The sequence below is a fragment of the Delphinapterus leucas genome, chromosome 3 (genome assembly GCF_059928025.1).
Source record: "Delphinapterus leucas isolate spDelLeu-1000000601 "Yukka" chromosome 3, BTC_Dleu_Yukka2, whole genome shotgun sequence".
NCBI classification, from domain to species: domain Eukaryota; kingdom Metazoa; phylum Chordata; class Mammalia; order Artiodactyla; family Monodontidae; genus Delphinapterus; species Delphinapterus leucas.
In genome coordinates, this window is record NC_143131.1 from 94,100,746 (window position 1) to 94,172,834 (window position 72,089).

At 40.9% G+C, this 72,089-nt stretch overlaps 1 protein-coding gene and 1 long non-coding RNA gene across 2 annotated transcripts; both read left to right on the forward strand.

Moving 5' to 3' along the window:
- Positions 1–9,736: 9,736 nt before the first annotated feature.
- Positions 9,737–51,657, forward strand: NREP (neuronal regeneration related protein). The gene is made up of 4 exons (XM_089909177.1): positions 9,737–10,293; positions 11,597–11,665; positions 32,685–32,762; positions 37,051–51,657. The coding sequence occupies exons 2-4, from the start codon at positions 11,663–11,665 to the stop codon at positions 37,174–37,176; spliced, it is 207 nt and encodes a 68-aa protein (XP_089765303.1). The 5' UTR covers positions 9,737–10,293; positions 11,597–11,662; the 3' UTR covers positions 37,177–51,657.
- A 1,488-nt stretch (positions 51,658–53,145) lies between these two features.
- Positions 53,146–65,564, forward strand: LOC111183605 (uncharacterized). Its single transcript, XR_016392733.1, has 3 exons — positions 53,146–53,936; positions 58,305–58,388; positions 62,958–65,564. It is a non-coding gene; the product is annotated as an uncharacterized LOC111183605 (long non-coding RNA).
- Positions 65,565–72,089: the final 6,525 nt, after the last annotated feature.

The window sequence follows — 72,089 nt, forward strand, 5'->3', positions numbered from 1 at the left end:
ATAAATATTTGTTGAATTGAATGAATGGTGCCATGAGGAGTAACTGGGGCCATCAGGAAAACTTCACACAGAGGGTAATGCTGAACTTGAGGCTTGAAGGACCATATTTGAGATATGGGATTAATACCCAAACTGCAGACTGTTTAGAAGGATTTAAGGAAGGTTTCCACCATATGTGAATGAGTATGTGGAAGTGTGACGATTTGCATAAACAGAGAACAGAAGATGGCCCCATACTTCCAAGGGAGATGATAACTTCAGTTTTGGATAAGGTGAGTTTATGATGCCTGTGAGTCATTCAGGTAGGGATGTGTCGTGGACACGTAGACAAAGGGAAAAAGGTCTGTCTTGGAGACAGAGATTTCCACTACTTTTTTACCTTGTAAAGCCACTTAGGAGAGTTGCCAGTGAACTACTCTTAAGCATAGATCCTTCAGGGACTGCTTTAATAATTTTTTTTTTTAATTTGCAGCACATTTTGTGAAAATTACTGAAAATGTGCTGAAGCCAGGCTTTGAAACATAAAGCTAGACTTTAAAAGCTTAAATTTTGTTTATCTCATTAATTTATCTCATAAAATCTTCCTTCATATATGTCCCCAAAATACACCTTTGTCTAATCTCAGTTTAGCCTAACTCAAGTTGAAGCATTGACTGCATGGATTCCATTTAGATATCACCAATTTAGGCTTTGTTCATGTGTGTCCTTAAATCCCTGGGATGGGGGAGAAGTTAAAGTAAATTGCAACTTATGAAAAAGAACTCAGGACATTTTAAACTGCAAAACTATAAAAAATAAATTTGTTGACAGAAGGAACAAAGAAGGTTCTGAACTTAGCAACCAATGAAAAATTACCATTCGTATGATTTACGACAGAAATTTTCTCCTCTTGTCCAGCTCTTCCGGGGAAAAAGCTCTCACCAACCCCTCTCCTGGGCCTTCAGCCCTTCTCCCACCAGAACCGGAAGGACACCCAACTCCCTGGAGGAGAAATCAATGGGCTGCTAATTTGAACTTGAGATTGTGAGGAGGAAGCAACAGAACTCCAGGGAGGATGAAAAGAGGAGTGGGAGAGGCAAAGGGCTAAGAATGCCTAGTAGACAATGGAAGGGAGGGAGACTCAAGGAGAGAAGCTTTCAGATGTCCATCCGGGTGGACTCAGTGTGTAGGAGGCGACTGAAGATGCGTAATGGAGAACCACCTTGCAGCACCCTCTGCACTTGTGATCTTGATTGTCTAAACCTAAGAATTTTCTCTCTACTAAGGAGCAGTGTTTAACCTTTTCAGGGCATAGTTAAGGGATTACAGCTGGATGCTTTAAGGCTCTGATCTTTTGGTGCAAAATGAGGCAAATCCATGCAAATGAAGACCTGGCAGTTTTTCTTGGACTCTTCTGATTTCAGCTTCTTAATGTGCACATTCTCAGCATTCTCAGGAAAGTCTCATGGGACTTTCCAATCACAGAGTCAAATTCTCACTGTTTTATTATGATGCCTTTGAGAATCAACAAAAATAAAACTTTACCCTCTCTTAAAAAATGCTTAGGATACATTTTTCAACTCTAGAAAGATGTTTAATTTAGGGCCAACGCCAAAAGCACGCAACTCCAAAACTAAGATGAACCTGAGGTTATGAAATCTTTGCCCTTTTAAAAGGAACCGTAAGGATAGATATGTAGATGAATATATATGTGTGGTGCGCGGGGCGGGGAAGAGAACCTTAGTTTTTCAGTTCTGTTTTCTGACAATACGTCATTACCAGTATTTGGTGGAATAACTGGCACATGGTGTCGTTCAAAACCATTTGTGAAATAAGTTAATCTCTTCAAAGAATCTCAAGTTTACAAACTGTTCCGCCTGCAGAACCATCTCTTTTCTGTAAATTGCCAGAATTTATGGGGTAGAAGACGGAAGATGAGTCGGTGAAAAGGTCAAAGAAGCCAGAGAGTAAAGGCTAAGAAATTAAGGGGAGTCAAGGAGTGAAGGACTAACCAGTGTCCATTGGATCTGGGAATTTCTAGGCCTTAGGGCACAGCAGCGTGGGTACAACAGCATGATGATTAAGAGACAGGATTCTGGAGTCAGACTTCCTGAGTTCAAGTCTCAGCTCCACTCTTTACGCTGTATGAAGTAATTGAGTGGCTTTCTCTTCACCTCAGTTTTCCATCTGTGAAATGAGGATACAGTTGTAACAGAACTGATACAAGGACTCTATAAGCTAACTTTCAGCCCAGGAGGAATTCTTGTTTCTTTTCTTTCTTTTAAATAAATTTATTTATTTTATTTATTTAATAAATAAAATTTATTTATTAATTTTGGTTGGGTTGGGTCTCTGTTGCTGCACGCGGGCTTTCTCTAGTTGTGGCAAGTGGGGGGCTACTCTTCATTGTAGTGCACGGGCTTCTCATTGGGGTGGCTTCTCTTGTTGCGGAGCATGGGCTCTAGGCGCACGGGCTTCAGTAGTTGTGGCACATGGGCTCAGTAGTTGTGGGCTGTAGAGTGCAGTCTCAGTAGTTGTGGCGCACGGGCTTAGTTGCTCTGCAGCATGTGGGATCTTCCCGGACCAGGGATTGAACTCGTGTCCCCTGCATTGGCAGGCGGATTCTTTTTTTTTTTTTTTTTTTTTTTTTTTTTTGCAGTACACGGGCTTCTCACAGTAGTGGCCTCTCTGGTTGCAGAGCACAGGCTCCGGACGCGCAGGCTCAGCAGCCATGGCTCACGGGCCTAGCCGCTCCGCGGCATGTGGGGCCTTCCCGGACCGGGGCACGAACCCGTGTCCCCTGCATTGGCAGGCGGACTCTCAACCACTGCGCCACCAGGGAAGCCCGGCAGGCGGATTTTTAACCACTGCGCCACCAGGGAAGTCCCAGAATGCTTGTTTCAAATGCTATTTTCTGAGGAATTGAGGGCTTTTGGTGAAAATTAATGCAGTCTAGTCATGGTTTAGATAGTCCAATCAGTGTTACTAGCTAGAGTTGTGATCCTAAGTGACTTCTTTTAATTTTTTTGCCTTTTTCCTCATTTGTTAAATAAAATAATAAAATCTGTTTCTTGAAGCTTATGAGATATATACTGAAAGATTTTTACAAGATAAAAAGAAAGTACAACAAAAATATGTGAAAGTATTATTATTTTTAAATTCAAACACTTTCATCATTCTTTGCATGTGTATTCCCATGAATTCCAGGGAACTACAACATCTGATGTTTGAAGTTTCTGGCAAGGGTTTACCTTCTTGAGTATCTCCACAAGGAGAGGAAGTAAATCACTTCAATTTTTTAAAAGGAGAACTTCATACTAAAGGCAAAAAGCCTTCTGGCTTCCAATCAGCTGTTTCTCTCTTTGGTCAGCCTCCTCCTTCCATCTCCATTCTCGACTAAGTGGTCAGATGAGAAGGGTGATGAGGTGAGGAAAGTGCCTAACGAGGGTTCCCCAAACTATAACCCTGGGTATCTCAGGTATCTATCTATTAAATCCTGAAGTCTGAGGATGACAAATCCCACTGTAAGGGGACAGAACTTATCTCAGCTGTCAAGGTGCTTGAGTTAATTTCAAAAATAGATTTAGTATGTATAAAATTTTGTTTTAACCATGGCACAGTATCAAGGGATGTTTAAATCTGGAGACTTTTTTTGTTACTCCATGTCCTCAATAAGGTGAGCACTACCTTCATATAATAGAATGGTGTACGTTCTGTCAGCTTCTTAGAGCATGTTTCTGCATTTTCCCAGTGTTATGGAGAATATTCATTGATTACTTTAATCAGTTTTTAAAAATTCACAATTTCCCCTTCTTCTTTGTTAAGACCAATTAGGTAACACACACACACACACACACATACATGGGCACACACACAATGGGATTTTTAAATTCCTTATACTTGTTTTGGAACAGCATTTACCACTCGTATTATTTTTAAAGTTTTGCATCACCATTCAGATAAGTTTTAAGGTAAGCAGAAGGCTAATTTTAAAATATGTTTCATATGGGTCTGTTTTGCATAGTAGGATCATCTGAATAAATCTTCCTTTGAGACATTCCTTCCATTTATCTCTTTGTTTCTACAACAGCCAGCTTGTTCTTCACCTACAGGAGGGCTAACTTGACTTTTCCAGGGACTTTCAATTATTTCTAGATGTTGGGCAAAATACAAGACTGAGATCACCATGATTTTCAAAAGTTCCTCATCTCTTACATTTGTCCTTTATCTTTCAAATGCTATGTTCATCATTATGTTTGATAGAGTGACGTAAGTTGGAAGTTATCCTATATTCACTTTTATGTTCAGATTTCACAGTTTGCTAAATATAAACCTATTTTTCCTCCTTTCATTGCCAATGTCCCCAACATCAATGGCTCAGTTCTTGATGTTTTGTGTTACTTCCTGAGACTTACTGAATTCTCAGATATGAAGACACTTTTCTGAACATATTCTCAGTGTGGGTTTCTCAGTGGTGGAGTAGAGAATCCTCATCTGTGCTGCCTTCAGCAGCTGTGTAAATACAGCTGGAAACTTGCAAGTGGACAGCGTTGATTGTAAATTGGTTTCCTTATGTGTTTTGGAATGCTGTTCTGAGAACCATGAACCCTGAATTTCAGATGAGTTTCCATCGCTACAACTTTCATATACATATTTAATATTACTTTCTGGGTTTGGACAAAGCCTTGCCCTTAGTGGACATGTTAGTTCTTTAGGCTTAGGCTCCTTCTTGGACTTTTTATTTTACAATATCCTAAAACTCATGACAAACAGAAACATTACAGATCCTTTAGTCTTCTGGATGTTTGGGGTAAGGCAGGTGTATTAGCCTACTGGGGTTCCCATAACAAAATACCACAGACTGGGTGGCTTAAACAACAGAAATTTATTTTCTCACAAATCTGGAGATTGGGGTGTCAGCAGAGTTGGTTTCTTTCAAGCTTATCTCCTTGGCTGGTAGATATCCATCTTCTCCCATCATCTTCACAGGGTCTTTCCTTTGTGTGTGCCTGTGTCTTAATCTCCTTCTTATAAGGACACCAGTCACATTGGATTAGGGCCTACCCTCATGAGTCATCTTCCCTTAATCATCACTTTAAAGACCCTATCTCCAAATATAGTCACATTCTGAAATACTGGGGGTCAGGACTTGAATATATGAATTTTGGAGGGGACACAATTCAGCCTATCATAGGAAGGAAGCAGGAGGAAAAGGGAGGTAGTGATAAGAAAATTACTCAAAGCTTGCTGTTGGAGTATTGAGTGTATGAGTTCTACACTCAACAGGTACAGAACTGAACTTATCATCACCTCCTTCTCCTCCCAAATCCAGTCTTCTTGTGTTTTCTGTTTCAGGAGGGACCATCGTCATCTAAGCAGTCACAGAGCCAGAAACCTGGAATCCTCTTGGGCTCTCTTCTCCAGCTAATCCCTATTACTCTATTAAACCCCTAATGAGTCCTGCAATTCTACCTTGGAACGTATCTTCACTCCTTCCCTCATCTCCTTTCCCATGGTCTCTACCTTAATTTGGGCTACTTATAATTACTCACCTGGATTACTGTAATAATCCCCTAATTCATCTTATTTCCTCAATTCTGCCCTTTCTCCCTACTAAAATTCATCCTCCAAACTACTCTAAGAGTAGTCTTTCTAGGAAAAAAAAATCTGGTCATGTCACTTTCAGATTGAATTTCTTTAATGGTTCCACATTGCTTTAAGCATAGAATTCAAATTTCTTAGCTCTAACATGCAATATAATTCTTTCCCTTCAGTCTGATGGTCACATGCTTATTTCTGGGTGAGCATTATTAGGCCCAGGCAATCCAATATGCTGATTGGCTAAAATAATTAGGATCTACTCCTTAGGGTCATCTTCCCTGGAATCATGGGCTGGATGGGGGAAAGATGGGGCCCAGGACAAAATCAGGGTTTCACTAAGAATGTGGAGGAGGAAAGAGACAGTGGGTGTCAGGCAGGTAACCAGTAATGTCTTCAGTCTGTTCCTTCACGGAATTCGCAGCCTAGTGGTGAAGACAGAAAAATAAAGGCAAAGTTACAGTGCAGTGTGATAAGGACAATTGTAGAGTTTTGCGCAGGGTGCACAGTAAGCATGAAGGCTCCTTTGTAAATTAGACCAGGGCTTCAAAGAAAGTTTCCTAAAGGAGGTGATACACAACCCAATTTGTGAAAAATGAGCAAGAGTTAACACATTGAAGAAGAGGAAAGAGGCATTGTGGCAGCAGGAACAGCAAGTGAAAAGGCCCAAGAGTCATGCAAGAGTCACTGGGGAGCCACACATCATTTGGGTTGACCAGAGAGGAACTATATATGTCATATAAGTTTTATTCTATAAAGTTTCCGATAATACTTCTGTTGTATTCTATAAAGCTACTGTGTATGTACTGCTAACTAAAGGCCAAACACGGTATGCAATTCCACTTAATACAGCACTCTGGGGTTAGAATGTAAACCCCAACCGAAAGATGAAGAAACTCAGACTAAAAGGCTAAAGAACTTATACAGGGTCATATAGACCTGGCTCTAACCACTTTTATACACAACTTTTCAACCTCATGAAACTTGTTACCTCAAGCAATGACATAGGCTGAAAACAAATAGAATTGTAGGAATATACATTTGGATATATTTGAGAACCAGATATCTAAGAGAGATTGAAGGAAAACCCTGTTTCTAAAGTACAACTTCTCTTTTTGACCAAGTCCTCTGATGGACTATTCTTTGGCATACATGTCAGGGATAGAACACAACGGTCAGTTTCTGACGCAGGGTTCTTCTGTCACCTGGCTGTCACCAGTCAGCGATCACATTTCTTAGCTCATGATCTGCCCCCGTCTCTGCTGGAATGTCTCTTTCCCCCTTCTTCAATTTGCTGCCTTTTGTTCATTCTTCACAGATTCAGTTTAAGCATCACTTCCTTTAGGAAACTTTCTCTGAACCCCTGGTCTGGTTAAGAAAGGAGGCTTTGTGTTCACAGTGTACCCTGTGTAGAACTCTACAACTGTCCTTATCACAATGCACTGTAACTTTGGCTTTGGTTGTTTCCCTACCCCCTCACTGCAGTCTGTAAAGTCTAAGATAAGGACATTGCGTTCTTCTTTTTCCTCTTTCCTAAGAAAACCTCAGTTTTGTTCAGGTCTCTGTCTCTCCTGCATGTGGTCCACATAGCTCAAGAAAGGCTACCTCTTTCCTCTCACGAATGGATCTGGTTGTTTAAGCCAGTGATTCTCAACCAGAGGTAAGTTTTCCCCTCCAAGGAACATTTGACAATGTGTGGACACATATTTGGTTGGCACAGCCAAGCCTTGCTACAGGCATCCACTTGGTAGAGGCCAGAGATGCTGCTAAACATCCTACAATGAACTGGGCGGCCCCCTATCCCCTCCCCACTGGGCCCCTTGTCCCCATCAAAGAGTCATCTGGCCCCAAACAACAAAATACTACTGAGGTTGAGGCACTCTGGTTTAAGTCAGTGTTTGTGTGACTTTGTTTCCTGATCGTTAATGGTCTAGGGATGAATATGAACCATACGGATACAAGGGACTGATATACCATGAATGGGAAAAAGATGGGATGATAAAGCTGGAAAGCTGGATTGTGGTTACATTGTGGCGAATTTTAAGTGGAAGACTAAGTATGGTCTTTGTACTGTAATGGAGCAGGGAGTAAGTACCATGATTGAAAAGTATTTCAGGAGAGTAGGTCTACCATGTCACCCGCAGGATAGATGGGAGTGGGACGGAGCATGACAGCCAGGAGCCCCTGAGACAGCTATTGTTACATTTCCTGAGTGAGGTGACATGGTGGGTGGTCCTATTTAGGTCCCTAGTGGTTAGTGTAGTCTCCTACACCCAGAGGGACTCAAGAATGTTTCTTGAATAGTTGGTTTGCAACTGTTTTCTGGAACACAATAAATAGATTATGATTCTGACCCAGTGTTCTTATTACTTAAAAAATCTGTGTCACCTAGATGTCTGTGATTACACGTGGAGAAAAAATAACGTTTAATAAATTCCAAATTTCCCTGTGTTTTGAAAGGACATCATCTTAGGTAAATTTTGCATAAACACTAAAGGCAGCTTGTGTGTATGTGTGTGTGTGTGTGTGTGTGTGTGTGTATGTGTGTAGAAATGTTTTCTTGTAGAAGTACCTTTTGAACATACTTTCCTGGGATAGATTTTTGGTACATGTAGCCGTGCCCTGTTGGGTTTCGAGTCTGACTCTGAGGTGAATGCCCAAGATCTCAATGTTGGGGTACCCTTTACCAGCTTCCTGGGGCTGCAGACCTGCAGAGGCAGCCCCCAGGCTTCTGCCCTATCCCACTGCCCCGTTTACTCGGCAGACCTGCCTTCCATCACTTTCCTGGCTGGTGAACACTGGCCCTGAAGGCATTAGGGAAGTTCACTGAGACTTGTTTTTTCCCTTTGTTCCTAGTAATGGTTCCAAGGTAAGTTTTTTTGGCAGGAAAACGACTGTGATGTTTTAGATTAATTCAGGGAAGCTCCTAGTGGACCCCTTAAACATGGCACCCACTGGCAGCCTAATCAGTACTTGCTGCTTTGGTAGTGTGCAAGGACATCTATAGTCCTGGCAATAAGCTTACAGAGAATTTATTCTTTATAATTGAGTGTAAAACATTGCTTTTTAAGGTGTGCTTTTCTTACTCAAAAAAACTTAAGACTAAAAAACAAGACATTCTATAAATATATGTTTAATAACTTAGTTTTGTAAGTCCACCCCCCCTTTCCTTTTGATTGTTATAATGGAAAACATTGCTTTCAGTGATTAGAAGTAAAATGTTGATGGCAAATTTAAAAGACATTACGATCCTTTATATCTTTTTTCTCTTGGCAAAGCAATTTAATTAGGAAATAATCTTGTCCTCTAACATCTGACAATTACCATAAAATTATATCCCACTTGGTTGGCAACGAAACCAGTTTGTTCGAATTTGTAGCAAAATTTTGAGCTTTTACATTACTGTGAAAAGACAGTCAGATTTTAAATTAGAAAGATGAGGTTTAAAAAAAAATCAGAAATGCAAAGAACCGCTTTTAAAACGCAATCTCCAATTTTCAGAAGTATGATTTCAGTGGGGCTGAGAGTGGGGAACCTACCAAATCCTTCCGGGAAGGAGAAGGGAGCACCTGGGGAGGGTGCTGATCACATCAGAGCTCAGCTCTTGCTGCCTGTGCACGCGTGTGACTGTGTACACGCACGCGTGTGTGTGTATGTGTGTGCCTGCGTGTGTGCGCGCGCGCAGCCACAGGGCCGCTGGGGTGCTCGGGCCGCGGGCTTCCTCGCGGCCGGGAGCGGGGCGCGCGTCCCCGGCTGGGCAGGCCCGGGTCGTGCGCAAACGCATGCAACGCCGGCTCTTTGTGTGTCTGAGTGGCTCCGCGCCGCCGCGGGCACCATTTTCTGCTCGGCTCAGGACAGGCACATAAAAGGGAAGGCGGCTGCCGCCCGTCGCCGTCCTCTTTCCCTCAGATGCCCTCTGCTGCAGGTTTATTATTACAGTACGGGCCGCGCCGCCTCTCCCCGCGGCCTTGGCCAGCCGCCGGGCTATGCAGCGCCCTGGCCGCCTTCACGCTTGGCTCGCCCCCAAACCGCCTCCTCCGCCTCCTTATTTGTCTGAAAAGCAACCGCACGTCGAGGCGAAGAAGCCCGCCGGGGCAACAGAGGCCGGGCCGGCGTGAGTGCGCGCCGCGCTGCGGGGGGCGGGGCCGGGGCGGCGCGCCTGTCTGCGGGCCCCTTTGTCCCCCAGGCCCGGGCCAGCGCAGTGGGGGCAGCGGGGTGCCCGGGGTGCCGAGGGCCGGGGCGCGCGCTCGTTGGCCACTCGCCAACCGGGCCCCGAGTCGCCGATTCCTGCCGAGTAAGCAGTCTGGCTCCGCCGCGGCAGCACAGTGGCAGCAAGGCTGGGGCGCTGGCGCCGCACCAGCCCATCAGAATTAGCTCATTGTTCACTAGCACACTAGCAGCAGAGAGAGGGAGAGAGAGCGAGAGAGAGAGAAAGAAACTGACTCTTAGAGAAAGAGACACACTCTTGGAGAGAGAGAGAGCGCGAGGCAGGGAGACCTTCCCCTCCTTTTTCCAAGGCTGCACTTCTTGGAAGTGAAGCTGGTTTGGGTTTTGTTTCCCTTCCCCCTCCTCCCTCCTCTTCCTCCACCCCTTTTCCCTCCCCCTGCCCCCTCTCCCCATCCCCCAGCTGTCTTTCTAGCATGATACCCTTTTTCATCCACATTTGTGTTTCAGGTGTAGAGAGGAGAGAGTGAACAGGGAGCGGGGCTTTTGTCTGTAAGTATATGCCATTCCCATCCCCGGCCGGGAGCGCTGCTTTCTCTTTTGTGTCGATTTCTTGCCGTTGCTCTTAGCTGGACCCTTCAACCCTGCAGAGTTCATGCTTCTTCCCTCTTAATTTTAAAGAGCTGAAGCGTGTACTTGGAGAAATTCTGGCATTTCGGGTCCTACTGCATTAAGGCTGGAATTTAACTTGGGCTTTTTTAAAAAAAATGCACAAGTTAAGAGGGAGAATTCTTTTGCGAAGGGGTGGGGTTTTTTGCTTGTTGGTGTGGTTAATTTTTGTTCTTCTTGCTCATAAAGCATTGTTAGGAACTGTTTTGTTTCTTTTCATGAGATGCACTTTGGTGCATGCAAGCCTCCCCCCCCCCCCCCGCGCCTTTTATAAAATGAATTTGTGTCCCTCCATCCTTAGACTTTATTACTCTTTCAAAGCTGCTGTCGCCTCCTGGGGTCTTTCCAGGCATTCGATCTTGCAACACTTTTTTTTCCTGCATTTTCTTATAAAGCAGTTGAACTTCAGGGGAGGGAGGGCTTAAAAATAACTGACTGCTTTTTGCTTGATGATGATAATAATCTCATTTGCATTTATATGTATCTGTAATACCATTATAGGAAAACTCGAAGAGCTTAAGATACCCTGTTAGAGAACTTTTAGTTTCTCCATTCATCTTAATTTTTGTCTTAACTTATGTTAACAAAAGAACTGTGTTCTGATGACACAAAGGTTGAGAGGAAAATCACTGCAGCATGTACATTAATGTTTATTTGGTTTAGGGAGAAGGGCATAATGGTGTATATTCCTGACTTTTCCCCCTCAGTGTAGTTTTTTTTTTTTTTTTTTTTTAAGCACGGAAGGTTATGTAATGCAGTGCCATTTCCAAAAATATCCACTCTGAGGCATTACACTACGCGGTGGAAGGCTGATTCCTATTCTGCTGTCTTGATTGCAAATATACTGCCAGTAGTATGTCTGGGAACAAAGAGCAGCCAGAAAACAATCTATTTTTATCACTTGGTTCTACTTTTAAGTTTGAACTCCTGCAATTTAAAGATGAACCCAACAATAAGAATAGCCCAGGACTCTGGGAAGCTAGGTACCAGGGATTCCTTTGTCCCCTATTTAAGCCTACAGACCGATTGAAAAGCTCTTTCAGAAGCCCCAGTGGTTACAATAATTTGCATGTAACTTAGCTTAACCACAGAAAATGGTTATTTGTCTGTAGCCTCTAAACAGGCTTTCTCATTTGCTGACCTGTGGTGTGGCAATTTGTCTACTGTATTTAAACATGTTTTGCAGGTTGGTTGGTCTCCTTGGACTGAAGAGAGGGAGGGTGCAAGGCCAAGACTGTTAAGGATTCTCAAAATGGTAAGCATTGGTCATCAGAGGAGATTCTCAGTTGCTTCTTATCAGTCTTTATTCCATATAAATATCAACCACCCACCTTCATCCTGCTTGAACCCTCCATTGTTCCTACCCCATCTGACCTTTCAAAGGTTCTGTCTCTAGCCTGGGGAGCTTTGCAGTACAGCAATTTATATGAACTGGATGTGGTGAATTAGGGATTAGGTCTTTTGATTTTCAATCATTTTGAATAGAAAACTGAAATTCCTCTTTCAGAAGTGGCGATTTATTTAACTCCAACAACAGAAACCATTCTGTTCTTTAAGAAGAGTGATATGTTGTGACATGCGTGGAAGAGGTGGCAGCAGTAGGGCTCAAACAAAGCAATGAGTCTTCTATTAGAGATAGCCAGAACTTATCCCCCAAAATAGGAGTCTGTGTCCAGCTAATCCAACAGCTATAGAATCTTCTGTCTTTAAAAGCAATATATACATAGAGCATGGACTTTTATATTAATACACTGTCTATTGTATCTCAAACATAATTAGTGTTTTGTTGTTGTTGTTGATTTATAACTTCATTTATGAGAGATATCTGCTCAGTTTTAGAAGATAAGCATGTTATCCTCTAAATGAAAGTGTAACTATTTCTGACAAGCGTTATGATCCACAGAGGAGGAAGTTAAGTGTTTGATGACTGATTAAAGAAATAGATGAAATACACGTTATAAACAGTTGAATAAGTGTATTAATTTTCTTTGAAAAATTTCCTCTATGGAAATAAAGTTGAACTGAAAAATAGAACAGAAATGTCATGAAACTTTTCACTGAAGTACAGCATGTCCTCCTGGAGATGTTTATGCTCTTTAAAACACCTCTTTGCCACTTAGAGTGTGTGAGTTCCAAATTTAGTTTTCATTTTTTCTTTTAAACGAGGGAGGAATTTAATGAATCAAAATTGAATCCGATGTACTTGATGTTTTCTTTGAGAACAATCCAAGTATAAGCTTCCAACGAGAAAAATGAATCAGAAGCAGTTAAGTGAATTCTGTTTGAATTCTGTTAATAAGTAAGCTCTTATTTTTTGTATGTGCCTCACCTGTAATTTCAACAGGTGGGTGTCAAAGCACCTAATCAAATAGATCTTGTTTGGACATAGATTGATAATGACCAAATTAAGGAACTTAAGGTTGGAGGCAAAAGGGATGAACAGAAAATTAAACTAATCAGTAGGTTTTGTGCAAATGGTTCCTAACTCCATATTAAATTCCTAACTAGCCATTGTCATAGAGTTCTAGGATGGTAATAAAATAAACTGCTGCAAAGTATTTTTGTTTATTTAATTATCTTTTACTGTGACTGGCCACATCATCATGTCTTATAGCTCTTTATCCCAGAACCTTACCCTTTGTGTCACCATAGATAGACCATGAAGATTCGTGTGTGTTGTGATATGTCAGGTGACCAGTTTGGTTGAACATCAATTTGACCACTGACTCTGCCAAAACTAGCCCTATAGATCAGACTCAAAGAGTAAATATCATGTTTCCATAGTAGTGAGCGGAGTGAGCTTTGTGGAAGGCAAGCATGTGTGCCAAAGCCGAGAATGAAAGTTGGAACGATTTGCATGCCGAAGAGCAAATTCGAGTTATTACTACATGTTGTCAATTTCTCACAGTTGTCGTTTATGTATGGTGGCAGAATGAGAAATCACAATTTGTTGCTCTTGGAAGGATTTTGAGTCATGGAAAAATTCTCACAACTTTTTGGTGATCCTTTCATCAAGATGTCAGTCCCTTTTGGCACAAGCCCATTGCCTGAAATGAAACCACCGACAGTTATTGTCTGTGGGTGATTCCAAGTAACTTTCTAGCAATTCTCTTATTCCAGGAGGTCTGAGGTCTTCAAAGTCTTTTCACATTCTAATGTAAAAAAAAAAGTTTCGATTGTGTTGTTTTTAAAACTGATATTAGAGGGGTCTTATACCTCCTTTTCTCCTTTTTGGAAAAATGAAGTTATTTTCTTTCCTTGATTAAAACAGATTACTTTGCTGATCTCTGTAACTGGCTTTTTAAAGACTTAGCCTGTATACAGTAGAAACTAGTACTAGGGAAGCAATAGAGTTAACACCTGGCCACCTCTAGAAAATATACAAACATGCCTTTTCTGTTAAATGTGTATTTCCATTTACATAATTTAAAACATTAAAGAGGATCTAATTTCAGTGTATTTGAGCTGCTTAGTAAAGGGCCTATTCCAAATACAAATTTATAGTCAGCTCGTTCCAGAGTAAGAAATTAACTAGTAGACTCCAGAATTCAAAACAGAGTGATTCAATATTTAGACATTTGACATACCCTAAAGTGATGTTTCACAACGATAATTTGAAGGCACTAAAGAATACTAATGTGCCTTTTGCATTACCAAAAAAATACAACTGCTTTGTTAACACTACAAGGCTTTAATCACATTGTATTCTGTGTAGGGGACCCTTTGGGCACAACTCCAGGGGGCACCATTTACACAGACTACAGTTCATCTGGGGTTGTGCATTTTAGGAGGACTGTTAAAAGTTTTAATTTTGAGTGTGGTTTGCCTTATCTTAGTTTTCTAGAATTTTTTTTTAATAACTCATCCCTCAGCTTTTTCAGTTTTCTAGTAAACATACGTTTTTCTAGTCCCCACCCCACCCCCTTCTTTGCAATTAACAAGATATTGTGAGTCTGCAGAAATCTTCAGCATTTCTTTAATTTATATTTGGCTTTTTGTTAAATTTAATTTCTAAGATTATATTTTATATGGGTCCTTGGTTTTTACTTAGCTGTTTTATTTTAAAGGTACTTGCTTCAGGTACATCACTGAGAAGAAAATACTTCAGAATGAGCAGATGGGTCTTATTGAATAGTTTGAAAAACTAAATTATTTAATTCAATGTCAAGAGTAAGTCCTTATTTTCAACATGACTACCCTCTGTGCTGTAAACCTGCCTCCAAGTATGGATGTGCCATGGATTCACAGTGGCATAAGCATGGGCTCATTATGTTTTAACAGAGACCTAGGAATTGGAACAATTTTAGATTCTCTCTAAGACCGATGCTGAGCTTTTCAAAAAGATGAGTTGACTCCATTGTACCATTCATAGAGCTCTGCTTTCTGTACAGTCTGTGAAGTGGCATTCATGGGCTTACAAGGAGACTCTTTCAATAATCTCTCCATTAACATAAGGTTTCCTTGTTTGAAGAAAAATACAAAGATTGCGGAGGGATGAGGTCCTGTTGGTAGCTGTGCTGTTGGGTTTTGGAATGTAAATTTACAAGTTGCTTAGTGATTCTTGATTGTGGAGATGCTGAAAAGTACCTAGGAGGGTAATTTTAGATGGTACTATCTTCTCTTTCACCAGGCCTTCTAGCACACTGTGAGGGGAGAATTGGGAATTGTTTAGGGAATGAGGACAGTAGGGATGGTCTATCTGGGTTTAGCCCCAGTCCTGCTTCCTCTTGAACTAAATAGATATTTCAGGCAGGAGAAGACATTTAAGCAGAAATCTTGGAATAAACAGTTATTTAAAGCACCATTCTATTTTTTTGTTTGTTTGTTTCTTCTATTTTAACCTGATGCAATCCTTAAAAACTGGCATGTAAATCAGATCTTCATAAATACACTGAAGGAATTCACTTTATTTTAAACCCTAAGATGAATACTTTGAAATCAGAAAATACACTTCTAAAATATGAATACTTTAGTAAGCCAAATGAGTAACCTCCAGATTATGAGTCTTAATACATCCTGTTCACTTACATTGGACCGACTGGGAGCCTTGGAGTGAAGTACTGTGGCCTCCTTGCTCTTGCACATATTTTTTTAAATGCTGTTTCTGGCTGGAAAGTCTTTTAAGGTCTTATTCTCACAACCAAAGTGAAATGGAGGGTTGAGATAATTGTCTGAATAATTATGCTTAAAAAAAAAAAAAAAGTTGATTTTTGTCTGATTCATCTTGGCTATTCAAAATGTTGCTGGAGTGAGGTAGGAGTGGGAGGGATTTGCCTGAATTATCTGAATAATTCCTTTCTTATACAGGAAAAAACTAGCAATAAGGAAATCTTACCAGCAAATCCAATTTGAGTATACCAGAAAATATATTGCATGTACATGGACTGTGTCATCTTAGTTGATCAAGATACATTTAAAAAATTCTAATTTTAAACCACTCCTTTGCTTTGTACTGGAAAACAGGTTAACCATAAATCTCAGCCCACAGCTGTAGAAATTATGGTTACTAAAAATATTACTTATTGGTTCTAAATTTATCTGAAATGGGTATTTCTGGACATGTTTTGCACCTGAGGACAGCTTCAAGAATCTCTCATCTCAGTGGTTTAAAAAACAGCAGTGATCCTGAAACTGATCTATTAGCACATGACAGTATTAGCAGCTCTAATGGTTTGGGACTTAAGCATTAGCATGGCTCTCAACTAAATTCTAAATATCAATTCAGTTATTAGTAGCAGTGACATGGTATTAACCTAGTGTAACACTAGATTATACTCTCTTGCATTATTTGTTAGTTGGATCACATACATTTCTTTCACTGACCAGCTAAATTATAGGCTCCCAGAGGGTTTATAAACTTCATATATAGTGCTTAATAAAATATTAAATATATGTTAGAAGCTCAGTAAATATTTGGTCTATACATGCTAATACCTATTAAGTTGGACTTTCAAAAAATTCATCGTTAATGACTTAATCTTGTTTAGTTTTCGTGGACTAGAAGTAATTTGTATCCTTCCATTCCTCTAAAGAGCTAGGAAGTTGAAGTGAGTGTAATTTTAGTTTCCACAGCAAATTATTTTCCTTCCCCCCCTTTTCTTTTTTAATGTACCTCAATGGCATATTGATTGTTTTTAATAAATTTGTTTTATTTTATTTTTTTGGCCACGTTGGGTCTTCGTTGCTGCAGGTGGGCTTTCTCTAGTTGCAGTGAGCGGGGGCTACTCTTTGTTGCGGTGCGCAGGCTTCTCACTGCAGTGGCTTCTCTTGTTGCGGAGCATGGGCTCTAGGCACGCGAGCTTCAGTAGTTGTGGTACACAGGCTCAGTAGTTGTGGCTTGTGGGCTCTAGAACGCAGGCTCAGTAGTTGTGGCGCATGGGCTTAGTTGCTCCGCGGCATGTGGGTCTTCCCAGACTGGGGCTTGAACCCGTGTCCCCTGCATTAGCAGGCGGATTCTTAACCACTGCACCACCAGGGAAGTCATCCATTATTTATTAACAGGAGAAAAAAAATGTGCTTAAGCCATAAACCCACTTGCCCAAAAAGAATGGCTTGCAATTGCTCACCTTTACCAGCATTTAGAACCACACTCTGAACAACCTGGTACGATGCTAGCTCTCCAGGTTTGATCTAGCTGTGGTACTCAAAACTCACAGCAGCTTCTCCTGCAGTCCTAAAAATTCCCTCTGGGATCCAGGAGGACCTTTGCTCCCAGTTTTGGAACTTTAAAGCCTTTACTTATTTCCAGGATAATCTCATTCTGTGATATTATGAAAGTGGTCCCAAGAAAACAAAGATGCCATGTCTGAAAGTACTGAAGAAAATGAGAAGAGTGAAAAAAAAAGAAAATGAGAAGAGTTAGCCGTAGGGTTATGCATATATTCCCATGTCAGCTGAACAAGTTTTTGTTGTTATTGTTGTTGCTGAGCATTTTCTTTATGCTTAGTTCTTTGCATTATGGAAAGTGCACAGTTGGCCAGTGGCCTCAGTGGATTTATATTTTAGTTGTGGCAAGAAGACTAATATGCATGACAAACTTAAACATTGTCTTGCAGTATAATCTAGTGCTAAATTGTAAAATGCAGAAGAGTGGTATTATTGGGGACTGGGGATTATAGGCAAAAACTTTTTTTTAAGGAGGTAGAAATTCAGCTAGACCCAGAGATGACAAATGTATGGCATGTGTGCCACCACTGACTCCTGCTATATACCTGTGGCAGACATTGCTAATCAGTGTCTTGACGCTCATTATTATTATTCACCCTGAATATGATTTCCCAATCCTCACAATCTTGTTCTGTTAACAACTGATTGGAGTCGGCACAAAATTTGAAACTTAGAAGCTCCTTGAGAGCAGGTACTATGCCTTCTTAAGATTTTTAGGGCTTAGCATCAATCCTTAATAAGTATTGAGTGAATGAAGAATTAAGAATATTCCGGTAGATTTAGTTGAGAGAAAAGCATATTTCTCATAAAAGAAAAGTATGTTTACAGGAGTGAGCATAATGCGTTTTTACTACAGTAGGGAATGTCCTCCTCCCTGTTTAGGGCCTCTATGCTCTCAAAGACAGACCTCACACACTCGACCTAGAGGTTGAGGACTTGATGTGCTGAGCCAGAGGAAGCCACTGAGCGGGCATCTTGGAGATGGCCCGAGGCTCTCACTCAGGTTCCAGTCTGTCTCAGGTTCTTTGCGTTTTGATTGTGCCCAACAGAAAAGGGCACACACACTCACATACACCTTCTGATTGATTTTAAGCTTAATTTACTGCTCACTCTCTTTGGGTCAGGGTGGAGTGGTGGAAAAGAAAGAAGGTCCCTAGCTGGAAGGAATTGGGAAGGGAGCATACGCTTAACCTCTTTCTTGGGAGAAGGTGGCAACACTTCCACTGGTAAATGCCAGAGGGTTCGTCAGTGTCCACTTGGCCAGAGAGGGTGTTGCTGCTGTGCCAGCTGCATGAAAGGAGGCCCCATGCGTCCCTTCTGTGAGGCTAACTGGGTGTAGCCATGTGCTAATCAGTTGTAACCACACACACCCAGCTGCTTCTCTCTCTCTACTTCTTCCTGATTAGCCAGATGTACGTATTCAGAGTTCAAGCCAACACTTACATCACCATAATAAAATTGTTTACAATTTGAAGCCTACAGGCTGTTACTAATTTAGTCAGTAGTCTAGTGACCATCATAAGGGAATCTTGTCGCATGATACACAAAAGTTGGGGAAAGCCAAGACCAAGAAGGATTTTTCTGGAACCTCTTCTGGAAACAGCACAGACTCAGAAGGCATCAGCTGCAAGGTTTTCAATATGAAACGATTTTACCGGCTCCTTTGGCCCCTTCAGATGAGGTTGGACTCATCCCCTAAGTCTCTCAGTAAGTGACATAGGTAAGCACTGTTCCTTGAATTCCTTAAGCCTACTCCCACCTCATACTTTCAAGTATTTTTTTTCAACTTCGGTGTTTAAACCTTCATAAGTTTAATTTCTGTGGCTGGGCAGCCATGCCAGGAACTATGTGAACTCATCTTTTATTTCTAGCTACTATAGCATATATTTTCTTAGAGGGACCAGGCCACTTGTTATTCTGAACATGCCCCAGGAGGCCCTCCCTCTGTGCCTTTGCTTACTCAGTCCTAGAAAGAATGCTCCTCCTGACAAAATAAAGCTCTTCTTCCAGACTGAATTTAAATGACAACTCCTCCATGAAACTCACCCCAGGACATCCAGCAGGAATGATCTCATGCTCCTCTGTACACTCATCACACAACAGTCTACTTGTAGCTGGCTTCTTTCTGCATGCTTTTCTACCCTCCAAGATTGTAAACTTGAAACACGAACACTGACCACTAGTAAGTGAACATCAGGCCTCTTTTTATGATAGCAGTTGAGGCTGTGATGCCTCATTTTTTTCCTTTTCCTCTACCAGGATGGTGAGTTCAGATGTGGGAAAGTTTCATCATTGAGAGGGAACTCTAGAACAGCTAGTGAAGTTGATTGGCATTCTTTTCCTACAAAGTAGAAGGAACCCCTAACCTTCATGGACCTTAGAATAGATTGCACCTCCATGAACCACTCTGACCACTGCTCCAGTACCTGTGTAGGAACTGGCACACTCTTAGTAACCGATAAATGTCTGTGGAATAAATGAATGAATCAGAGCTCAGGGATACGTGGAGATCTGTTATTTCTGGGCAGAACCGGGTGGTTCACCTTGAGATTTACAACTAGTAATAGCCCAACACTTTGCAGGGTCGCGACAGTGCAGATTGTAGAATGTATGACCCAGGAAATGAGATCACCATGGACGGGTGATGAATTTGCTGCTGAAAACCCCTCTCACTGAATAAAGAAGGCTCAGTGTTTGTTAGGGAGGTAAAAGGGGAGAGTTAAGTGAAGTCTAAGCACAATACAAAACCAGCTCTGTAGTTCTGTGCTCCCTTCCTCTACACTTCTTTAGACAGAAGAGGCCCTGAGAGTGTCCAGAAGGTTAGTTCAGTGTGGTCTGCTGGAAGAGGACTCTCATCTTCAGGGTGGAGTCACACATCCATCCAGAACACTGGCTGTGGGGTGCCGTTGTGCTCCAGGTTATCAGTGGTGTTTTGCCAGTGGTCCCAGTTTGCCTCTCAGCGGTCTGACTAAGGCATTCATGACGGTAGAGCATCATCTGCCCTGGTTTCACGAGGTAATGAAATCTTCATAAGTGACATGATTGCCTCTTATTACCTTAGAATGGTTTCCAGTCTAAGCTTTGTGCCTGAAAAGTGTTAGGATTATCTAGCTGGAAGTATTTTTAAACGCTTGATTTTACACTATCCTTGTTTATCCTCACTTTCATAGACTAAAATACAAACATAATTCGTGTTTGAAAAGGAGAAGGAGAAGATATTTAAGAGAATGTGCTTGATGAAAGGAAGGTCTCTTTGCCCCTTTTAAGCTGAAATTGGGAACCAGAGCCATTGACTGGAAAGAAAGGGAGAATGGCTGAATAGTTGTTGCCAGTGAAAATATGAGCCAGAGACTCATACCAATAGGCAATTAAAACAAGAGGGAGATTCATAACGTGCACAGAAGTTTTGGTGTCGTTGCCCGGTTCTAGCTCTTCTCCCTTCTCCACTCCAGCCCTTACTCAGATCACCATCACACACCAGTGTCCTTTGATTACTGGGGCAGGTAACAGCCTTCCTGTCTGAATTGTATTTGATACAATTCCAGCAGGGAAAAATACTGCAGTCCAGTGGCTGAACAGGGAGAAATCTACAAAAGTTGTGTTTAAAATGGGTCCAGGCATTTTGAGGTCACTTTTATTGGATAAAGTCAGTGTCAGATATAGAACCCATTCTTGGACAGGAAAGAGTAGAAATTAGAAGATACTGCGTGTTTGGCAGCCAGCGTTAAGAACTGTCAAGGAAAAACTAGCGTCTGTAGTTAGATGAATAAAACTTATTGACTAAGATACTTATAAACATGACCCAAGTAAGGGATTTTTATCAAGTACTTTACTAAGAAGGACTGTTTCATGTCCTTCATTGTCGTCATAGTGAAAGTTACCAAAAGGCTTACTGAGACCATGAGGGGAGAGTCTGTTCTTGTGCACCTTTGCCAGGTGGTTGCTGAACCTGCGTGCACTGTTGGCAGCACATGGTTGAACATTTAGCCTACTGCCTGCTGCGTTGTAGGGACTCAGTTAACACTGGCTGAGAGAATGAATACTGGTCAGGGAACAGACCCACTGTTTGAAAGATGCGATCTCATGTACTTTCTGTGGTTGCATGGCTAAGAGAATTAGAATTTGAAAAGATGAATTCATTAACTAGCCCTCTCCTTTCCTGAATAGATATCCAGGATTTGGTGGCTTAGCTCTGAAAAACTTTTTTGAGAAAAAAAAAAAAAGGGTTTTCTTTGCTACTTTGGCACTTCCAGCCCAAGGTCATGGGACATTTTCTTTGATAATATGTTCATTCTCTAGAGCTGAAAGCTACCTACTAAATATTAAATGCTTCACAGAAAGTAAGTACTTGGTAACTATTTCTTGATTTATTGATTGGATAATCAATTAATATATCTACTCAACCAATTCAGTTAATAGAGCATCATCTTCTTGGAGCCCTTCTCATCTTTGTAATTTTGATCCTTAGTCACCTGGATTTGACTGTTTCCAAAGCCTAGGTGCTCTGGACCGCAACTAAGGCTCCATTTCATGTGCCCTGTGGAGACTTAGGTCTAATTATACATCACAGAATGCCTCTGGCCTTTGGATATTTTGTTCATTTCTTGATAATAGAATCTCAAATTGTTCTGATCTTGTTATCAAGGTCTGGGAGTCAAGTCTCCATATCTTTTCATTTCATCTTCATTAAGCCTATGCTTTTTTTTTCATGAGGACTCCTTTTGAAACTTTAATTTTCTTTTACAGGATTAATTGTCTACACTGTCACAATCAATTCAATCAGAAATTCAATTAAATTTGTTTCTTTGGCATCATATAAACAATTCATCTGATAGTTAATGTGAATTTTTACCAAATTGATCAGTATTCTTACGTTGTTCAGACAAACCCAGAGGGGCACTATGTCTTTGACTGATTGAATACAGTACTCTGCCTGTAGTCTGAGGATCAGATACTACTTTTCCTGTTATTTTCTATTTGTTACCTTCATGATAGAAATAACTAATAATTGGCTTGTTCCCTGATCTCTATTTTTCCATTTTTCTGTCTTTAGTACTGACTGCATTTCTACTACATTAATTAAAAGTTTCCAAATGGAATCAGGTTAAATTTTTTTTTCTTTCTGAATTACCATTCTTAGTAGTTTCCACACTGCCTCTCTGGTATAATAAGTGTTTATTTTCTTCCTCTTCAACTAGGATTACTTTATATGTAGTGTATGGTTTGTATATCTGTATATCATTGGTAAAGATAAGAGTTTAATTCTCCTTTGACTAAACAGTTTGTTCTGAAATTGAAATTTTGAAAAGCAAAGTTACAGTGAACATGATTTCAAAGGCATCTGATGAAAGAAAAATATTCTGGATTAGACTGTCCGTTACTAGGCCATCAGAGAAGAAGTCGTTTGAGAGTTCATTTAGGGGTCATATGAAAACCATTTGGTTTCTCAGCAAATGCCCTTTGTAATTAGCTGCAGTGTTTGCTAGTTATTTATATTGTGCTGAACATTTCCTTGCAGGGAAAACTGAAAAAGACAAAACTGTGGTGATGGGTGTTGCTGGGGTTTAATTAGATCCGCAGCCCTCATGTAGCCAAGCGAGAGTTGCTGCTCTAAGAGTAGTCTTTCCCCAACTACTGTAGTGACATGTGGACGAGCACACCCTCTGTGCCCTCAGACAGTGCTGATTTTTTTAGGTAAGTTATTTCTGAGGGCAGCTATTTATCAGAAACACAGCTGGCAGAGTAACAGATATTTCTGAGAAAACTACTCTTGATAGTAGGTGTCAGAAATCTATCTAAATTTCATCACAAGGGCACTAAGTGGAGATGCTCAGCACCTACTTGGGGGTTGAAAACAGGCCCCAGCTCTCAGGAGCCTCATGACGCCACTGCAGGTAGCTCTGGGGAAATAGCGGAGAAGATCAATATTGAGAGACCGTGTTCTCTGAGAAGAGAGACTGGGTTTGCATCCTGTCTTTTCCATTTCTTGGGTGTGTGATCTTGAGCAGGCTCCCTGACTGCTCCCCCTCAGCATTCTCATCTGTCAGACTGTGAGGGTGATGATAATAACAGCTACCCCAGATCCACTTAGTCCTTGTGTGCTGGACCCTGTTGCCAGGGCTTTACGGGTATTGATGCACTTCGTCCTTGCAACAGCACCCTGAGGATTAAATGAGTGTGCCTGGAAAACATGCCTAAAATTAAAAAAAAAAAAAATTACAATGAACTCTAGTATGCATTGCCATGGAAAACTGTGGGTCTCCAAATTTACATACTCTGCCCGTGTGGGTTCCAACAACCCTCATGCATTGCTCACAGTTCTCTTCCTTTGGAGTAGTATAGTTTTGCTGATTGGTTTGCAATGGAAGAAGGACTGAGGGGGAAAAGCCCAGAAGATGTCAATGTCAATGTATTCTGTTGTCGCAGAATGCAGTCAGGACTTGGAATGAAGTTCTGAGTTTCCAAAGCTGGCTTTTTCGCGTCAGTTGGAATATGTGATCCCTTTCCCAGGGAATTTAGCCTCCTAATTTGGCATTCCTTTTGCAGTTATCTTCACAACTCTTGAAGTATTTTTGGGGTGACTCCCAGTACCGAAACACCTTGTCTATTTGGGTTGGTGGCCGCCCCCATAGGTCTTCTCTGCTTCCCATGGTACTGCCTGACTGAGCCTTTGTCAGGGAGAAGACTTCTACTGAATCAGACCAAGCTGTACTCAGTGGGGCTGAAAATCCAGGTGGTGTACAGGGGCACATCCATCCTAACCTTATTCTGTTCCTCTTGTACTTTTACTGTTTTGCCAGTTTTCATAGAGGACAGGTTACTGGAAGCCTCTTAGTGCCCTGTTTGTGACCTAAACACAGCATGCAGATACGTATCTGGCTATATTTTCCCCCTTTTTAAAGCCAAACTTCTTATAAGATAATCAACTAGCTTCTGATTTAAACCAGTTTTAATTACACCCTCTCCACAACAGAAACCATTTTCCCTCCAAATTTGGTGATCTGTTATGATGCTGTTTGCTGTTAAAGAGTTATCAGTCTTTTGAATGACCAAGACGGTGCAAGACAAGCACTGAAGTGTGAAATGTGTTTTGCTAAATGCTGAGCGGTTTGCAGCTGCCAGCAGAAGAGGGTGCATTGATGGAAAGCAAGAATAACTTCTTTCGGAATGAGCACTTTGGGAGAAAATACACACTTTCTGGAAAAGTCAGTCTTGCTCATGTCATCAATAGGAATGCTTTGAAATGTCCACAAGCTCATCAAAAGCAACTGGCTATCTCATCATTTATCCAGATCAAGAAGAACCCCAAATCCTTATGTCCAGATAAATAAATACCTATTGCACTAGCCTTTGATTGAGGGCTTTAGCGAAAGAAATCTGAGTTTTGAGGACTTATTCTTCCATGTTGTTGGTGAAAAGTTTTATAAGATCTTAGTGGATGGTGCAGTAACTTCAGGACAAGAGGAAAGAAAAATCAGTATTCTTGGTGAGTAGAAATCAGACTTCTTATAGTTGTTTGAAACCCAGCATACCTAAAATTATTCAAACCAGCTAATAAAAGCAAGTCTAGATGTTTCCTATTAACCTTGGAATGTGCTTGGAAAAAGTCCTGCTAGTTCCAGATGTCTAGTATTGGAAAGCATATCAACAGCGTGACTCTCATTTGTGGCAGAGAATACAGTTCAAAAATTCCTGAGTGCAGTTTGGTGCACTGGGGCCCAATGTGGTTTTCTTTCTTTCCTTCCTTCCGTCCTTCCTTCCTTTGTTTTCCTGTTTTTCAGTCTTTTGCTCTCTTTCTTTCTTCCTCTCTTCCCTCCCTTCATTCCCTTTCATCCATCCTTCTTCTTTTCTTTCACCTTAAAAGTAGGAGAAACATTGCAAGATGTGGTGTTTTTCTGATTTCTTGGTTACAAATGAAAACCAATTTATATAAGGGAATAAGGTGGTCCAGACTTAGAACTCAGACGTGTTAAGTAAATATTTATTCTGGTTCCACTCCAGGGAGGTAAAGATTTTATTAACATATTTGTTGAGGTCATGGGGCAAGGAGAAGCTTATGCTGTGCTTAAATGCCTGAGGGGCCTTTTTTTTTTCTTGCTAGTTAACAAAGGCCAGTATTTTTTTCTGCCGAAAAGAGCAAATGTCTTGTTTTGTGGCCTGCACTTTCTTATTGTTCACTCACAAACTGCTTAATCTCAAACTAGAGTTTTTAAAAGCTGCTTTATTTTTTCCCTTTGTTCAGAAAATCTCTTCTTAGATATCCCTTATGAGATTTGTTTCCAAGCTTTCTTCTTGTACTTTTTCTCCTGGTTTACTTTGGGCTGTTATCAGCTTTTTGTACTTTGTTTTGTCTTCATCACTGAAAAGAAAAGTCGCCCATTAAAAGTCTAGATTTGAAGTGTTGAACTTAATTCCCGGAGTCCAGTCCACATTTTGGCTCTGATTCCTGTACCAGGCTGACCTCCAGCCCAGGGGAGGGTGCCTTGGCAGAAATCTGAGAATTCCTCGATCAGTAACTCCCTTTTTTGGATTTATGGAGCCTTTAGGTGGATTGCTTTGTGTTAGGCACGTTCCTGTTGGAAAGGAATGAGGCTGGGATGAGAGGAGTTTGCACAATACAAACGTTTGCAACTGACCTCGGGTTCAGCACACTGAGTTCGCCAGCTACTGCTTCACCCCTGCCTTGAACCACACGCCATCCAAACCCCCCAAACTCACAGCGCATGGTTTCAAAGAGGGGTGACAGAGCAGAGTTGGGTAATGTTGTTAACCTTTTGTGACTTGCTCCTGACTTGATTCCTGGCTCCTCTAACTAAGTCTTTGTTCTTATTCATAGAAATCAAATTTTAAAAGACTCAGCAGCCAAACAAGCAGAATATTATATTGTGGAACAGAGTGACTGTGAAAGCTCTTTGTGCTGACGATTAATTTCACATGTAAACACTTTCATTTTGTTGCCAGTGAGGAGACTTCCTTTTCCTTTCTCTGCCTAGTTGAAATCTAGAAATGAAATTCCACAGCTGTCAGGCTCCCACATATTCATCAGCGGCCTCTCAAGATGGCTTCACAACCAGCAGAGGGAATCGAGAGGATTCCACTATTAAACTCTACACAGCTCGTTTCAAACACCCCAACTCACAAAGTAAAGAGATATGAATCCTTTGCCTGCCTGACCTGTAATCACGGGCAGTAACATAATCTGCTGCATAATAGTAATAAAATGTGGACATTTTCTGTGCCCATAGTAAACATATGCACCCAAAGCAAAGTTAATACCAGTGGGCTTAACCAGTTTGTGAGCTCTGAACCCGGTTGTCTCTCCCACCCTCATTTCTACAGATTAAGAACTTACCAAGCCATGGAAAAACCGGGAGTGTCAGCAAGTGTTGTAATACAGCAGTGCCCTAAAAGGCCATGCCTTCCTTTCTAGCAGGAGGGCATTTGTGGTTGAGTGCAACAGTCAGGTGTTTGTAAGTCTTTCTCTGTGATTACCCATTGTTACCACAGCCAGCTCCTGTGTGTGTGTGTGTGTGTGTGTGTGTGTGTGTGTGTGTGTGTGTATTTAAGTTAGGTCACTGCATGTTTCACTTAGTTCTCGAAACAGAATGTTGGCCAACTTAGGGACCAACTAACACTTTTATTTTACTTTCCAGAATCTGCAGAGGTGACGTACACTATCTGAATGACCCAGTGTTCTGCATATTTATCTTTTGGTCTTCTAATTGCAGGTCATTTCCCCCACTGTGTACTCCATCTCCAAGCAGCATTCACAGGGTTAGGCAGATCTCTAAGAGTAGGTCTCTAGAGAGACAGCTCAGTGCATCATCTTTTGGCACCATCTAATCTTTGATGTAATGCTGTTCAGAGAAAATGACCTTGTAACTCATTTTTGGTTTCAGTTTACATTCTGCCCTCTCCCATGACCAGTAACACCTGGGAGAAGACTGACTTTTGAGGGAGATTCTTAATAGCACCACTTCAAAGGGTATTTGCAGAAATGAAGAGCATGTATGTGCACATAAATTCTCCTTGTATTACAGTACTGGGTTTCACAACCTCCCAGCCAATTAGGCAGAATAGAACATGGCTCCGCGCGCGCGCGCGCGCGCACACACACACACACACACACACACACACACACATTGGCAGAGAGATGATAAAATATACTCCTTTGCTGCTCAAAGAATTAATTATGCAGGTTGGACATCTGCCGCTCTAGTTCCCTCTCCTAATTGCTGGGGGTGGGCACCTATCCTTGGTGAGTCATAAAAAGGCCATTGTTTAAGCACATAGAATCCCACTAAGGGTAGAAAATAATATTATAATTATGGTCATTAACAAGCAAGCCATGCAACATCTTCATAGCAGGTTTCTGAGAAGTTACGTTAACCAGCGAAATAAGCAGCATATATGTCTGTGATATATTTAGGCTCCGAATAAAGCCATGACCCTGCTTTGAAGATTGTTCTCATATAACAGTCTCCCCAAAGAAATATTGATAAAGACAGTAAATGAGCAGAGGAAAATACGAATTTAGAAACAGGTACTAAATAGATATAGTTCAAAATTTACATGCAGTTTGGTAGAAGTGATAGGAAGCATGTCAATTAGATTGATTCTGTATGTGGACTATACTGTTGGAAAATAAATAGCAAGTTTTGCCATGAAAAGCTTGAGAGGTTAGAAAAAATAATTTGAATGATAATCTAGTTGGCATTTTGAGGGGCCGGAGTACCTTGCCTGAGTGGTCTCTGATTCCTCCACATTTTATTTTTCTAATTTGGACAAATTCTAATTTGGCAATAATCATTGCAAGCTAATTGTCTTATAGACTTTAAAAAATGAAGTTATTTTTCACTATGCATTGCCCTGAGAATAGAACAAGCCTGGAAAGAAAGAAGGAAATAAAGATTACAAAAGGCAAAAACCATGAGCATTTTCTTCTAAACTTGTATGCAGTGATAGACAATTGAAACTTAAATGCCCAACCATCAAATACATTTAAGGGAATCAGGAAGAAATAGTACCTTTTCTCCATAAAACTATATTAGTGGGTTAAAATATATTAAGTATACTTGAAAGCAAAAAATATTGGTTTTAACTAAGAATTGCTCATGGATATCTAAATACATATCTATCATGATTAGTGTATTTAAACCAACATGATTCTTCATGTTCTGTTGTTTCTAAACATAGTCATCAATGAGATAAATGTGGCATTATAAAAAAAGATGCATTGACTAACATATTCAATGAGCATAAACACTCAACCTTCCCCCGAATTCAAGCAAAACCTTTGCATGTTCTCCAATTTAAAACATTAAAATATTTCATCCCCTCTGTATTTTCACAAATACTGATGTTTTCTTAATTGCTGAGGCTATAGCTTGCTTCTCTGATTCCTGACATCTGGAAGAGCAGTATTCGAGAGGGTTTGAGGATTTTACTTGAGCAAAAACAAACAGTTGTTTATTTTATATATGGAAGACAGTTTTAAGAGAACACACTTCTCTTGTGAAGACTGAGACAAACTTTGGTTTACTTGTTCAATAAAACAACAGTTGTGAGGGATTCCCATGTGCTTACATTTCTGAGGTGCTCACACCACCACCACCAAGAGAGAACTTGGTGAAGTTTAAGAGAGGAAAAGTTAGTTTAACCGGTCTTCATGAAAAACACAACCTTGAATCCAGAAACCTGAATGCAAGGGATACAATTTAAACCATGTGTCCACTTTCGGAGCATCAGTTGACTAATACCAAGAAGAATGAACAGCTTTGGGGTCCAGCAAGAACAGATGCTCTCCGGAAAGATAGATCAACTTACCCTCTTTTCTGACCCACATATTATCAGCACTCAGAAGCCTCTATCACAGGATCATTGTCAGCTTCTGATATTCTGAACTAGGTAAGAAGCGGCCTGTGGGGTTGCATCTGTGTCGTTACTATTGTGGCCACTGAGAGCTGTAGCGAGATCTGGCCGTGGAGGCGCCATCCCCCACAGAGTTCATTACATCCTTACCCCTCAGCCTTCTGTCTTCCTTGGCTTGCATCTGGCAGCCATCACATACCCTCCGAGATCCCTCGCTGCCACCCTTACTTCCTCTCTTGACAGCACTAGTGGATGTCTTGCTAAATGTTGGTTTTGTTAAATCTGTTGATGGATACTCCAACCGCTATTACAGTTGACATAACCTATACATTTTTTAAAATTGCACTTAAAACACACTGTGTTAGTTTCCTAGGGCTGTCAAAACAGAGTACCCCAGACTAGGTGGCTTAAACAACAGAAATTTATTTTCTCACAATTCTGGAGTCTCGAGATCTGAGGTCAAGGTGTCAGCAGGGTTGGTTTCTTCTGAGGCCTCTCACCTTGACTTGTAGATGGCTGTCTTCTCCCTGTGTCTTCACATGGTCTTCCCTCTGTGTAGATGTGTCCTGATTTCCTCCTCTTATAGGTACACCAGTCATAATGGATTAGGGCCCACCCATATGACCACATTTTAACTTAATTACCTCTTTATTACCCTATCTCCAAATACAGTTACATTCTGAAGTATTGGGGGTTAGGACTTCAACGTATGGATTTTGGGGGAAACACAGTTCAGCCCATAGCACATGCTTTAAAATGATCTTTTAGAGGATCTATCGCCCCTGCTGTTTGCCTCCCCTGCCCCTTGATTTGAGTTCCTAGGAGTCAGGAACTGTATTTCTCTTCTTGTGATATCCAGAGTCTATCTGTGTGCAGCACGCTGCGGGTATTTCACAAACTCATGGTGAATGCCCACATGGACAAAGGTATTCTAAGTTATTTGAGAGTAAGAATAATGATTGTCATTGATTTTTTTCCTCTTAGGCCCTTCATGTTAAGAGTCTTCAAAACACCACAGGTATAGGAATGAACAAAGCTGTAATGTAGGTAGCATATATTTCTAATAATCTACCACCTTTTCCCCAAACCAAAAAATAAAAGTTTAACTACTCCCCTTTAGATTCTGTGTCCAGGGATATACTGAGTTCTTAGAGACCAGCCAGACAGGTGTTAAGAATGTAATTGAGATTCTTATATGTCCCTGCCATTTTTGGCTTAAAATTCTGACTCAGAAGGAGACAAGATGAATTTACCACAAGGCCAAAGTGACATTTATTTTTCCTAACATATACACTGATTACTTTATGATTCACACACCAAGAAAATGCCTAATTAGAAATGCCCTTGGTCAATCTGTAGCTAAATTAATATGTTTCAAAAGAACAAATTTGAAGTAGGGAAGGAAGTTTCCTTAGTCATGGATTTGCCAGCAGATACTCATTGGCATACAGTTGCTGCCTGTTTTTCTTTAAAAAAAGGAAAGTTCTTGGAAAAAAACTTGTAATAAGTATTGTAACAGTAAGTATAATAATTTCTGAGGGGTAAACTATTTTTCCCTACAGATCAGACTTGGGTGGCTTCAGTATTCATGTTTTAGACCTAGAAGTTAAATGCTAATGTAGTGTCATTTTGTTAAAGTAGAATATCATAAAAAAGCATAAGAAAACAGATACAACATTTACTTGATTTTGCTTTTCATTGCATCCATGTGCCTACTATGTTTCTACATGTATTTCTATCAATGTTTTTGGTTTACAGTAGAATATTATTTCTTGCTGATATGTGTCATGTTTTTAATTATACTTAAAGCATGCCTTGAAAAGCAGTAATGTAGAGATGTCATCGTCTTTTATCTATTTATTTAAGTGAATTTACAGTAGGTCCCAATTTGAGATCTCCTATAATTTCCCAAAGTGGGATTCTGTGTGCTGTGACTTTCTTTTAAGCCTTAAACAAAACTTGTGTATCTAAGATTGCAATTTTGTTCTTTTCACCCATTCCTGGTTCAGGGGAATGTCAGTGGTGGCTGTTTGTCCCAGACAAGGTAGATGGTGGTGTTCTCCTAGAAGGAGCTGAGCAGAGCAGGGAAAGCTGAGCAAGAGGCAGGAGTTTGGGGTTGGGGGAACCGCATGGCCCAGAAAGCAGACCCAGTCCAAAGTCAGAAAACAGGCCCAGTTCTTGCAGCATGAGCTCTCAAATATTTAAGACCTAAATGTGTGTGGTGGCTGTGGACTGGTGTAATTTTGAAAGAGAGGTGGTAGGCAATTTGCATTCTGGGATAATTCGAGGGCATCAGGATGGCGGAAAGAACCCAGCTTCAGAACCTGGGAGCCTGGCTTGAGTTTGAGTCCTATCCTACACTGTGTGACTTTGGGCAAGTCATGTGACCTTTCTGAGTTTCAGTTTCCTCTTCTCTGTAATGATAAGACCTATTTGCAACCTACCTTCAGGATAAATTAGGTAATGCATGTAAGATTGCTTCGTACAGTGGGATGTGCCATAAACGTCCCTGGGGTTGAGCAAAGATAGTTTCTGTTAGACTCTCCCACAAAACAGGCACAGCCGTCACATTTTGTGCCTCAGATCCCCTGACCAAAGTGACTGATGGGGACATTGAAAACATTGCAGTCAGCCCGATGATTAGGCTACCACATCTAGTGCTTTCAAAAATAAACAAAAAAAGACATACAAGTCTGTTAACCAATTAATGAGGTGTAATTCTTAATATTATTTATTAAATGTGAAGCTCATTTACAGCATCTAGAGAATCAGATCTGGAGGGAATCTTACCTACTTTTCTCCCCTCCCTTCAAGCAGGGCTGTATCAAATGTAAATTAGCCCTGACAGATGGTTGTTGGATTCGGTTTCTAAATTTCTTAAAGAAGATTTCACAGTTTTCCTCTCTAAGTTCTTTTAGTAATTTAACAATTCTTATGCCAAGTTCTTCCTTACAGCTGACCTAAATCTGTAGTTGTAATTTAAGTCCTTATCCCCTCTCCTGCCTTTACCAGAGATGGAGAACAGCTAGTCAGCAACCTTCTTAGGATGGTCATAACCCTTTTTAATATTAAAAGAAGAGTTGCTCAGTGGGACTCACTCTCTCCACCTCGTCCCACCCCTGCCCCACCCCCATATGCAACAGCTAGCGTTCTCTGAATCATTCATGGCAATGCCACCTGCCCTGCCCCTCTGAGACACTTGGCTACTTTCAGGCAGCTGGGCAGAGTATGTTGTCAGCGGACGTGTGGATCTGGGGAGGATGCAGGCTGCTTCTTCCTTTCCTCCATATGTTTTGTGCATAATTGAGCCTTCTAATAAATGAATCAGGATTTAACAGTGTTTGGTGGGTACATGACACATTTATCTCATAAACATGGAGTTTTGCAAGGATGCTTATCACAGGTTGCTTTGAAAATTAGGCCTCCCCAGTGCCTTAGTTTGCTCAGGCAGTAAGCCATGAAGCTACCACTTTGCATGCTAAAAGATAGCACTGATTGATATCTCTGCTCTGCTGGACTTGGTCTTGGAAGACATTGAGCTAAAACTCTCCTGAGTGCAGTGTACATTCAGAAGCACACTGACAGTCTGAAGAACTGACAGGCTTCCCCAGCACTCTAAGTTGCAATTGGCAAATAAGTGACCATTGAGGAAAATTGAGCTCATTAAGCTGTTCCCAAGTGGTTTCAGAGTGGATCCAGTTTTTAATCTGAATGTGTGTACTTTTATGTCTCTCTAGGTTTATTACCCAGAGCTTTCTGTCTGGGTCAGTCAAGAACCATTTCCAAACAAGGAAATGGAGGGAAGGCTTCCTAAGGTAAGATCTCTAGCTGACATTTTGTTAAGGTTTTTTGGTTTTTGGTTTTTGTTTTTTTTCCATTTAGAAACAATTTCAAAACCCAATTATTTCTAATTTAATACTCATTATTGTCTACTATAATAATCCATTAACCTGATACTATTATGACCTTGGAAATAACATATACTACAAAAAGAAAAAGAATATCCTAAAGTCCTGTGACTCTTACAGTTCATAGTATCTTTCTTTCTTGACAAGTCCAAAGTCCAAAGCAAATTTTCATTTAAGAATCATGGAACCAATTTGTCAAATGTACCTTTTACAGGTTTTTAATTTGTTCGTTCCATTCCTGGGTGGATAAACTCAAATATGAAGATATCTAACTAAAAGGTATCTTAAGAGTATAAGATGGTGACAGTTTTGTCTGGTAATAATACCTGACTATCTGATAAGATTACCCATGAAACAAAACAGAAAGAATATAAAAAAGATGTTATATTTTTTCTTCTAATTTTTAGCCTAAAAATATTTTCTATAAACATGCTTTCATCGTTCAGACATCTTAAGGCGTGACAATTCTCTGCCTTAAGAAAATTTGTAAAATTTACATTTTAGATTTTAGCAGCATTTCAAAACAGCAACAACAACAACAAAAACATTTACCAGTTTTTACTGTAGATACCTTTGGACTTTCCTGTTAGGGTAAATATCAATTTGACCTTAAGCAAGGAGGACTGTACTTTTTACCACTGACCTATTGATTTTGCAATTAAAAAAAAAAAAATAGAGTCCATTGAAAATAAAATTTCCATTTAAAAATTTCTTAAGTGTAATTGACCAATGGAGAGGACTCCCCAGCTACTACTGTCATTTCAACTTTGGGAAACTATCTTACTTACCCTTAATGGTTTCAGCAATTTCTTATCTTTTATTAACAGGCAGACATTAGTTAAAGAGATTATGTCTACTGGCAGTTTGCACTGGAAGAAAACAATTCTAAATCACTTTTAATCTTCCAGAGAATTTCTGAAGGTCAAGGTCGAAATCATTGGCAGCAAAGTAGGTGAACCAAATGATTTGGGCCCTGCCTGACCTAGAGTTGTTCTGATCTTGTAGAGTTGGAGTGGAGCTGCGCTAAAATACTGGAGCTTTACTTAAAACACACCCACACCCCACCTCCTCAGCAGGACCACACCACCGGGGGTGCCGTATAGTCTAGACATTCTTTACTGGGCCACCTCAAGGCATAATTCCCCTGAGTAGCTGAGGGGAAGATGTGATTATGGAAGAGCAGGGGGAGAGTATAGTCTTTTCATTAGTTCCTGCCCCATTGAGGCATCCAAAGGTCCTCTCTTTGACACTGGTGGCATCGACCAGAGGGGCAAGACTGGGCAAGTTCCTCAGTGAGGTCAACAGTGCCTCCCTTTCCTCTTGGAAGGCCAGTCTGTGTCCTAGGCCTTCCCTGCATTGAGGTATGCTCCAGGGGGCTGGCATAGTGGATCCTGGAATTCAGGTCTTCTGTTATTTTGAGTTCTTTCCTCTCTAAATATATGAGTAGTATTTCAAGCATAATATATTTGTCCTTTTCCTAGCTGTTGCCTTCTGGAAAAGCACGTCTTTGCATAATCATATGGAAAACAATCTTGGCTTACTTGGCCCAAAGCACATTATTGAGTAACTGGGGGATTCATGTACTAACAGTCATCAGCAGAGAGGGCCATCCTACCTGAGGTACATCAGCGAAGGGACGTCTAGGAGCACATCCCCTCCTCCAGCCTTCTGGATTACTCAAGTTCCTCAGTCCTATAGGGACCATTATATGGTGGATGATAGAGGAAGAAGATATGACACTGTGTGTATGAATTCTTACAAGGCCTTACTTGTGGGGAGTAAGACATCTTTGTGTCTCCTCTTCAAAATACCTCCTCCCCTTGCTGCAGAAGCTTGAAATTCCTTTAATGGGGGCAGAAATATCTTTTTTTGTTTTTAATGAAGGACAGGAGGTAGGGACTGAAATCTAGTAAATTCCAGCCTCCAAAGAGAGTATACACAGAACTTTATCTCCCCAGGAGCTCCCCAGGGTGCCTCATAGCAGAACTCCCTGCATGGTTTACCACCACTGCCTTGTTATCCTCCAGTTATTTAGGTGTCTCCCATACAGCAAGTTAATTAAGCTCAGGCTGGAGGGACTGCTTTTGTCTCCGTTGACTTAAAATCCAATAGAGTGCTCAATCCATATTGTAGGCACACAAAACATGAATAATGAAGGGAAGACATGCGTGAACATTTTGGGTCCTTGAAAGAGAAAAAAATAGTAAACATGATAAATTCAAATCTGAAATAATCTCCTTCACATTTTTTTTCCTGAAAGGACTTCTTTCCCAATTACCCATTACCCAGATCCCACCCAGCTCTTTATTTCATTTTGTTGTATATTTTTTGTGGAGATAAGAGATTAGTAAAACTGAGACTTATATAAGGACCAACTGATGTTCTATATATTCATTTCACAGTAAGTCTGAAGGAGGCAGTGTTAAGGCCAGCCATGCAAAGAGTATAGCTGTTGAGTGAAATGTGTTATGAACTTTTGATTTCCCTTTTCTAGGCCTATGACAGTTAACAGCCATTGAATTCTTCATTTGTCCAAAACTTAAGCTTGTCATATCCTGAACCATGATGCTAACTGGTTGATAGGGGAGGAGAAACAGACATTAAAGACATCAGGATTACAGTGGATTTCTTTTTTTAAGTAGTGGGATTGCATGCCAACATTTCAAGATTGAAATTATTTTCACAAGTGAAGGGAACTGCCCGATACAATGCTTTTGGATATTTATCTAGATCCTTAAGTGTGTGTAAATGATGAATTATATTTTAATTTAATTTTCTGGTTTGGTCCTGTTGGTATTTAATAATACCAAAACAACCTCTAAATCACAAACTAAGACTGGAGCATTAAAGTACGTACTGACTGGATTTCATATACATTCTAACAATGTCACATGCTCTCAAAGTCTGAGATTTTTAAAGCATATTTAGGTATAACAGATGTTTAATATGGGAACCCTATACAGTAAATAAGACTTCTTAAAGTTGAATTATCTGTTACATTTAGTTCACTCTGGCAGCTGCTGAAAACATTTATTTGGTTTCAAGTTGGCTTGGAAGTCCCTGACTTCTGAATTTAAAAAATTCGAATAAAGTAATTTGCAGATCACAAAGCAAGATTATCACTTTAACCCAAGTACTTATATCCAGTCAAATTGGCTTATTATAACTATCCTGTTAGAACATGCGACCTGAACAAAAAGGAAAAGAAAACAAAAAACAGATCTTTTAAAACCATAGTGGATAATTTTTTTTAAGACAACTCCAGTAATTAAGTGTTAGGCTAAAAGAGACTCTTGTCAAATGTTCACTGTATTCATTTCTGAATGAGGCATAAAGTCTAGTTGTGATAAGACCTTTATTTTGCATCATCGTTTGGGCAAATGGGCTTCATTGTCCTGTCCTCTTGCTGTTTGGTTGTGATAGGGAGCTTCTCCCCGTGGGTACTCAAAGGATCATCAGTCACAGTGCGTTTGGATTCTCCTAGTCAGAAACACGAAACCCTCACTCATCAGGATCGTGAGGAGAGACTAGAAAAGCCCCAGTCAGTCCAATCTAGCTGAATCTCACTCTCTTCTGGCCTTGGTTTCCCACTAGCCTCCTCTTTTCTGCAGCCGCCACCTTCCCACCCCCAGCCCACATGATTTCCCTCCCAAACATTCCCCTGCCTTTGGTACCCACTTCTGGTTCTTACTGTAAGGCGCATAGGGACTGTCCCAGTTGCTTCTAGAATAAACTGTACATAAATTACATTTGTGCAGTTGTGGCATGCTTTAAATATTTTTATTATGTATTAGAAAACAAGTATCCCCACCACGGCCGCCGAACTCTTTTTAAAAAAAGTGTTAGCACTCCTAGGAACACCTCTCACCCAGTCTTTTGTCGGGGGTCCTATCGGATCCTGGAAACTGTCTTCAGGAACCTGACTCCGGGGAATGCTGTCTCCTACATGGCTGGGCCCAGCCATTAGGGACGCACTTGATGGCACTGCAGCCACGGCGGCTAGTGTTTAATTACTTCATGCCCCGACAGACCTAATATTTACATTCAGGTGAACTGTGCTTAATATGTAAACTCTGCAAAACACCAGGAGTTCAGGGATAAAAGGCAGGAGAGAGAAGCAAAAGTTTTCAAATGGTTTTAGGAGCGTGACTCAGTGTGTCTCTTTTCTGTGTGTGTCTGTCTGTGTGCTCTTCAGGGAAGACTTCCTGTCCCAAAGGAAGTGAGCCGCAAGAAGGATGGCCAGACCGAGGCTGCCTCCCTGCATCCACTTGGCAGCAGTGAGCTCCACTCCCCGGGAATCAGTTACCTCCTCTCTTTTTAATCACCTCCATTTGTATTACACATGGTGTATGGGTATTGATGAGGTCATGGTATCATATATGGGATTTTTTTCTGTGTAAATCATCAAGTATAAGAAGAAACTATGGGACTCTGAGCCTTGCTTTAGAGAATTTACAGTGGACAAATAGGTATCATCAAACCAGTTTTTAATCATTCTGACTCAAGTGAAAACGCTCAGAATTTCACACTGTGAATCCACGTTTACAACCCTTACAGGTGGGCCTTCAGGCCTGGTTTGCTACGACGATGTCTTCCACAACTCAAACCCCCTCTGCTCTCACACAACCGGTCCACTTCTGCCTTTTCACTCACACAGCTCCCGACTGCTTCTTGCAGAGGCTGAGAGTCCCCATTTTTTTTTTTTTTCATTTAGATGTAACAAGCCTAGTAGTTTATGTTCATCAATTGTCTGTATATCTCTATATTTTATCCATGTACTCTTTCGATGTATAGAAGTAGTTTGAAACTCATTGTTTCCTTGTGGTAAGTGACCGAGATGCTGCCACAGGACCTGAGACACTGATGAATGGTGCTATTTTGGACTTTCAACATGCTCCTTGGCAAGGTAGCTCTGATGGAGTTATTTTTTATTTTCATGTTCTAAGAAGGTGTTGGTACTCTGTTTCCCCGAATGTTGTTCTCTAGACTGGATTGACTTGTTCTCCTTGTGTCTTCAGTGTGGCTTTCTTCTTCAGCGTTGTAGGTTGAGTGAGTGCCACCACAGAGCGGTAGAGACCCATGTCTCATGGACTGGCACTCCTGGACACGCAGTCACTGTAGCGGGAGCAATCACAAAACTGTAATTTCCTTACCAAATCTCTTCCTTTCCATAGCCTCGCCTGCCTCACTTAGAGAACGAAAAGCAATAATTTGACAGGCATTTTTAGGTGTCTCTTTTGGTTCTTTTCATTTGAAAGAATATTTGGGGAAGAAAGGGCAAACTTTTTTTTTTTAACAAATGCCCTCTGAAAAAAATCTAAAAAACTGACATCTCAGTAGGAACATGAAAATTAGACCTTTCCCAAAAATTAGGTTGGAAAAAAATGTTTTTACAAATTTTTTTTTTTTTTTTAAAGGCAGAGCACTCTCTTTCGGCAGTTCTGATAAGCAAGGTGTAGATTTTACATTTTTGTCCTTGCTCCCAATGAAATGGATAAACAAAAATACAATCAGACAATACCATCCACTCATGGAATGTTGTTGTGTTAGCCAGTCTGAAAGCCCACCTTAATTTTTATATAACTGTCTTTTAGCTCTTCCTTTGACAGGGCAGGCTTTGTTCTGAACTGTCCCGCTTCTGACTGTTACACATCAACCGACGCATGCACTGCACTTCTTCGTTCTCTTCTCGCTCCCCCATTGGCCTGAGTTTCCTGTGCATTTACCCCCCTCCCTCCTTTGTTAGAATAGGTATATCCGCTGTGTAAATAGAGCAAGAAAACAGTATTTTGCATCTGTGGCATTTCCGTAGAGTTGCAGTTGTGTACTGCTGAATATGCAGGCTTTTGTAGCAATGTGATCTTTACTGATGCACTCACAACAAGTACCCAATGTATTTTAGCTATTTTAGTAGTATTCAATAAATATGCAAGCTGTATGGTAACTGGCTTGGCTCGTCATTGGAAAGGCCTACTTTTGAATGCTTTCACTTGTTCATGTTAATTCATGTGCTCTCAGAGCCCCAAAAGTAGACCCAAGGACAAATATCAAAAGAGATAGAATCAGCTCTGCCTTTCATGCATTTTCCCTTCTGAGGGTTTTATGAGATTAGGGGCTAGGCAGTGGCTCATTAGGATGGTATTTGCAGAGCTGCCTCTGGGTACAAAGGAGAATTAAACCGAGACCCTTTTATTTCTATATTTTTTCTCTTTCAGGGCACTCCCACACACCTCAAAACATTCTTTTTTACCCCTTGCCATAAAGACCTACTCTGTGGTATTCTTTACCCATCTCAAAAGATACCTGACCTTGCTGCTTCATGGAATATTTACACACACACACAAAAGTGTACAAATGTATAAGACAAAAGGCTTTATCCACTTGTAAGTGGATAAAAATTTGAGATAGGATTTTAAATTATGAATTCATATATAGCCAGCTACCTGGAATCTAGCAAATGATAAGCTAACATCACAGCTGAGAGGAGTTACATCTTGTCTTCTTGCCCTGGTTAAACTGGAACAGGAAAGGTGATGAGGCCAGGCCAGGAGGACGGTAGGCTGGGTTGCTTTATGCCCCTCTGTGTTAATCTATTGCCACATAGCAAATTACAGCCATACTTGACATCTTGGAACAACAAAATTTGCTTGTCTCACAGATTCCATTGGTCAGGAATTCAGGAGCAGTTGAGCTGGTGTTTATGGCACAGGATCTGTCCTGGGTTTGTAGTCAAGAGGTGAGCAGGCTGCAGTCATCTGAAGGCTTAAACAGGGCTGGAGAATCTGCTCCCAGTATGGCTTGCTCACATGGCTCTTGGCAGGAGAACTCAGTTCCCCCATGCATGGGCTTCTCCACAGGGCCACTTAAGTGTCCTTATGACCTCTGGCTTCCCCCGCAGTGAGTAATTCAAGAGAGAGCTGGGAGCAAGCCATAATGCCTGTGACCTATTCTCAGAATCACTATCATCCATCATATTCTATTCATTAGAAACAAGTCACTAAGTATAGCTCACATTCACAAGGAGGGAATTAAGCTCTACCTCCTGAAGGGAGGAGTATCAAAGAATTTGTGGACACATTGGAAAACCAGCACACCATCTGAAGTTAAAGCCTCAGGGTAATTGTAGGCCAGGGGCTGGAAGTGAGAACGGATGAGAGCAGACCTATAGCTATTTCTTTGATTGAAGAAGGTTTTACAGTCCTTGAAGCTCCAGAGACTGAAGGCAAATGAGGAGAGCATCCAGGAACTATAATACTATTTACTAATACAAGTGCTATCAGACCTGAAAGGAATATTTAGAAAATGTTAATGGAAGCTGTAAAAACAGGGAAGCTGAAATAAATGATGTTTAAAAGTCCATCCAACTAAATGGCTTGGGTTTGATGATGACAACTCCCTCTGTCCCCATGAAGCTTGAAATACTAGATAATTGACCATGCACTTCACTCTAAACTTGCAGGACCCACGTGTGAATCAGCTACGACTTGTTCAGGGTTAATAAACTGCTGAAGCGGATCTGGAGCTAAGAAACTGGAGCAGTAGCTGGAGTCAGAGCGGGAGACCCAAACTTTAGTTAAAGACTGCTTTGTTCTCTCTCTAGAGGTAAAAATATCACCCAGTTGCCTTTGGGCGGACAGAGATTGGTAACTAACAACCACGGACCAGATATGACCTGTAGACTTGTTCTGTTTGGCCTGCAATGTGTTTTATAAAAATGTTGATTTAATTGCCAACATTTACAAATTGGAAGATTTCACATGAAAATTCAGGTTTTTGGCTTCCCTTGAAAAATGGAAGCTGAGTAGCAGCCTCCATCTCTGGTGAGGCCTGGCCCCTCCATTACCCAGTCTCACACCGCTAATCTCAGACCCCGTCTGCTTTGTTCGTTTACATCACCTGCCTCCCTCTGTTGGCCTGTGAGTTTGCAACATGAAACTTCTAGTTTCAGAAGATAGTGATGTGCTTATTTGCACCAACAAAGAGCCAGGGGATCTTCTAATTTTTGTTTGATAGCTGGAGCACGTGCATGTCTGTGAACACCAGACTGGAAACAGAGGCTCCTCATTACTGGTCCCCAAACAGGGGCTGCTGCAGTTCCCTCTGCACCTCTGGGCCCTCTTTTCAACTTTTCGGTTACTCTCCTCCAGTGACGGAGATCCCCAGGCTATAACATCTTGGACTGGGTTAGGTTAGGCTACATACGGGTCTGATAAATGCATGGTTTTCAAGCCAGGGTATGTGTACCTCAGAGTATGTGAAGTCTTTCCAGGGAGTACATACATGCTCATGGATAGTTTTAAGGAACTCATTTCTAGATCCTCTAGGCAAACTAGACGTGTTCCTAAGATTGTTCTGTTGAGAATGAGTCTATAGTCACAATAGTCCTCTCCCCACTTTATATAAAAAAGATACAGCTCTCATACATCCCAACCCTTAATATAACAGATTGCCTTAATATGACACAAAAACCCCAGATGTGGCAAACAAAGAGAAAGGTTCCTTTAATGATTAATCATAAATCCATAGTGCTCTGGGCTTTCCCTTCTTACACACACAAACTGATAGATTAGAAAATACGGAAGTGAGGTGTTTGGACTCATTTGGATTTTCAGAACTCAGATAATACTGGTAAAGTGGAGTGATGGAAATAATGACAATTTTTATTTAATGCTTTTTCCTCTTTCTCCTCCTGACTCTTGTCAAAGAATGCCTTGCACTTGAGGGAGAGTCCTGAGAGAGTGAAGCAAAGAGAAAATCAGTAGGCGACATCAACTACCCAAAATGGCTTGTTCATGTAATTGTAAGCAATTTTTTTCCAGTATTCTCCATACTTATCCCTAGGATATTTCTTACCTGGGAGGAAAGTAATTTAGAACAGCTAAAGCAGTATAGGTTTGCAATGCTGATTATTTTCAATGCAATTAGGATGCCTTTTGAAAATACTCAATTTTTACACGATAAAATGGATAAAACTCAAGAATAAAAACTTTTCATATGGATTCTTTCAGACTTGATGTGCATTAGTTAATAAAATTATCAAAAACCTGTGGTATCAAAGCATAGCATGAAATATTTGTTTCAATTATAGTCAATTCTCATCATATTCTGTCTTATAAAATGTTTAATATCTTTTTCATAACAACAAAAAATATTACGTGCTGCTAGACTGCTTAGCAGCCTAGAACCTTTCTATTATTTGTGGTGTTTCTGATTTTTACACTAGTTCTTACTTATTCTCCAAAGTCAGTCAGCAGCATTCAGTAGCCTCACACAGTTTTACTAGAGATACATCATGCCTTTCATCATTCTTCTTGATTGAGAAAGTGTATGGATCATTTTGTTTTTATAACTTATTTAAGCATGCAATAAATTATATTAGCTCTATATCATTTTCATTCTGATTGGTTTTAGTGATCAGTTTCACAAGATATGCTTTTAATGCTCATTGATTTTTATAATAATCCTCAAAATAGCTATTTGAATTGAAAAATGAAGTCAAAGTTTTTTTTTCTGACAGAAAGTGAATCTGATTTGACTAATTGGTTTAACAGTGAAGACTGGCTCTGCCAATGAGGTTTGTGATGGACATGTTCCGTAAATGGGCTGAATCTGCAACTCCAAGGTAACAGTAATATGGTTAAGGGAAGAAATAAGATCAAAATATTTTATCCAAAAGCATTATTTTGGCAAAAGTATAATGAAATTAGTAATATATCTGGTTTTCCTTTCATTTCTGAAGACATGGGATTTTAAAAGGTGGGTCTAGGTGAAAGCGTTACAGCATAATTAACAATCATTTGGTAAATCGTAGCAAAGATCTTTCTTCCCGGAAATTGAGAAAGTGAATTAGATTCTAATGACGAGAAGAAATCTCTTTGCAAGTCAGGGTGCTTTCCAATTCGTTGCTTGTAAGAAAAATGCAGAAGGACCTAATCAAGTTGTCAGGTGACAGGAGATTAGAAATATTTTTTTATAATAGATCATTATATGAATTTTGGCATATAACATGGAAGGAGATCAAAGAGTTGAATTACATTGCTATAATAAAACACTTTCAATTCCTACAGTTCATAGCTTAAAAACAAACAAACAAAAGAAATAGAATTGATGACAACCCCTGTCTCATTTTAGCAATAAGTAACATTCATCCACGGATACTAGAACTAACCGAAAAACTTCATCGTCTCATTGAGGTGCATTTTCATTATAATTTCAATTTTTGTGTTTAATAATTAATATAATATATGCATGTAGTTTTAATTAGTAGTGAATTGCTAATAATGCTAATTCATCCACACAGATTTCTTTAATGCTTACAGTTTTATGGTCACAGAAGATAAAAGTTTTAAAATTTAGATACATTTTTTATTGCAGATAAATGTGATAGGGTAATCAGTATTTATTAATATAAGATTCTTAGAGGGAACTGGAATAAAAATTTAAGTTCATGAAAGAAAACGTCAAATTTCTGCAAGTTAAAGAATTGTTTGTTTTTAAAAATAAAATTATGGATTATCAATTGCACGGTGTTTGGATTTTATTGTATAAATTTATGAAAGAAATTCAACTTTTATGTTAAAACAGAAACATTTACAATATACTCCAAATTATAACCTTTGAAAGTATTTAAATTTACGATGAAAAACTTTACTATTAACTTAAAAATTGCATGATGGAAATACTCTATTAAGATTCTCTTTTTTTAGAATAAAAATGTTTTAAGATCTCTGAGCTAGATAACCACCTATCCACTGGGCTTTGAGGAACTCACTCTTGGCCAGAAATACTTCTCACCCAGCCCCGGTGCCTGAATTCCCCCATTATTCTTCTGAATGAAGAAGCCTTGAAGTTTGCTGGCCATGAACTTAGTGCACTGCAGGGAACAAGACTCCCAGGGAACACAGCAGGAATGAATTTTGATGGCGAAGGGAAAGAAAGATCCAGACTACCTGTCAGTGGATGGTCCACCGAGGCCCTACTGCACAGGGAAATGGCAGGAGGAAGATCTCAGAGATCAGTCTTCCTGGGCTTCGAATTCAGTAAGTCGGTAATTCTTCTCAGAGCCTTTACTTCATTTCCTTACAAGGTCAAATCTCTTTACTGCTAATCCTTTTCTTCCAAATTCTTTTAAACACTTCGTTATAGCTCTATCTAGCATATCCAAAAGGTGGGGGTGGTGGTCAGTGGTCACAGGAGAAGGGGGCCCAGGTCAGTGAGGGGTGGGGTTATACAGCAGGCTCCCAATCCTTGAGTCCTTGGGACCCCAGCACTGCTGAAGAAAAGCCCATAGAGCGGCAGGCAGCATGGGCATCAGGGCAGAAAAAGGGGGTCATCTTCTTTTATTGTGTGTGTGTCCATTAGGCTTACCTCTGAGCATAACTACATAGAAATAATGTGAAATTGATCTATTCCCTCTCACAGTACACAGTGCCATTAACACATAGCTTAGCTATTTCCCTGGGAGACCCACGCAGCTAACGTGAAAGCCTCATGGAATAGAGAATCTTAAGAATGCATTAATTTGCTGATCCTTCAAGTTGGGCAGCTTTAATTATTACTTGGAACCTTTCTGAGCCTAACACTTGTATTACTTTCCACCCACCCTTTGGTCCTAGCTGAGTTCTCAGAGCTACAGAGGTTAAGTGGGCTCTTTCTTCCACACAACAGCCTTTCGTGTCCTGCTCCCTCACCTTTTTCTCCTCCAGGCAGAACTGCCTTAGTTCCTTTAGCCAGTTCCCCTGTTATCTGTTTTCTGGAGCTTTCAACCCCCTATTGCCCTTTTACAAGAACCCTTGTTTGTGGCTGACCCAGCTCTTTTTTAAAAATGATAGCCGAGGTCTGGGACGGATCAAGGGCGGAGGCTTACACCAGGGACACATTATATGGCTCGCTGGCCATCAGGGTGTCCTGTGACGTAGCTAAGCTGAGGGAGCAGGGGTCCCGTTACTGTCCCTACAGCTGCTGTAGAGCCCCTTGCCCTCTGCTCCCTGACACTTGGGGCAGCCCCAGTCCCGAGCCAAGTCTCCGTACGCCCCTCACCATAGTGTCGTTCCCAGTGCCCCTGAGAAGGAGGAAGACAGTCACGTCTTTTCTCAGAGGCCCTAGACCTCCTCCTCCCTCGCCTCCCTGGGCTGTTTGTACCTAAGGTTCTGGAGAACTGGGAGAGGGGAGCAAGCAAGGGTAGCCACTCAGGCCTCTTCAGAGGCTGCTTCCCTGGCTCGCTCCTTCAAATCCCAAAGCTAGCTTCTGAAAAGCAAATGTTCCCTGCAGAGCTAAGGGGCACGGCTTTCTTGGAGAGAGGGGTAACTGGGATACTCTAATTTGTCATTAACAGCTAGGATCTGCTTTGTCAGATGTGATAATGAAGGAGCAGTTGATGTGAGTTCTTGAGGAGGGCTAGCTCAGAGGGACATTTAAAAAGTGTGGTAGCAGCTCCTGGGAAGTGTGAAAAATAGCTGCTTGCTCATTGTCTGTGTAGGACACTTGAGGAGCTGCCACTTATATCACTTCACATATGGTCCCTCTGCAGTGATACAGGTCAGAATCATTAGCTCGGCTGAGGGATAATTAGTTGCCCGGAGTGGAATAGCTTGTCTAAGATGGCAGAGCCTTTTCCTTAACCTTTACATTTCCTACACACTCTTACGTGGCTTTTGGGGATGCAACACGGTGTTAAACGTAGACTTAGCGTGTTGCTCATCAATTCCATGCCTAGGTGTACAGCCAAAGAACTGAAAATATGTGTACACAAAACACATGTATATGGCAGCATTATTCATATTAGCCAAAAAGAAGAAATGGCTTAAATGTCCATCAACTGATAAACAGCTAAACAAATGTGATATAGCCACACAATGTAATACTGTGCAGCAATAAAAAAGCAATGAAACACTGATACATCTGCAACGTGGATGAACCTTGAAAACCTTATGCCTAGTGAAAGAAGCCAGTCACATAAAGTTATATATCGCATGATCTTATTTATATTAAATGTCCAAAATAGGCAAATCCATAGAAATAGAAAGTAGATTAGAAGTTGCCAGGGGCTGAGGAAGGAGAGAATGGAGAGTGACTGCTAACGAATATGGGTGATTACCATGTTCTGGATTTACATAAAATGTCATGGTTACACAATCTTTTGAATATACTTAAAACTACTGAATTGTACATCTTAAAAGGATGAGTTTTATGATATATTAATTATGTCTCAATTTTTAAAAATTCAACAGTAAAAAACCAATCCAATCAGAAAATGGCAAAAGACATGAAAAGACATTTCAACCTAGAGAATATACAGATGTGGCAAGTAAGATTTGAAGATTGTTCAACATCATTAGCCATTAGAGAAATGCAAATGAAAACCACAAAGAGATACTACTACACACCTATCAGAATAACTAGAATAAAAATAGCGCCAACACCAAGGGCTGCTGTGGATGAGGAAAGACTGCATTGCTCATACATTGCTGGAAGGTAAAAAGTTCAGCCCCTTTGGAAAACAGTTCGGTAGTTTCTTTAAAAATTCAACATGCAACTAACGTATGACCCAGCTATTGCACATCTGGCCATTTATCCCTGAGAAATGAAAAGTTCTGTTCATGGAAAAGCCTAGGCCTGAATGTTTATGGCAGCTTTATTCATAATACCCTCAAACTGGAAACAACCCAGATGTCTTTCAATGGGCTGGTTAAACAAACTGTGTACACCCATATCATGGAATACTACTCAGCAATAAAAAGAAATGAATTATCGATACATGCAACAACCTGGATGAATCTCCAGAGAATTAGGCTGAGTGAGAAAAAGCCAATCCCCAAATGCTTACATACTGTATGATTCCATTTATATAACTTTTTTTAAATGACAAAAGTGTACAAATAACAGATTAGGGGCCAAAGAGAGGGTGTGGGCAGGATCAAGTGATTAAAAGCACAACATGGCACTTCCCTGGTGGCACAGTGGTTAAGAATCTGCCTGCCTATGTAAGAGACACGGGTTCAAGCCCTGACGCAGGAAGATCCTATATGCTGCGGAGCAACTAAGCCCGTGCGCCACAACTACTGAAGCCCGGATGCCTAGACCCCATGCTCCACAACAAGAGAAGCCGCCACAATGAGAAGCCCGCACACACACCACAACGAAGAGTAGGCCCCGCTCGCCGCAACTAGAGAAAGCCCACGCGCGGCAACAAAAACCCAACATAGCCATAAATAAATAAATAAGTTTATTACAAGAAAAAAAAAGCACAACATGAAGGATCCTTGTAGTGATGGAAACGTTCTGCATCTTAACAGTCTCAGTGTCAGCGTTCTGATTGTGATACTGTGGTACAGTTTTGCAAGATGTTATGACCGGGAAAACTGCGTAAAGAGTACATGAGATCCCTCTGCATTAGTTCTTACAACTGCATGTGAGATTACAATGATCTCAAAATAGAAAGTTTAATTTTTAAAATAGAGGAAGAAAAAAACATTGAATGGCTGCCAAATATTCAATTATGGCAAACTTTCTTACCTATTACCTTATCTATGATGAAACTCTTTGACGCCAAGGCTATATATGTATGTCATGTTTCCTTATTATATTTTGCCAAACTGCTTTCCCAAGAGCTTGTACCAACTTACACTCTTATCCACAGGGTAGGCACAGATACCTGTCCTCCGACATCCTCACCAGACTTGCAGTGCTCACCTGGTTTCCAATCTGCTAATTTTGTAAGAGTAAAATAGTACCTCATTGCTCCTATTTGGGTCTCTTTTCTTTTCTTTTTTCATATTAATGAGGATGAACATTTTAAAATGTTTATAAATCATTTATATCATTTTATGATTAGTCTGTTCATCAAGGACCAAGGGATTCCTCTGACTCTTCATGCATGAAGCAATGAGCACAGGAAAACATTATGAGCTGGTTAAAAATTGATTGCCATTTATTAAAAGATACAGTAAAAGTAACAGGTTTGGGTGTTAAGGAAATCCTCAGGTGAAATATAACCAAGAAATGGGGAGATGAGCAGACATAACCAGGGCAAGGTCAGAGTTGGGGTCTAGACATCATTTAAGCCTAGGAGAAGTCAGGAGGTGATTTCTGTATAGATAGAGGTATTACATCAAGAACTTCACAGATAAAGAGTTGCTTGTAGCCTTTCCCGGTGGAGAAAAGGAGCACAGAGGTGGGTAAATATACAAAAATTGTGCAAGAATCAAATGGCATAGAAATACAAATGGCAGAAAGCTAGAGAGGTAGCCCAGGGTACAATTTTAACCCCAGAAACAAGGTCCTAGTCTATTCTTTAAAACAAATATGGGGTGAGGGTTGCTTGAAGATGTGTGTGACTGTGCATGTAAAGTGGGGAATGGGAAATGTCAGATTGGTGATCGTGGACTCACCTGAAAAAAACGTGAAAGCAGAAAATCATCTACACTGCTTATAACAGGAATAAAGAGGTAGCAGAGACCTTGTGACTGTTTTCCAGGAAAAGGACACAGACTTAGAAATGAAGAAAACAGTGATCTCTCTAGACCAACCTTCTCAATCTGTAAAAGTACAAGCCTAGTGGACCCTCCTGTGACCACACATGGATAATCACATCTAAATTACACCTGCCAGGAAAGAAAAGGAGCCAATATTGTAGAATCTGTGCTGGAGAGAAGTAAAGAGACCTCTCTACATCTAATCTTCTACCCTCAGCAGGAATCTCCTCTGAAACCTTAGATAAACTCCTGGTAAGACCAAGGACAGTTTCATCTTGGATACCGACCTTGATAGGAATTTATTTCAACAAAAGATACCTTCATCTATTTTTGTAATGCTCTAATTGCCAGAAGATTACTTCTTTGAGTTGACTCACTATTTTCCCATTTCTCACTCTCACCCATAAACTGTAGTTCTCTCTCTGGAATCACACAAAACAATGACAATAACAGTTTATATTTACTGAGTGCTGGCTATTTGACACTATGTACATTACATGCATTCTTTCCTTTAGTTCCCACAACAACCTTAAAAATAGGTAATTTTTATCATACCTGCCTTACAGATGAAGAAATGGAAGGCAAAAGAGATTATGTAAAATTCCCAAGTTGATGTATGAGAACAGCCAATATTTGAATTCAGGCTTTTTTTCTAAAGTATTTTTTTAGGTTCTGCTAAGCTGCCTTACAGGTCTAAGCCTGTGCCCTCGTGAGAGCCCTGTTAAGTTTTGGAAACCAGCTCCTCCATAAGAGGTACAGATTTCTGCCATCAAAATATTGTTACATCTGCTTCTAGAAACATCTCCATGAAAAGTATGGTCAGATGACATAAAAGGACAGAGAACTGGCATTTCAGATTGTATGAACTGTTTTGTGCCTATTTATTTATTTATTTTTTTGCGGTACATGGGCCTCTCACTGTTGTGGCCTCTCCCTTTGCGGAGTACAGGCTCAGGACGCGCAGGCTCAGTGGCCATGGCTCACGGGCCCAGCCGCTCCGCGGCATGTGGGATCTTCCCAGACCAGGGCATGAACCCATGTCCCCTGCATCGGCAGGCGGACTCTCAAGCACTGTGCCACCGGGGAAGCCCCTTGTGCCTATTTATTAATAGATGTTTGCTTAATAAACGTCTGATAGACGTGTGGCAGAATTTGTTTGGAGACCTGCTTTCATTATAACTTGGTAGTGACTTTGTGGGGAGGTAACTAATCTCACCCATTTCTATTGTCTACTAAAACATCTGCCATTATTCACAAAAACAAACTAAAAAGAACCTCAGTGAATGATCAAACTGGCTCAGGACAGTTAGCAACAATTGGTCTTAAAGACATGTTTTCCAGGAGTGAGCATGGTATGTCAAGGGATCTGATCAGTGTAGAGTGGAGAGAGGTGATGGGCTCCCTCTCTCTGGACACTGACCTCTCTGCTCAGTCCAAGATCGTGGCGGCTCTTGGCATGTTCAACATCACGAGACCTCCACTGGAGCTTTAAGGACTCAAACTCCAGCCTTCGTCATTTTCACACTTGCTGCTGGTCCATCCCAACTTTGGACAAGCTAACGTGAGGTTTTGATTCACTCAAGGATAGCTTGTCTATGTAGAAAAGACTATTCAGGTGTTGATTTTGTTCTCAAAAATCGATACTCACTTAAAGTCACTGCTTTTTAATAACCTCATTCTTCCTTAGGCTGTAATTTGAATGTATAAATCCTGTTATTCTAGTTATGCTTAGCAATTTTAGCAATCACTCTAATGGCCTTTGAACAACATTTGATCACATTTAAAACTAGTTAATTAAACACTTTCACATATTTTACATTGCATTAATAATTTTAATATATTTTATTACCATTTAGAGTAATTTGTTTGCCTGATTGGCAAACTTTCCCAAGTACTAAGCAATTCATATAAATCTAATAAATTAAGTTTATAAATATTGTGAACCCTGAGTTAGCTTAAGTGGTACTGTTGTATCATATAGTTAGTAAGAATTCCACTGCAAACCAGAAGTCTGAATCAGTTACTTAAATATTTTACATTGAAGTTACAAAGCTGTCATTCAAATGCAATTCTCAAACATTACAAGTAGGCAAAATATTGAATTTTAAGTTTCCTTGACGCAAAAACGTTGATATTATTGGGTTTTAATTTTCTAAGATATTCCTCTACTCAATTTTCAATTCTGAGATTGAAAAATGCTTACCTTTCAAGGAGGGCAAGTACCATCGTTGTTAACTGATGACTAGCGTTTTTGGCCTGGACCTTGATGAGATGCAGTACACTTTTTTAATACTTGATTCCATAACTTTAAGAAAGGTATGCCATGTGATCTACATTTTTGGATTCAAGACATACACATTATCTATTTTTTCCTGAAGTCTACTCACAGAAATCTGTAACTCCCCATTCGTGTGCCAAAGTGACCACATGATTGATTCTTTGTCTTGCAAGGTCTATACATAATCATCTTCCTGCCCAGGCCGAAAGACCTTTGACCATGGCCAGATCCCTGCATTCTTTTTCATTGACTTTCTAATATTACAAATTATAAAATGAATATTAGATGTCTCCCCTGTGACTTGAAGTCATAGGTGATGTGAAAATTTTACTGACAGGCTTTTTTTTTTACCTAATCTTTGGTTTTTATCTGGTCAGACTTAGGCTGAGATCATTTCAGATGCTAACTCTGCCATCTTGTCCAGTTTCATGTCATCCTTGAACGTGATAAACTTCTCCTCCTTATCTGAGACGCTGAGGAAAGTGTTGACTGGAACGGAACACCGCATGGCATTTTGGGGTGTCTCCCTTCAGCTTGTCTTTGGTCTGTAAGTCAGCTTCCTTCAGAGATGTCATGCCTGTCTGCTCATGGGAGTCATCTGGGGAGATTACCAAAACCTGACTTCTGGAATTCACTCCAGAGCCTAAAGAGCTATGGCACAGTCGACTATCTTGGACCATTTAACAAGCTCCCCAGGCTACTCTTAAGCAACTGTTTTGGCAGTAGTCCAAGGATTAGCTTTCATCACTGCTGCCTCTTTTTCCCTGACTTGATTACAAGGACAGAACTTAGGCTTTGTCAAGTGACTTGCTTAAGTCTAGACTCACTCGATTTAAAGCACCCCCATCTACCTGTAGAGTGATCATAGCCATCAAGGAAACCATAGCCTGGCATGACTTTTCCTTTGTAACACAGATTGGCTCTAAAAGATTAACTCCAACATCATCGTGTGCTCAGGAAAAATCCCGAGAATGGTGTTAAATTTAATAGTCTTCAGCATCTACCTTATTCTCCCTTTTAAAAAGTTAAGTCGTTTCCCCTCTCTGTACCACGCACGCCCCCCCCCCCCCACCCCCGCCCACCAAATCCTCCAGCTCTGTCCTTGGTCTGCATTGTTAGTTTCTCAATACTTATCTGTGATGAATCACTGACATTATTGTCATCTTTCTTTTACCCACGAGTGTAAATTTTCCAGGTCTGAAGAAACTATATATATATATATGTATATATATATATATATACATATATATATATAAGCTTTATTTATTTAGTTTTGGCTGTGTTGGGTCTTCGTTTCTGTGCGAGGGCTTTCTCTAGTTGCATTGAGCAGGGGCCACTCTTCATCGCGGTGCGCGGGCTTCTCACTATCGTGGCCCCTCTTGTTGTGGAGCACAGGCTCCAGACATGCAGGCTCAGTAGTTGTGGCTCACAGGCCTAGCCTAGTTGCTCCACGGCATGTGGGATCTTCCCAGACCAGGGCTCGAACCCATGTCCCCTGCATTAGCAGGCAAATTCTCAACCACTGTGCCACCAGGGAAGCCCTAGCTATATATTTAAAAAAATAAAAACATACCAAAAAGAATTCCAGGATGAAGACATAAAAAATAGGCTCTAGAACAATGACTCTAGTTGTGTTGATTACTTAAAATTAACTTGTCTGGTTTTTATCTGAATTGCACTTTGGCAAAATGATCTTTCTGCACTTATGGTTGAAAATAACTTTGTTGATTTTACTGTTCTCTTTGTGTTCTTATTTTCTGGTATTCCCAAAAGCCTGGCCCTTTCCCCACAACTGCTACCCACCCCTCTGCCCCATCCTGCCACTATATACTCTCACTATCCATTTTTTTCTAGTTATTCTAAACATTCATAATAGAAATGCATTTTATCTTATGGAAAAATATATGTCACTAGAACATGACCTCTTGTGTGAATATCCTTTCCAAATCCCCACTGTGACTGTGACTGACCAGTCCGAAGTGTGCATCTCTAAATCTCCCTGGCCAACCATCTACCTTGAAAATCTCTTATTCCAGCTGGGAAAAATATTTGCTAACATGCCTATGATAACCTCCTCATGGAGGGCTTTTTCTTGGTCCCTTTCCTAGTATGGCCTTGGCGATGGTGGAACATCCTCCTGGCTCAGGGCTCCATTCTCCCCTCCCTCCCCTTTCTTCCCAACCTCCTTAACTTCATGCCAACTTCTGCTTTATCCAAAAGCTCAGATTTCTTTATTTCCTCTCACAAAAGACTTTAATGGCCCAATCAGTAAGAAACTTGACTCTACTTTAAACATGAGCCCAAATCTTCAACATCAAAAAAACTGGCTTTACTTCCCCAATGTAAGGCAATTTTAATCCTCAGAAACACAATTACTTGATGCACTGCCAGGGATGAACAGGGCACATTTGTGTTCCATCCTGGGGAAGGTCACTTTGTATCTTAGAATGCGCCAAGAAATTAAGAATGGGTTGAGATATTATCCCCAAAACATGTTCATTCATATCCTGAATTATATGTCATCAGCTCACCTTTATAGGTGAGTATCCAGATAGGTGGTAAGAGGGTGAGTGCGCAGGAGGAGGGAAGGTCCTGGGTCGGGGGAAGGAGAGTACGTGGATAGGAAGTGGGAGGCTGGAGACTAGGAGGTGGGAGTGTGGGTGGTACTCTGCAAGCTTGGGCTTGCCTAGAGCTGGGAAGATATTTGCAGCACTCCAAACCTCTTAGAATTCTCTTGTCCATTATATCTTATAACCCAACCACTTGAATTCCTTTCTTCTTTCTTTTCTTCCATGTGCTTGCAATCTTTGCTTGGTACACAGATTCCTCATAAGAGTTCTATGATTCCAGAAAGAAGGAGGTGATTCTAAGTAGAAATAAACAGCGCCAAGTTTTTGTAAATTCGTAATTCTTATTTTGACACTAAGCAAGGCATTTTTCAAGGTTTTGAAATTCTAGCCTCATCATAGCAGAAGACATTTTATGCAGAGAAGATTGCCAATAATGGAAATGAGACTCAGAAAAAATAATTGCTGTGTTTTTGAATACTATTGAGTTAAGTTGAAATTTTGAATAAACAGATAACTGGATTTATTATTCTGTAATAGAGGAATCATGGTACTAGACAGAGTATAAAGGCATAATCTTGTGGTTCTCATTCCAGGGATAACAGTGGCAGTATCGTTGACTAACGTAAATGGAATTATGTTCATTTAAAAAGTATCTACAAAAAAACTGTCAATTAGAAAATCATCGTTGAACACTCACTGAATGCATCTCCTTTGTCTCCTGGAGAATTTCATTTTTAGCAACTTCAAGGAAGAAAGTAAGGTTGGTGTTCACCATCCACCACCCACCCACACATGCAAGGCACCCGATTTCAAAACACCTGGAACCACCCATAAGGCCTGGTTTTAAGTTCAGGAAGTTTTTTTTTTTTTTTTTAATTCTAGAATTTTTGCATATATTTGCATGTTGACTTTTAAACATATGGAATCATATATACAAAAATAAGTTTGATAGCGTCCTGCTATTTTGGTGGCCAAACTCAATTCAAAGAATTGTCACATGTAAAGGATTCTAAATTGATTAGATTCTGGAGTATAGGAGAAAAAAAATACATACAGTGACACAGAAATGTAAGGAAAAAAGAGATGACATTTAAAAGTCTTCCTCAATTCACAAATGGAGCGATATAAAAAGAAATTTATACCATGAACAGTCTAATTAAATCCACTTTAAAAATATTCCTTTGTTAATATTGCCTGGAATCCTGTATCCAATTCAATAACAAAGGGGTGCTTTTTTCTCACTCTTCACCCTGGGAATTCTGGGAGATTTCCTTAAGCTTATTGTCAAGCTGCAGAAGCACCGGAAGAGTCAGATGTAGAGAGCCGTGGAATCATGACATCCTAATGTCATTGAGAGACATTTTTATGTGAGTGCTGTCACTTTGTGGGAAAGAAAGTGAATGCAAAGCAGTTAATTTCAAAAAGGTTAACAAGAGGGTAGGACCTCCTTGTTAGATTTCAGTTTCCTGTGAAAGAAGAATGTCTTCTGTTTTAGTCTCTTACCAAATGCCCATTACTGACCTCCCTTGTTTCCAGAATTCACATAACATCTGTTGCTGTATTTTCAGAATAGGTTTCTTTCCCTTCTTCCAATTATGAAAGCAAAACATAACTGTAAAATCAAGTTCAAATGTTCAAAGAGGGTGAAAATGTTCCAAAATCACATAGACAAGTGATAACCTCTTTATTTTCCAGATCCTTTTGTTTGCATATTTAACTTATTACACATATGTTATGATTTGCTTTCAAAAGCCAAATTGTTTTAGACGTACTGCATGCAACTTGCTTTTTTTTTCACGTAACAACATATTGTGAACATTTTCCATGCCAGTTTATGCATCTTCGTCTTGTTTTGAATGTCTGCTTAATATTCTGTTTTTTTACTACATCACAATTTAATTAACTAGTACCATACTGATAGACTTTTAAGTTGTTTCCAATTATTCATTACTATAGATATTTCTGCAGTGATCATACTTATGTAAATTATCTTTGTGCCTATAGGTGGACATTGCAGTAGGGAAGGGAGGTTAGACTGTTCTAAGAAATGAAGTCTTCATGAGAAATATATATAATGGAATATTATTCAGCCATAAAAAAGAATGAAATCTTGCCATTTGTGACAACATGGATGGGCCTAGAGGGAATTATGCTAAGTGAAATAAGTCAGAGAAAGAAAAATACTGTATGATTTCACTCATATGTGGAATATAAAGAACAAAGCAAACCAACACATAACAGAACAGAAACAGGCTCACAGATACAGAGAACAAACTAGTGATTACCAGATGGGAGTGGGGATATGGATTGGGCATAACAGGTGAAGGGGATTAAGAGGTACAAACTTCCAATTAAAATATATGTCATGGGGATGTAGTGTGCAGCACAGGGACTATAGTCAGTAATGTTGGAATAACTTTGTATGGTGACAGATATCTACTAGGCTTATCATGGTGATCAACTCATAATGTACATAAATGTTGAATCACTATGTGATTTTACTATGTGAAACTAATGTAATATATATCAACTGTACTTCAATACAAAAAGAAAAAGAAAAAATAATCTTTGTGACATGTGAAAATAATATGAAATTCAAATACCAGTGTCCAAAAATAAACTTTTATTGGAATTAAAAAAAAAAAAACATTTATCCTGCTATAAGGATACAGACAGTCTCTGATGAACTCTGAATTACAGATACTCAAACACAATGTTATGAGGTTATAGAAATGAAAAAGATAGATTCTCCATTAGGGGAATCTCCAGAACCTGTGAATATGTTACTTTACATGGTAAAAATGACTTTGTAAATGTGATTAAGGATCTTGAGATGAGGTTTCTTGGAGGATTCAGGTGGACCCAATAAAATCACAGAATTCTTATAAGAGGAGGGACAGAGAGGAGGCAGAGTTATGGCAGAAGCAGAGAGAGATTTAAATATGCGACCCTGCTGACTTTGAAAACGAAAGAGGGGCCACAAGCCAAGGAGTGTGGGTAGCCTCTAGAAGCTGGGAAAGCCAAGGAAACCTCCTCTAGAACCTGCAAAAGGAACATAGACCTGCCAATAGTTTGATGGTAGCCCAGTGAAAGCCATTGCAGACTTCTGACTTCCAGGATTATAAAGGTATAAATCTGTGTTGTTTTCAGCCATTTAGTTTGTGGTAATTTGTTACAACGGCATTAGAGTAGAGACAGTTTAATGGAAGGTAATATTTCGGCTGAACTTTGATGCATAGGTAGGATTCTAATAGGCAGAAATGAGAAATGGAATTCCCAGCAAGAGAACAGCATGGGCAAAGGTACAGAGGTGAGAAAGTACAAGGTGTATCCAATAGATATTAAAAAGCACGGGAGCCATTAGGGAAGGAGAGCCTGGGAGACACACAGAAAACAATACCTGAACTCACATGCTCCGTGTGCAGGAAGTACTTGGATGACCTCAGAGAAAAGGTGGAGGGGATCCCTCTCGAGCAACGCCTAGGAAAAAGAATTTGGGTCTGGCGGCTCGGCTAGCATTAGGTGAAGGGTGCAGGAGGGGTGCTCTGGTGGAGGGCAATGGGATAGCAAGAGGCAAGAATCCAGCACTGACAAGAACGGGCAGGGTAAGGAGCTGCTGGGGAGAAAGGAAGTGGGGAGGTTCGGGGCAGGCTAAGGGATGCCTCTAATACCGAGTGAGGATTGTGACCTTCTGTAGGGAAACACTGAAAGAATTTGAGGACACCAGTAATATGAGTTGCTTTTTGTATGCCTTTGTTCCCTGCAGAATGAGCGTGCAAAGCCACATCATGCCCTTTAGCTGCTCCAGGGGCTGGCTGGTAAGGGAAATGGACAATTCTTGAGGCAGGGAGACAAGAGTAGCTTCGGGATTTTTGGCTGCACAACTCACGTTCTCAGACCTCTTATTTTGTCTGGCATGCAGAGAGCTGATTTTATCGGTTGGAGGCTAGGGTGGCACTGTGGGATAGATGGGATGGTGCAGAAGCCCTTGCGGGCCACATGCTATAACAGCATGAACCCTGAGCTAGAAATCAGGGGACCTGAGTTATGGGCTCAGCTTTACAGCAATGAGCTAGCTACACGAACTTGGGCAAATGACCGTATGTCTCAGGGACTCAGTTTCCTCACCCTTGAAATAAAGGCCTGAGCTGGGCTGTTTGGCAGCGGTAGGGGATACAGTGCAGCTATGCTGATGACCCCTGAAGCATTTCCACTTTGACTCTCTGTCCAGAAACCCTGGGTTTCTGGGCTGGTGAAGGTGCTTTTAACATGCAGCATTGGACAACCCAAGTCTTTCCTCAGCCACTTGTCACTCAATGACCGTGTCTTGGGCTCTTTATTTGCAAATAGCAGGTCACTGAGCAAATCTCCCTTTCTATTTGGCCAATAGCACAAGGCAGGAGTTCAGAGCCAGCCCTGACTGATCCCACTGCCAAGTTGCCAGATGGAACGGAGAGGGCACTGTTGGGTGGATGGTCTTCTCAAAGATGCGAATCCTTGCTGAAGACTGAGGGAAGGAGAGCAGAATAGGAGACCACAGAAGGAGGGGGACACAGCAAAGTATGCTTTGATCATCCATGTAAAAGTACAGCAAAGTCATAAGCAAATAGCATAAGATAAGCAACCAGCCAAATTTCTAACGTATCGTAAGAAAAAGAAAAATTGCTTCAAAAAAATTGCAGAGGGTTCCCCCTGGAAATTTGCATTTATGACCAGCATGACTCTCCAGATTTCAAGGGAGTTGACCATACAAGTCATCCATTGGGCAAAAATTCTTGAATTAGCCACAGGCTAAGTGCTCTTCTAGCTGTAGCCGTAACTAACACTGGAAATCAAGATTTCAAGGGGAACCCAGGGTCACCATTTTCAGAATTCAGTTTGTGTATTTTCTTGGAAACGTTGGATACCAGGCCTCTTCCTGAGACTAGATATGGGGCAGAGGATTCGGTAATACAGAATTAATTCAAGTTCAGACACTGTTAGGGGAGTGACCTGATATATGAAAATCCTTCTGACAGTGAAATATACAGGAAGCACTGCCTTTCTGCCCTGGAAAGTGTTGATGGTTTTGTTGCATTGGAGTTTTCCTGGCAGATTTAACTGAACAATTTCTTGTGGTCTCGTCTAGCTTTATGATTTGGTGAATCAAATTCATCTCCTTAGCTGGCACCTTCAATCAAGGAAACTGAAGGAGAACCTCGGGCAATGCCAGGTAAGTTACAGCATAAGAGCAAGTAAAAGAGCAAAGTGATATCACTCAATAGAAATAAGTTCACTTTTAATGCATGGTTGTTATTGTATCAGTGAATTGAAGAAATAAGCCTGTGCCAACCAAACTTATTACTACGAAGCCATTAATTGTTAATTGCTAAAAGATTGCTTCTGACCTGAAAATCCGGAACTTGCTTTCTGCCACCATTAAGAATAACTGCATGGGCATCCTTGATGCTTATGTCAAGAATATTTGTTCTAGAAAACAAAATTCAGAGAACCCTGAGGGACTTTGAAGTAGACGGTGAAGCAAGTAGCATGTCAACATCCTGGACACCTTGTGTAATTTTCTCGGCCACCATTAACTCAAAGAATGAAGCACAGGAAACCTGCCAGAGAAACGTTCAGCAATGTTGGAGTGCCCTGCCTTGAGTGTGTTTGAATGAAGTGCTGGATGCCCCAGAGGCAGTGGGGAAGTCAAGTGCTGAAAGCAGACCTGTGTGCAGCAAACCTGTCACGTCTCAGCCAACGCTCTTCCTGCTGGGCCGAGAGACCGGAGGCTTCCTTCATTTCCTGATTTTTACCCTGCAGTCCTTCCCACCACACCGTTCCACTCACCCCTAATGGAGACCTCTTTATTAAAATCTTCAAGAAAGCATCGAGGAGACAGCCTAGGGTTTTCAGAAGGACGATCCGTTAAAAACAATGCCATGTTTTGCAGACAAAAGAGAGGATCAGAATGAAGAGAAGAAAGGCTGTCACCCTGACGTTGATAGCCACCTGCCTCTCCTTCTTTTATTTTTCTAGACTTTAGGGCCTAGATGTTATTGCTTTTTGACATCTGTATTAACCCCTGAATTGTGTCCCTCCCAAATTCATATGTTGAAGCCCTAGCCCCCAGGACCTCAGAACATGACGGTATTTGGACATGAGGTCTTTAAAGAGGTGATTTTGAGGTTGTTAGGGTGTCCTTATAGGAGTTACAGGACTGGTGTCCTTATAAGAGAGGGAGAAACACCAGGGATGTGTGTGCCTGAGAAAGGGCCTCGTGAGGACACAGCGGGGAAGTGGCCGTCTGCAAGCCAAGGAGAGAGGCCTCAGAAGAAACCAGTCCTGCTGACACTTTGATTTCAGACTTCTAGCCTCCAGACTGTTAGAAAATGCGTTTTGTTTAAGTCATGCAGTCTGTAGTATATTGTTATGGTGGCCCTAGCAAACGAGGACAACCCCAATGTCGGCAAACTCTCCAGCTTTTTGGGTAATTTTTCCTTTTAATTCAAACAATGACAGTAGAAAAACAAACACAATGATAGTCTGGAATCCTATACCATGCCATGTGGAAATCTGGTCTTCTCACATTCTTCTCTACCCTCCCATCACCCCTAGTAAACTTTTGAAAATTTGCTTAGGGATGATTTTATGTTCCATTAAACAACCTTGTTCTCCCCTGCACCCCTCAGCTGGCTTTCTTCCTCTGACTGATATTCCTTGTCTACTAGTCATTCATCTTTTGCCATCTCATAACTTGCTTCCTCCTGAAGTACTGACATTGGACCCTCCCATATGGACATGGATAATTCCTCCAACTACCAGAGAGTCTGCAGCAATGTTTAACATAGGCTTAGTGAAGTATTAGGTGTAAGAGGAGGGAATAATAACACAGAAAGAGAAAATTTAAAACTGGCTTCTAGATAGGATGTCTCCTGGAATCTCCTCCTAGGGGCTTCTGCAGGCTGCCTTGGTCCTGAGCTCCCTATACCCTGCCACGAAGGGATCCCCTGACCTCTGTGCATGGGACTGAGCTTGTTCTCCTCTAGCCAGCATTGAGGGCTCCAACCTCAGCTCAATCCCAAGAAAAGAGAACAGTCCCCCTTTATGAAGGTGGGATCAAGGCATGACTTAGTTTCTTCCTGGATCTATGGTTGAGGAAGAAAATCTCACCTTCCAGAGGACATCCCCACACCCACTCCCAGGGGGTGGGTGTGCAGCAGGGCAATCCCATGATTCTGTGCTCAAGTCTGGCACACAGTTGTGTAACTAAAGGGAAGAGTTACACAGGAGACAGTTTATGAGAGTCATTAATTAAAAAGTAATTTTAAAACATCACAAGATGTCTGTGATGTGTAAGAGATTCCATTTCTGCATTTAGTAGAGAGCAAAAGAATCATGCCTCAGATTATTGCTTTCCCAAAGGGTTTCTTTATGGTGGCTGATAGTTGTGAACAAATAAGAAAAAATCTTTCCCCATGAAAGAAGAACATTTAGGGATAAGGAGAGACATCACTCAAAAGTATATGCTTTTCTCATATTCTTCTTTCCCAACTGTAATGTCGTAACACCTCTACCATAATGATGACAACCATGAAATAGACTTCCTGAGCTAGACTGGTAATTGCACTTGACTGTAAAAATAACAATAGCAGCAACAATAAGAGTAATAATAATACAGACACCATCTATTTGGGTCTTAAAATGTGAGAGGCGTTGCCTTATTGCTTTTCAAACATTATCTTTATTGATCTTCATCACAACTTATTCTGAAGTAGGCAATATTACCCTTGTTTTCTAGATGGAGAAACTGGGTTTAGAAAGTAAAACAAGTTACCCATTAATCTCAGCTCTCAGAAAGATTTTTTTTTTTTAACCTTTACTCTCTTTACTTAGTTCTTCCTAAGCTGATTCCAGGGTTATCCTTTTGTCTAAGAGAACATGATGTTGATGATATCTTACTTAATTGGATACTGGCATTCCGCTTAGCCAGGATCATACATGACAGTTTGTTTTTTCTGGGAAAACCTAATATCCTGAATTGATTTTGGAAACAGAAAATGGTTTTAAGGTCAGCTTCTTTTAGGTTGGTAATTTAATGCATTTGGACCAAGATTCAGTGAGAGGCTAGAAAGGCCACTGTGGCCACTGAGCCATGAGGGCACCAAGTTGAACAAGAGGCTATCCCCGCTTCAAGGATTTTACATTAGCATTGTCAACTAAAGCCTCCTCTTTAGGGACAAGTTCTCTATACATGTGCTGTTTGCACATGCTCTCTGTAAAATGCTTCAAGTAGCATGCTTTGAGGTGCTAAGCTTATCCTTGGTACTCTGAGAGTAGGAATCGAATTCCACCACATGATCCATTTGAAATGTCATCTGGAAACAATTAAGGACCAACAGCTCTTCCAGATGGCTCATAAGTGATACTCTTGGCACTTGGTGGTCAAATATTTGTGGAGGAGAGGAAAACCCACTCTTTTCTAACCACAGATGAAAATACAGTAACTGCTAAAGCCTGACTCCTCCTTAAATAGTCTTTCGGGGAAGGGCCAAGGTGACAGGCTATCATGTAGTCAGGTAATTAGAAAGCACATACCTTGTGGCAGTCACTGGTCTAAGTAACACCCAACTTACTGGCAAAAACTGAGGCAAAGAATTAGCGGATTGGGCAATGATAAACCACGGGCAGCTAAATGTTGAAGCTACTAAAATTTCTTGGGTTGGAAAATGATGTCAAGAAATGTAGCATTTCACAATAGCTCTTTTTTTCAAAAGAGAAAAAAATACTCATATACCATTCAGAAAAACTAATAATCACTAGTGAATACTTGTGGTGGGCACTATCTCTTGGGTGGGAACAATGCTATTATTTATGTGTATTAGTTTTTTAATGCTCCTAGTCTTATGAGGCCTGCTTTCCGGGTGAGGGAACAAAGACAGTAGCATGCTAGGGTGGCTTCATTCCAGTCTGGAATCCAGTGGGTTCATCCCAGTCAGTGCTGGTTCATGACTTTCATAGTCCTTAGATGCTTTGGCCTTTGTGGGCCCCTTCTCTGTTTAAAAGTTAAAATTAAATTTTACAACTGCATTGGTGTAAAGACAAATGTAATCCAGACTAGATGCATTGTTATATATTCATATTCAGTATATTCTTTTTCCCTTCTGATTTTAAAAGAAAGTAAATTGAAGACATTTTTGTAGGCTCCTAAAAGTATGGGGGGCTCTAGGCACTGTGCCTAATGGATTGATCAGCCCTGTGCTCAACTGAAAATACTCTTTACCTGACTCTCTTGCAACTAAGGGCAGCCTTGTGACATCAGCTCAAAGTTTCTTGGAAATTTTGGAAGGGGCGATGCTTCCCTCTTCTTTGTTCTTGCTGCCTAGAATTAAGGACACAAAACCCTTAATAGACACAGCAGCCATATTGTAACTGGGAGGTGATAATGTCTTCTTATTAAGGACAATAGAGGAAGCTTGCCTCTAATTGTATTTTGAGTTGCAGCATTAGTTAAAAGTCTTGTTAGATAAGGTGGGGGGGGAAGATAAATCCTACATATTTAAGCTAGTGGAGATTTGGTTTTTTGATATGAGCAGCTAACTTCTCTCCTAGTTCATGTAATGCTGCAGGGCCTCAGTACTGTTCTTTGGTACAATGTCAGGACTTGACACAAATCTGTTCCAAACATCAAGAAGCAGCCTGAGGACTTGGAAACGTGTATAGGAGCCACTGGCACAGTGAGTGACTTAAGACTTAATAGTTCTCTGAGAATAAATACAGAGTGAAGTTTTGCCCTTTCCAGGTGTGACTACAAAGCCAATGGACTCTAAGAAACTATGCTCATTCCACAAACCCACAGGAGTCTTCACTTCATCATGAGACACAGGAGCTTGGGATCCAGGCTTCAGCTGCCTCCACTCAGCTGATTTCTCTACGTTTGCAGTTGTGGAGAGGTCTGAAAGGGAAGAGTATGATGGGAAAGAGAATGGACTCCATCTTTTCAGAGACATTTGGCTGCTGTATAGGACCCCTTGATGATGGGGTAAAAGGCTCCATGTCCTGTGCAGAAGAGGGACAGAGTTCCCCTGCGGGAGAAGGTAAGTGCACAAACTTGGGGTGGGCTCTGTTCCTGTTCTTTTGAAATCTGAGGAGCAGGCAGGACAGTTTCTAGATCCCAGGGCTGAGCTGGATTCCTTAGCAAGCCTGCAGTAGCAAGTGAAAAATCAACTGTGTGAAATATTGATAAAAGCTGTATCAGAAAAGTTTCTTTCTTTTTTTTTTTTTTTTTTTGTGGTACGGGGGCCTCTCACTGTTGTGGCCTTTCCCATTGTGGAGCACAGGCTCCGGACGTGCAGGCTCAGTGGCCGTGGCTCACGGGCCCAGCCGCTCTGCGGCATGTGGGATCTTCCCGGACTGGGGCACGAACCCGTGTCCCCTGCATCGGCAGGCGGACTCTCAACCACTGCGCCACCAGGGTAGCCCCAGAAAAGTTTCTTGATGGAATTCATAACGCAAACGAGTCAGACGGTTGAACATGTGAAGAGCAGTAGTCCCTGTAAGTCTATTATGAGAAAGTCAGACAATTTATTTTAGGTAAATGGCTTTTTGGCAGACCCTACTCTACTGGGAGCTGGTGACTTGGGTAATATCGTTTAAAATTCATTTTTATTTCTATTTTTGTCACTCATTTATTTATTCAACAAATATTTATTCACCGCTAGTGTGTGTCAAACACTGTTAGGGAAACAGACTCTGTTTCTGCCTTCAGGGGGGTGAATGAGCTGGTAGGGCAGATTAGATGAAAGCAAAGACAAAAGAAGCCAACAGACTGACAATAGCTGTGATGAAAATACAATGGAGGATGGAAAGTAGCTTGAGTTTTTAGAGCAGCGGTTCCTAAGCTTGTTGGCATTATTAAAGTCACCTGAGGATCTTTTAAAACTCCCAAAGGCCAGGCTGTACCTCAGACCAGCCATAATCTCTGGGATGAGACATAGGCACCAGTATATTTTGAAGATCTCTGTGTGATTCTAATGTGCAGACAAGTTTGGCCACCACTGATATAGAGGAGGGGGGTGGCCCTCTTCTTCTAAAAAAAATTAGGGGTATTCGGAGCTGAGTCCCACAGTCATGCTGCTAAAAGTGGGAGCTTGTTAGAAAAGCAGAACCTGGGGTTCCACCCCAGATGTACTGAATCAGGCTCCGCATTTAACAAGATCCTCAGGTTACGGTAGATGCAGCAAAGTCCAAGAAGCAGTGCAAAGCAGTAGTTCTCAATTTGTAGGCCGCAGATCAGCCTCACCGGCAACGTGTTAGAAAGGCAAATTCTCATCCCCACTCCTGACCTACTGAATCAGAAACTCTGGGGGTTGGGCCCTGCCAGCTGTGCTGTAACAAACTCACCAGGTGATTCTGATGCACACTGGTGTTTGAGAAACACTGGCTCAAAATAAGTTTGGGGAGACCTTCAAGATGGCAGAGGAGTAAGACGTGGAGATCACCTTCCTCCCCACAAATACATCAAAAGTACATCTACATGTGGAACAACTCCTACAGAACACCTACTGAATGCCTGCAGAAGACCTCAGACCTCCCAAAAGGCAAGAAACTCCCCATGTACCTGGGTAGGGCAGAAGAAAAAAGAGACAAAAGAATAGGGACGGGACTTGCACCTCTGGGAGGGAGCTGTGAAAGAGGAAATGTTTCCACACACTAGGAAGCCCCTTCACTGGTGGGGACAGCGCGGGGGGAAGCTTCGGAGCCACGGAGGAGATCGCAGCAAGGGTGTGGAGGGCAAAGCGGAGAGATTCCCGCACAGAGAATGGATGCCGACCGGCACTCACCAGCGCGAGAGGCTTGTCTGCTCACCCGCCGGGGCGGGTGGGGGCTGGGAGCTGAGGCTCGGGCTTCGGAGCTTATATCCCAGGGAGAGGACTGGGGTTGGCTGCGTGAACACAGCCTGAAGGGGGCTAGTGCGCCACAGCTAGCCGGGAGGGAGTCCGGGAAAAACTCTGGACTTGCCTAAGAGGCAAGAGACAATTGTTTTGGGGTGTGCGAGGAGAGGAGATTCGGAGAACCGCCTAAACGAGCTTCAGAGACGGGCGTGAGCCGCGGCTATCACCGCGGACACTAGAGACGGTCTTGAAACGCTAACGCTGCTGCTGCAGCCACAGAGAATCCTGTGTGCAAGCACAGGTCACTCTCCACACCTCCCCTCCCGGGAGCCTATGCAGCCCGCCACTGCCAGGGTCCCGGGATCCAGGGACAACTCCCCCGGGAGAACGCACGGCGCTCCTCAGGCTGGTGCAACGTCATGCTGGCCTCTGCCACCGCAGGCTCGCCCCGCACTCCGTACCCCTCCCTCCTCCCGGCCTGAGTGAGCCAGAGCCCCCGAAGCAGCTGCTCCTTTAACCCCATCATCCAAAAATTGAGGCTGTGGACTTTGGGAGCAAATGTAGACTTGGGGTTTGCTGTATGCGCCTGACTAGATTCTATTCTATCCTATTTATCTATTTATTTATTTATTTATTGGGCTGCGTTGGATCTTCATTGCTGCATGCCGGTTTTCGCTGGTTGCGTCAAGCGGGGGATACTCTTTGTTGCGGTTTGCGGACTTCTCATTGCTGTGGCTTCTCTTGTTGCGGAGCACGGACTCTAGGCACGCGGGCTTCAGTAGCTGTGGCTTGCGGGCTCTAGAGCACAGGCTCAGTAGTTGTGCACACAGGCTTAGTTTCTTCGCGGCATGTGGGATCTTCCCGGACCAGGGCTCGAACCTGCGTCCCCTGTACTGGCAGGCGGATTCTTCTTTTTTTTTTTGCGGTACGCGGGCCTCTCACTGTTGTGGCCTCTCCCGTTGCGGAGCACAGGCTCCGGGCGCGCAGGCTCAGTGGCCATGGCTCACGGGCCCAGCCGCTCCGCGGCATGTGGGATCTTCCCAGACCGGGGCATGAACCTGTGTCCCCTGCATCGGCAGGCGGACTCTCAACCACTGCGGCACCAGGGAAGCCCTGGCAGGCAGATTCTTAACCACTGTGCCACCAGGGAAGTCCTGGCTGACTAGATTCTGAATTTTATGTTTATCTTAGTTTTTAGTGCTTGTTATCATTGGTGGATTTGCTTATTGGTTTCTTTGCTCTCTTTTTTAAAATTACTTTTAATTTTTTTTATTTTAGTAATATAATTTTTTATTTTAATAACTTTATTTTACTCTTTTTTTCCTTTCTTTTTCTCCCTTTTTTTCTGAGCCATGTAGTTGACAGGGTCTTGGTGCTCCAGCCAGGTGTCAGGCCTGAGACTTTGAGGTGGGAGAGCCGAGTTCAGGACATTGGACCACCAGAGACCTCCTGGCCCCACATAATATCAATCAGCAAGAGCTCTCCCAGAGATCTCTGTCTCAGTGCTAAGAACTAGCTCCACTCAATGACCAGCAAGCTCCAGTGCAGGACATCCCATGCCAAACAACTGGCAAGACAGGAACACAACCCCACCCATTAGTGGAGATGCTGCCTAAAATCATACTAAGTTCACAGACACCCCAAAACACACCACTGGATGTGGTCCTGCCTCCCAGAAAGACAAGATCCAGGCTCATCCACCAGAACACAGGCATGAGTCCCCAGTACCAGGAAGCCTACACCACCCAATGAACTAACCTTACCCACTAGGGGCAGACACCAAAAACAACAGGAACTAAGAAACTGCAGCCTACAAAAAGTAGACCCCAAACACAGTAAGTTAAGCAAAATGAGAAGACAGAGAAATATGCAGCAGATGAAGGAGCAAGGATAAAACCTACCACACCAAACAAATGAAGAGGAAATAGGCAGTCTACCTGAAATAGAAATCAGAGTTATGATAGTAAAGATGATCCAAAATCTTGGAAATAGAATGGAGAAAACACAAGAAACGTTTAACAAGGACCTAGAAGAACTAAAGAGCAAACAAACAATGATGAACAACACAATAAATGAAATTAAAAATTCTCTAGAAGGAATCAATGGCAGAATAACTGAGGCAGAAGAATGGATAAGTGACCTGGATAATAAAATAGTGGAAATAACTACCACAGAGCAGAATAAAGAAAAAAGAATGAAAGGAATTGAGGACAGTCTCAGAGACCTCTGGGACAACATTAAACACACCAACATTTGAATTATAGGGGTCCCAGAAGAAGAAGAGAAAAAGAAAGGGACTGAGAAAATATTTTAAGGATTATAGTTGAAAACTTCCCAAATATATGGGAAAAGAAATAGTCAATCAAGTCCAGGAAGCACAGAGAGTCCCATACACGATAAATCCAAGGAGAAACATGTCAAGACACATATTAATCAAACTATCAAAAATTACATACAAAGAAAAAATATTAAAAGCAGCAAGGGAAAAACAAATAACATACAAGGGAATCCCCATAAGTTTAACAGATGATCTTTCAGCAGAAACTCGGCAAGCCGGAAGGCAGTGACAGGACATATTTAAAGTGATGAAAGGGAAAAACCGACAACCAAGATTACTCTACCCAGCTAGGATCTCATTCAGATTCGATGGAGAAATTAAAACCTTCACAGACAAGCAAAAACTAAGAGAATTCAGCACCACTAAACCAGCCTTACAACAAATGCTAAAGGAACTTCTCTAGGCAGGAAACACCAGAGAAAGAAAAGACCTACAAAAACAAACCCAAAACAATTAAGAACATGGGAATAGGAACATACATATCAATAATTACCTTAAATGTAAATGGATTAAATGCTCCCACTAAAAGACATAGACTGGCTGAATGGATACAAAAACAAGACCCGTATATATGCTGTCTACACTTCATACCTAGGGACACATACAGACCAAAAGTGAAGGGATGGAAAAAGATATTCCATGCAAATGGATATCAAAAGAAAGCTGGAGTAGCAATATTCATATCAGACAAAATAGACTTTAAAATAAAGACTGTTACAAGAGACAAAGAAGGACACTACATAATGATTAAGGGATCAATCCATAAGAAGGTATAACAATTGTAAATATTTATGCACCCAACATAGGAGCACCTCAATACATAAGGCAAATGCTAACAGCCATAAAAGGGGAAATCGACAGTCACACAATCATAGTAGGGGACTTTAACACTCCACCTTCACAAAAGACTGATCATCCAAAATGAAAATAAGTAAGAAAACACAAGCTTTAAATGACACATTAAACAAGATGGACTTAATTGATATTTATAGGACATTCCATCCAAAAACAACAGAATACACTTTCTTCTCAAGGGCTCATGGAACATTCTCCAGGATAGATCATATCTTGGGTCACAAATCAAGCCTTGGTAAATATAAGAAAATTGAAATCATATCAAGTATCTTTTCTGACCACAATGCTAAGAGACTAGATATCAATTACAGGAAAAACACTGTAAAAAATACAAACACATGGAAGCTAAATAATATGCTACTAAATAACCAAGAGATCACTGAAGAAATCAAAGAGGAAATCAAAAAATACCTAGAACCAAATTACAATGCAAACATGACGGCCCAAAACCTATGGGATGCAGCGAAAGCAGTTCTAAGAGGGAAGTTTATACCGATACAATCCTACCTCAAGAAACAAGAAAAATCTCAAATAAACAACCTAACCTTACACCTAAAGCAATTAGAGAAAGAAGAACAAAAAAACCCCCAAAGTTAGCAGAAGGAGAGAAATCATAAAGATCAGATCAGAAATAAATGAAAAGGAAGTGAAGTAAATGATAGCAAAGATCAATAAAACTAAAAGATGGTTCTTTGAGAAGATAAACAAAATTGATAAACCATTAGTGAGACTCATCAAGAAAAAAAGGGAAAAGGCTCAGAATCAGAAATGAAAAAGAAGTAACAACTGACACTGCGGAAATACAAAGGATCATGAGAGATTACTACCAACAGCTATATTCCAATAAAGTAGACAACCTGGAAGAAATGGACAAATTCTTAGAAAAGCACAACCTTCCGAGACTGAACCAGGAAGAAATAGAAAATATAAATAGAACAATCACAAGCACTGAAATTGAAACTATGATTAGAAATTTTCCAACAAACAAAAGCAGAGGACCAGACAGATTCACAGGCAAATTCTATCAAACATTTAGAGAAGAGCTGACACCTATCGTTCTCAAACTCTTCCAAAATATAGCAGAGTGAGGAGCACTCCCAAACTCATTCTACGAGGCCACCATCACCCTGATATGAAAACCAGACAAAGGTGTCACAAAAAAAGAAAACTAAAGGCCAATATCAGTGATGAACATAGATGCAAAAATCCTCAACAAAATACTAGCAAACAATCCAACAGCACATTAAAAGGATCATACACCATGATCAAGTGGGGTTTATTCCAGGAATGCAAGGAAATATTGATTCTTCAGTATAAACAAATCAATGTGATACACCATATTAACAAACTGAAGGATAAAAACCATATGATAACCTCAATAGATGCAGAAAAAGCTTTTGAGAAAATTCAACCATTTATGATAAAAACTCTCCAGAAAGTAGGCACAGAGGGAATTTATCTCAACATAATAAAGGCCATATATGACAAACCCACAACCAACATTGTTCTCAATGGTGAAAAACTGCAACCGTTTCCACTAAGATCAGGAACAAGACAAGGTTGCCCACTCTCACCACTATTATTCAGCATAGTTTTGGAAGTTTTAGCCACAGAAATCAGAGAAGAAAAGGAAATAAAAGGAATCCAAATCAGAAAAGAAGTAAAACTGTCACTGTTTGCATATGATATGATACTATGCATAGAGAATCCTAAAGATGCTACCAGAAAACTACTAGAGCTAATCAATGAATTTGGTAAAGTAACAGGATACAAAATTAATGCACAGAAATGTCTTGCATTCCTATATGCTAATAATGAAAAATCTGAAAGAGAAATTAAGGAAACCCTCCCATTTACCATTGCAACGAAGAGAATAAAATACCTAGGAATAAACCTACCTAAGGAGACAAAAGACCTGTATGCAGAAAACTGTAAGACACTGATGAAAGAAATTAAAGATGATACAAACAGATGGAGAGATATACCATGTTCTTGGATTGGAAGAATTCAATATTGTGAAAATAACTATACTACCTAAAGCAATCTACAGATTCAATGCAATCCCTATCAAACTACCACTGGCATTTTTTTTTACCACTAGAACAAAAAATTTCACAATTTGTATGGAAACACAGAAGATCCCAAATAGCCAAGGCAATCTTGAGAAAGAAAAACGGAGCTGGAGGAATCAGGCTCCGTGACTTCAGACTATACTACAAACCTACAGTAATCAAGATAGTATGGTACTGGCACAAAAACAGAAATATAGATCAATGGAGCAGGACGGAAAGCCTAGAATTAAACCCATGCACATGTGGTCACCTTATCTTTGACAAAGGAGGCAAAAATATACAATGGAGAAAAGACAGCCTCTTCAGTAAGTGGTTCTGGGAAAACTGGACAGCTACATGTAAAAGAATGAAATTAGAACACTCCCTAACACCATACACAAAAATAAACTCAAAATGGATTAAAGAACTAAATGTAAGGCCAGACAGTATAAAACTCTTAGAGGAAAACGTAGGCAGGACACTCTATGACATAAATCACAGCAAGATCCTTTTTGACCCACCTCCTAGAGAAATGGAAATAAAACCAAAAATAAGCAAATGGGACCTAATGAAACTTAAAAGCTTTTACACAGCAAAGGAAACCATAAACAAGACAAAAAGACAACCCTCAGAATGGGAGAAAATATTTGCAAATGAAGCAACTGACAAAGGATTAATCTCCAAAATATACAAGCAGCTCAGTATCAAAAAAACAAACAACCCAATCCAAAAGTGGGCAGAAGATCTAAATAGACATTTCTCCAAAGAAGATGTACAGATTGCCAACAAACACATGAAAGGATGCTCAACATCACTAATCATTAGAGAAATGCAACTCAAAACTACAATGAGGTATCACCTCGCACCAGTCAGAATGGCCATCATCAAAAATCTACAAACAATAAATGCTGGAGAGGGTGTGGAGAAAAGGGAACCCTCTCGCACTGTTGGTGGGAACGTAAATTGATACAGCCACTATGGAGAACAGTATGGAGGTTCCTTAAAAAACTAAAAATAGAACTACCATATGACCCAGCAATCCCACTACTGGGCATATTCCCTGTGAAAACCATAATTCAAAAAGAGTCATGTACCACAGTGTTCATTTCCAGCACTATTTACAATAGCCAGGGCATGGAAGCAGCGTAAGTGTCCATTGACAGATGAATGGAAAAAGAAGATGTGACACATATATACAATGGAATATTACTCAGCCATAAAAAGAAACGAAATTGAGTTATTTGTAGTGAGGTAGTTGGACCTAGAGTCTGTCATACAGAGTGAAGTAAGTCAGAAAGAGAAAAGCAAATACCGTATGCTAACCCATATATATGGAATCTGAAAAAAAAAAAGTGGTTCTGAAGAACATAGGGCCAGGACAGGAATAAAGATGCAGACATAGAGAATGGATTTGAGGACAAGGGGAGAGGCAAGGGTAAGCTGGGAAGCAGCACGAGAGTGGCATTGACATATATACACTACCAAATGTAAAGTAGATAGCTAGTGGGAAGCAGGCGCATAGCACAGGGAGATCAACTTGGTGCTTTGTGACCACCTAGAGGGGTGGGATAGGGAATGTGGGAGGGAGACGCAAGAGGGGGGAGGATAAGGGGATATATGTATACGTATAGCTGATTCAGTTTGTTATACAGCAGCAACTAACACAACAATGTGAAGCAGTTATACTCCAATAAAGATGTTAAAAAATAGTATGAGTATGTTTTCTACAGATGAGGAGGAGGGATGTCAAGGGCACGAACATATGAAATTCAGGCAGGCTGTTAGGGAACGAGAAA

What these genes read in the sequence shown, in the direction of transcription:
- NREP (XM_089909177.1), top strand. An exon ending in TGGAGGGAAGGCTTCCTAAG is followed by an intron (nt 32,763 to 37,050) that starts GTAAGATCTCTA and finishes TGTGCTCTTCAG; the next exon opens with GGAAGACTTCCTGTCCCAAA.